The sequence below is a fragment of the Nelumbo lutea genome, chromosome 1 (assembly GCF_056320005.1).
Source record: "Nelumbo lutea isolate HS-2025 chromosome 1, American lotus-T2T, whole genome shotgun sequence".
In the NCBI taxonomy this organism is placed as follows: Eukaryota; Viridiplantae; Streptophyta; class Magnoliopsida; order Proteales; family Nelumbonaceae; genus Nelumbo; species Nelumbo lutea.
Window position 1 is genome coordinate 121,095,332 of NC_142684.1, and position 72,089 is coordinate 121,167,420.

The 72,089-nt window shown below is 39.4% G+C and overlaps 1 protein-coding gene, 3 long non-coding RNA genes and 2 pseudogenes across 7 annotated transcripts; 3 read left to right on the plus strand and 3 right to left on the minus strand.

Moving 5' to 3' along the window:
• Positions 1–17,615: 17,615 nt before the first annotated feature.
• LOC148877177 (fasciclin-like arabinogalactan protein 2 pseudogene) lies at positions 17,616–18,781 on the minus strand (annotated as a pseudogene).
• A 1,005-nt stretch (positions 18,782–19,786) lies between these two features.
• LOC148877178 (uncharacterized) lies at positions 19,787–21,358 on the plus strand. Of its 2 annotated transcripts, none has more exons than XM_088982345.1 (2): positions 19,787–20,154; positions 20,760–21,358. In XM_088982345.1, the coding sequence occupies exons 1-2, from the start codon at positions 19,914–19,916 to the stop codon at positions 21,074–21,076; spliced, it is 558 nt and encodes a 185-aa protein (XP_088838471.1). In that variant the 5' UTR covers positions 19,787–19,913; the 3' UTR covers positions 21,077–21,358. The 2 variants fall into 2 exon arrangements, with proteins under 2 accessions (XP_088838471.1, XP_088838480.1); XM_088982354.1 differs by having other exon boundaries at positions 19,807–20,154; positions 20,763–21,358.
• A 13,732-nt stretch (positions 21,359–35,090) lies between these two features.
• LOC148877179 (uncharacterized) lies at positions 35,091–36,225 on the plus strand. Of its 2 annotated transcripts, none has more exons than XR_016105897.1 (3): positions 35,091–35,196; positions 35,295–35,334; positions 35,647–36,225. It is a non-coding gene; the product is annotated as an uncharacterized LOC148877179 (long non-coding RNA). The 2 variants fall into 2 exon arrangements; XR_016105898.1 differs by having other exon boundaries at positions 35,125–35,196; positions 35,585–35,677.
• LOC148877180 (uncharacterized) lies at positions 35,433–36,229 on the minus strand. The gene is made up of 2 exons (XR_016105899.1): positions 35,934–36,229; positions 35,433–35,851 (listed from the first exon to the last, which is right to left on the minus strand). It is a non-coding gene; the product is annotated as an uncharacterized LOC148877180 (long non-coding RNA).
• Positions 36,230–37,103: 874 nt separating this feature from the next.
• Positions 37,104–41,053, minus strand: LOC148877181 (uncharacterized). The gene is made up of 5 exons (XR_016105024.1): positions 40,601–41,053; positions 38,543–38,618; positions 37,859–38,420; positions 37,539–37,652; positions 37,104–37,392 (listed from the first exon to the last, which is right to left on the minus strand). It is a non-coding gene; the product is annotated as an uncharacterized LOC148877181 (long non-coding RNA).
• Positions 41,054–56,533: 15,480 nt separating this feature from the next.
• Positions 56,534–58,699, plus strand: LOC148877182 (mitogen-activated protein kinase kinase kinase 20 pseudogene; annotated as a pseudogene). The gene has a single exon (XR_016112307.1). The product of XR_016112307.1 is annotated as a mitogen-activated protein kinase kinase kinase 20 pseudogene (transcript).
• The last annotated feature ends 13,390 nt before the right edge of the window (positions 58,700–72,089 follow it).

Sequence of the window (72,089 nt, forward strand, 5' to 3'; positions counted from 1 at the left end):
TCCTTTTTCAGAAACGCTTGTTTCTTTCATGTCCTTATTAATTAAAAGAATTAATTTGCATGTCTATGTAATGCTTTCTCAAACTAGTATTCTGTTTGTATCGTTTTCTATTATCTTGCTGTGAAAAAGCATTGATTTCATTCCATTGGTTTCTTTATCTTTCAATTGACTTCATTTAGTGTTGCTATGATTACAACTTGAAGGCCTACAAAACCATGCAGAGCAGAAGTTATCAAACCTAAGACCTTGTTAGAAAATAGAAAGATTCAAATACTCTAGTGAGCTTAGAATCCCAAGCTGTGGTGGTATACTTCCTGTGAGAACATTCTGACAGAGATCAAGTCTAGTCTTTAAAAACACTTGATTCCCAATCCTGTATGGGATCTCCCCAGTTAATTTCTTTCCTTTGAGTTTCAAGAATATTAGTTCTTGACAATCCCCAAGATCTCCTGGCACTTGAATTTTTGTGATAAACCCTGAATTTTCAGATACGCCAACCTTCCAATCTCTACTGGTATCTAGCCTGAAAGCAAATTGTTGCTCATGTTTACCATGTATACAAGTGAAGTTGAATGGACAAGATACACAGAAATTTCTCTTGTTAGTTGATTTCCGGATCAAGTTTTTGCATGTATTTTAACTTCACACAATCTCAAGTTTCCAATATACTGAGGTACGGAACCTGATAACTACTGGTTACTGAATAGGTAGAAGTACCCAAGCTTTAAGCTTATGTAGATACCCAATTTCAGGATGGATTATTCTAGTCAAGTTGTTGGTATCAACTAGAAAGGAATGAGTTTTTTCCAATTAGAAGAATTTGGCTTAGGGATGCCACTGAAGGGGTAAGGGCCCTGCAAGGTTATTTTCTGATAGCTCAAGGGAAGTAAAGTTGGTAGAAAAGCCAGCTGGGATATCGGAATTCAAGCTTGCTTTCTGTAGATTTAGTTCCTGAATCATGGTAAACTTTCCTGTAGAAAATGGTATAAGCCAATGAAAATGATTTTCTTGCAGTTCAAGATTTTTTATGTTGGACAAAAGGCTAATATCTGTTGGAATTGTACCATTCAGTTTTTTTTTTCCCTAGCCTTAGCTGTTGAAGTTTATCTAGCTTCTTGATTTCCATGGGAATTGATCCTTCAAAATGACTTTTGGTGAGGTTCAAGAACTTAAGATTCTTAGGACTGGTCATAAGTTGAACAGGGATCACACCTGTAATTTGATTGTTTGACAAGTCCAGAAAAATGAGCTATGAACATTCAAAAATGAATGGGGGAACATCTAGTTTTAGATTGAGTGCAAATTGCCGTTTATTTGCCACTTCAAATACCCACCTTTATCTTGCTTTGTTTGAGAAACCCTAAGGTGAAATGTTAGAGTTAGAGTTAAGAAAGAAGAGTTATATGTACATAGTGGTTGCTCAGACCATCAAAATATAGAAGATATCAAATTAATACCACATGAGCACCTACGATGAGTTCATAACTCATCGGTTACCTGTGATGAGCTTATAACTCATCGAATGTCTACGATGAGTATACGACTCATGGCACGTTCACGAAAAACTCATACTCAACACAAGTCAGGATAAACTTTGGATAATGTGAACCTGCGATGAACTTTAGAAGCACACGGTTCTGCAATAAACCTCGGGCGCACGCAATTCTGCGATGAACTTCAGATACACACGGTTTTGTGATGAACTCAAGAACATTACAAAACCATGGAATCACTGTGAACCGGAAATAAAAGTGTGCCTGCTAACGATGATGTCACTAGTGCCATGTCGGTTAAATGGGTTACGAAAGAAAGTAGTACATGCGGGTTATGAGAATCCTCGGATGAAAGGAAAGTTCATCCTTAAGAGATCTCATAGAACGCGTGGTGAAACCTTAGCAGTGCTCTTTAATGACCAACAACAAACTCAATATTCCCTTTCCTGGTAGGAATCAAACACTTTTGGCTCCTTCCTTTCGGGACTTCAGGATCCCTCCTTATAAATGAGGGTCAATCCTATAACGAAAGGATAATTCGATCATTCCATTACTCATTCGGCCTTATCACCTTACCATTTACCCTAGCCTTCAACCCTACTTCCTACCTCGGATCTTCCTTCGTCTTTCAAGGTGACCACTCTCCTATAACCTAACCATAACACTTACAAGAGTTACATGTTTTTGTAATTCCAGAACCAAGGACCCAAGGCAAGTTTCAAAGTATCAATATGATAGGCCCTGTATTAAGTGTATCATATTGTATCGTTGGGTTTTCAATACATCTATTTAATGGTATTTTCAGGAAACCAATTCTTTTTTATTAAAGAATTAAAAAAATGTATAAAATGAAATAAAAAAAAACTAAAAAAATATAGGTTTAAAAGTATCAATACACCTCAACCAATACTTTAAACCTTGCCCAAACACCATGGGACTGTTTGGCATTGTTGTCGTTTCCTCGAGCAATGGCACCACATCAGTGCCACATCCGGAAAAATGGTGCTCCAGAAAACAGGCATTTGTTTGGAACAATTTTTCCATAAAAAATGGTGCACCAAGCCACACCTTGGAAATCAGGAAGCCATGGCTTGGAGCAACGCCAAATTCGGCGTTTCTAGGAGCTACAGCTCGTTGCTGTCAACAAGGCAGTGATGTGGCACTGGATAATGGGTACCAGTGCTGAAAACGCTTCCTAGAGCAATGGTACCAAACAGAAAAAGTTGTTTGCTCCATGAAACGACCTACCTGGAAGCAACCATTCCAAACAAAATTGACAAATAATAACTACACACTCACTAATAAACCCTGACGGGAAAAGAGACACCTATTGAATAGGCCAAAAGCCCACCCAGCCAAGAGAATGATTGGGAAAAGCCTGACAAGAAAGCAAAGTACTGCCCAAGAAAGTAACTAAAGAAACTAGAAGAACAAGAAGAAACTAAACTAAGAATACCAAAACAAAATAGTTAGCTCACAATCTATAGTAGAAGAAAGATGCTTATAAGAGAATTTTGAAGGTGTCTACGAGAGCTTCATGAGGCTTTTTTTCTATTTCAGGTGGAGGGCTTGTAGGCTGTTCAAATTAACTAATTAAGCCTTAGAAAATAATAAAAAAAAAGGTTGGCAGAAAAGACAAGAATGGATTGGAGAAACCATTTGGTCATTAGATTACTTATTGATTGACCATATAAAATCGTTAGCCTAAAAGAGTTCATTGTAAAAGTGTGGAGGGTTCAAAATACATCGATGATTACAAACTTTGGTAGAGGTGGAATATTTAAACAAGAACCATAGAACTTCAATGATGGTGCAATTCTAATGAATAAGTGTGTCGCCAATAAAGTGTCAAATTTATATTTCCTATTAAGGGTGGACATTTGGGTGTATGTTTATGGGTTGTTGGTGAAGCATCTTATAGTTAGTTTTAGAAAGGCAATCAATGAGATGAATAAACCACATGAACTTGATATAATGGTTCAGTTTGGAAGGAGTACAAATGCAAATATGTAGAGTGCAAAACCATATATTTTGTAATATTTTGTATGTTTTTGCACTGTACGTATTTGCATTTGTGCTCCTTCCAAACTAACCCAATAGAGGTAGAGAAATGGAGAAGTTTGTGAGGGTGAAGGTGTTGATAGTTGGAATGGCACAACGGATAATATATTCTATATGTGTACAAAAAGAAATAAATGCAAATAGCAAGAAAGCAAAATAAAGTCCACGGATAGCAACTCAGATTTTTGCTTATTCATTATAAACAAGAGAAAATACAATAGAAATGATCTCACCAAAACCTCACCCGTACCCAACACCACACTCCTCTCAACACACTTTATACAATGTATACAATGAAATAAAAATGGAATGAATAGAACGGAGAAGGGGACCCCTAATTATACTTGTATAGAGGGGTATAATGGAAATTAAAAAAAAATGTCTTCACCAATAACTAATCCAAAAAGGTGGACTCACTCAGTGGACCACCTAAATTAATTTGGTGGGCCACCATTTTGTTAATTCATTGAGCCACTGACTAGCCCACCGATTGTACTTCTCCCACTTGAAGGCTATTTTCATAGTGAAAAACCCTCTCGAGAATTGTTGCCGATCATTTTTTATTAAGTGGCTTCAAGTCCTAAAGAAGTTCTACACCAGATAAACTTCTCTCTTATCACAAGCTTTGATAGCATATCAACAATGTTATCGTTGGTGTGGATCTTTTGTAATGAGACTGCCCATCCTCAACTACCTCATGAATAAAGTGGTATTATACATCAATGCGTTTGGTTCGAGCATGAAAGACGGGGTTTCGTGCTAAGTGTAATGCGCTTTGAATGTCACAATGAATAGTCACCACTTCTTAATTGATGTGGAATTCTTCAAGCAACCTTTTTATCCAAATACTTTCTTTGCATACTTGTTTAGCTGACATATATTCTGGTTCTGTTGTAGATAAGGCCACTACAGGTTGCAATTTTGATGCCCAACTCACTGTGCCATTAACTAAAGAAAACACGTAGCCAGTAGTTGATTTTCTATTATCGTGATCTCTTGCATAGTCTACATCTACATAACTAAGTAGCTTCAAGCTTTGGCCACTATAACAAATGGAGATTTCAGAAGTACCATTCAAATAACGAAGTATTCTTTTCACTACAGTCCAATGATCTCTTCTTGGATTTTCCATGAACTTATTGACTACTCTCACTGCTTGTGCAATGTCTGGTCTAGTGCATACCATGAAAAACATAAGGCTCCCTACTGCTGATGAGTATGGTACATCTCTGTTTTCGTAGCTTCAGTGCTAGGGGATTGTTCTAAAGACAACTTGTAACCAACAGGAAATGGGATACTGACTGGTTTGGATTATTTCATGTTGAAGCGGCACAAGATCCTTTGAACATACCTCTTCTGAGTTATCCAAACTTATTGTTCTTTATGTTCCTATATATCATCATCTCAAGAATCTGATTAATCGCTCCCAGATCCTTCATGTCAAACTCTCTAGCTAGATGAGCTTTCAGTGTTGAGATACTTTTTTTATCAGTACCTGCAACTAACATGTCATCAACATATAATAGTAAAATGATGAAGTAATCATTACCAAAGTATGTATAGGCGCAATGATCTGCTTCACATTTTCTAAAGCCCAAGCTCACAATGAAGGAATCAAACCACTTATACTAACACCATGGCACCTATTTTAGACCGTAAAGTGATTTGGCCAGTGGATAAACCGGATCATTTTTATCGTTCTCGACAAAACCTTCAAGTTGAGTCATAACTCTTCTTCAAGACTACCATGCAAAAATGCAGTCTTAACATCTAACTGCTCCAACTCCAAATCAAGTACTATAGTCATACTCAATACAATACGGATAGTCGATACCTGATTTCTAAGTATATCCTTTTATAAATAGTCGAGCTTTGTATCTTTCGATATTTCTACTAGTGTCCTTTTTGAGTTTGTACACTCATCTACAACTAATGGCCTTTCGATCCTTAGGTAGTTTGACTAACTCTCAAGTTTTGTTTTTCTTTAGAGCTTCCATTTCCTTTTCCATAGCCACTTGCCAATGGCGAGCATTTGGACATTTGCATGCTTCTTACTATGAACAAGGTTCATGCTTTTTTATAATGCAAGCATAAGTTGTTACATAATCCTGAAGCTAGATAAGAGGTCTTGTATCTCTCCTTGATCGACCTTGATCATTATGAGTATTTCCTTCAAAATTTTCAACGTGCTCTTCATTAGTTTCATCAACAATTGCATTAATTTGTTTCTCTTGAATCTTTTGAAAAGATTCTACTTCAACTTTCTTTGTTGTCTTAGAGTTTGATTGTGTATTTTCTTTCTGCATCGAATATTCATTGAAGACAATATCTCAGTTAATAACTATCTTGTGGGCAATAGAATCCCATAATCTATACCCCTTTGTGCCTTCTACATAGCTAAGAAAAAATACACTTTTTGGACCTTGCATCTAGCTTGGTCCTCTATTCCTTAGGATTCCAAACAAAAGCATCGCAACCAAAGGTATGTAGGAAGGAATAATCAATAAGGTTTCCTGACCATACATCTTCTGGAATTTTGCAATCAAGTGCCATAGTGGGAGAGCGATTTATTAGATAACATGTTGTATTGATTGCTTCTACGTAAAAGCATTGTTCCAGTTCGACTGCACTTAACATGCTTCTATCTCGATTCATAAGTGTACGGTTCATTCATTTAACAATATCGTGCTCACTATAACGATCTTTAAATTTACTCGAGGTATATTCCTTCTCACTGTCGGTTCTCAAATACTTAATTCTTTTTCCCTTTTGATTTTCAACTAGAGCTTTGAACTTCTTTGAATAGAAAAATGTATCAATATTCCTTCGGAGCATATACACCCATACTTTTCTAGAGAAATCATCAATAAAGGAGACAAAGAATAAAGAACCTCAAAGAGATTCTATATACACCCATTCTTTTTCCCTTTTATTACATCTAATACCTCTCTATTTCTAGCTTTTGACTTGGGAAAACTAGCTCTATGGTGTTTCCCAAATAAATAATTTTCATAGAAATTAAAATCAGTAGATTTTAAACCAAGAAGTAGATTTTGATCAAGAAGTACCTTTAGTATCAAATCATAACAAAATCGGTTACAACATTTGCAATGATGGCATCACCCACCATGGTATCTCCGACCAAGTGGTATAAATTTCCTTGTAATATGCCCTTTGCAATCACCATAGCTCCTTTATTGATCTTCAATTGGCCTTTTTCTCTAGAAAACTTGTAACCGTCCTCATCAAACTTTCCTAGTGACAAGAGACCTTTTCACAGTTCAGGAACATGTTGTACACCAAAGATCGTACAAATGATGTCATCAAACATAGTAATTCTGACGTCTCCAACTCCCACTAATTTACATGTGTTGTTGTCGCCCATGTAAACAGTCCTACCATCGTACGATTGGTATGTGTAGAACCAATCTCTACATGGAATCATATGGAAAGAATCACCAAAATCTAATATCTAGTTGTGCTTTAAGTTTTCACATGAATCAATAGATGGTACCTCACCATCTTCTAATGAATCGCTTTATTCTGCGATGTTTCCTTGGGAATTATTTGAAGCTAGATCTTTTTCAGAGTTGGGCCAATTTTAATCTGCTTTGGATTGCCTACAATCTTTTTGAAGGTGACCCTTCTTGCTGCAATTCCAACACTTGAGTCCTTTTCTTTTGCCTCTTGACTTGGATCTCGATTGATTTTTGTTTAAGTTGTTTATCTCATTCGATCTACCTCGTACCATCATTGCATCACCTAAAGAACTCTCACCAACTTTTCTACGAGATTCGTCCATAAGCAATATAGAAATAGTAGATTCTAATGATAGATTTTTAGTATTGCTCAAAAACATTATCAAACTATCTAGGGCTGTTCATGGGTCGATTGGGTCGATTTATTGTGGTTTTTCCAACCTACCCAACCTGATCGGGTTACCTAACATAGAAACCGAAACCGACCCAGTGTTAAGCAAAACCGAGCTGGTTGGTTTGAGTCGGGTTGGGTCGGTTTCGGTTCTAAGTTCATCCCTATGATAAAATCTTGCTAATTTTAAAAACAGTCATAAATTGAACATTATTTCAGCCATCTCCTATGATAAAATTTAAATGAAAAATTAATCACAAAAGTTGTTCATTAATCACTATTCACTAATCCAAAGTTTCTTGCAACCATTCAAAAACTAGGTGGCCTAATGGGCTTTGGAACTTCATGTTTGAACTAGGAACTAAGTCGGTTCGTTTCAGGTCGGTTTCAGTTTTCTTGTGTAAAAACCAAAACTGACCCAAATAATCGGTTTAGGAATTTGCACAACCCGAAATCGACCCGTGTTGATGAAAACCCGACCGACTCGAGTTGGGTTAGTCTGGGTTGGTCGGTTTGGGCTTTCTTATGAACAACCCTAAAACTATCCCAAGAATCTGGCATATAACAAACTCATTCAAGTGTTCTTGTAGAGAGGCTCCATCTTTCATCCTTAGGTTGTAGAGTTATCGTCGGAGAAAGATTTTGTTGTACATTGACTTCCCCTTGTAGAGATTCCGCAACTTGTCCCATAAACCTTTAGTAGTGGTTTCCTCAAACACGTTGAATAGAATTGAATCTTCTAAACCAATTGCACAATCTTCTTTCACCAACACAACATGCATCTTCAGCTTCTAGATTGCATAGTTGGATCTGTTGAATTTTGGTATATCAAACCGAGTAGAGCTCAAGCATGCCATGTACATTGACACGATATGCCCGATATAGGGTGTATCGTATCGGTATCGATAGGGGAAGATATGGGATACGCCACGACTGACACTGTATCGTGTTAGTCATGCGTATCGGTTCGATACACCACTGTATCAAAGCATATCGTAGTGTACCGGCCGATATGCACCGATATAGAGGCGTATCGAACACGCGTATCATACAAAGAAGTGCTTCATAGCCTTCACTAAAAAATGGTTTTAACATGATTCGATCCTTGAAACCCGAGTCGCGTCGCGCCTAAGACCGCAAGGATCATTACCATCAAGCCACTTTCCATTTCATGATAATAAATGAAATAAATTATTTTATTAAATTTAATTATTACATTTAATCTAAACAAATAGTATATTGAAAAGTAGAAATTAACAATAATAATATTCAAAATTATTATTTTATAAACCAATAAAATAAATAATTTATCAAATCCACATATATATATAAATGGTTTTTAATTTCAATATATTTATACAAATAAAAATATTATTAATATAATAATTATTTTAATACTTAGAATTCTTTATGCATTAAATAACAATGTATTTACTATTACAAAGACAAAATATTGTTTACAAAATATTTGAGAATATAATATAAATTGAATCTATCAAATCCACTAATCTACATTTAAATAAAAATTATTTTTTATTTTAAAAAATTCATAAAAATAAAAAATATTAATAATGAATAATTATTTTAGTAATTAAAACTTATGAATTTGCATATGATATGCATATTCAAAATTTCATTTACACTTTATATAAACATATTTATTGTTTACAAAAGTGAAAGTATTGTTTACTGAACATTTTCAAATTAATTTTTAGTTGATTTTTTTGTTGATGTTAAAAATTGAAATAGTAAAATAAAAATAATTGATATAATAATTCAAATATAATGGTTGCATATTTTTTGTGCCTTGATCTCAATAAAAATAAAAATTGATGCATTATCAATAAAATTGTATAACATCTATACATCCCGTTATATCAATAATAATATATTTCTTTAGATATACCATTAAAATATACAATTCCTATGTATTTATATGTTATTTATAGTTATTTTGACATTAAACTTGAAGTTATTAATATAATTATTAAATTTATATGCATTTTCTTAGTGTATCCAAGCATTTTTATATTTTTTGTTTGTATCCATATATTTCCCAAGCGTATCTGTATCCGTATCCAAGTTGTTCGATATGATACCCGATACCAATACTCTAATCCTTGTCTGTATGTGCACAAAAAAAAAAAAAAAAAAAAAAAAAACAAATGAAGGTAACAAGAAAACAAAAGAAAGAAGAGAAAACACTAAATTTAACGTGATTTAGCCAATTGCCAGCATCCATAGGCAACAGTTGAGAGTTTTCATTCTTCACTATAAACAAATATATATATATAATAAAAATAACCTCACCATAACCTCACCCATATCCAACACCACACTCCTCTCAACACTATAGAATCTATACAAAGAAATGACAATGGAATGAATAAAACAGACGAAGGACCCTATTTATACTTATATAGAGGGGTATAATGAGAATTTTCGAAAAAAAGTATTCACCGCTAAGTAATCCAAAAGGTGGACTCACTCGGTGGGCCACCGATTTTAATTTGGTGGGCCACCGTTTTGTTAATTCGGTGAGCCACCGACTGATCCACCAATTGTACTAACATCGATGGACGTCTACGAACCACTTTTGAAGATTACTTCTTACAAACTCTCAAGTGGTGAAACAATAACACTCACATTCAAATATGAAAAACTCCCCCCGTTCTACCATTTCTATTAGAGAACCGAACATGTGACAGATACTTGTTCGATAAAGGCCGACCTTGAAGAGAAGATTGAGGAGGAAAGAGTTCTAGAGGTAAGAGAGGAACTATAGAGTAAGAACTTACGCTTAACATATGAGATTAGAATTAACTTCATCTATAGAGCAAGATAGGGATCTTTGTGTTTGAGTAGCCCAACCTATCTTGGTGGTGCTATATACAGGTAGTAAAGGAGATGTTATGATAAGGAACTTTAGGGGTGATAAGGACCGGCAAGCAGTACGAAGATGGTAGGGGTGGTTGGTTCTAGCAAGACAACGGACATTTCTGGAAGGTTGGAGAGAGAGAGAGAGGCAAGAAGGGAAAGTTGTGGCATGATTTATGTCGAACCAAGCATGATTACCATAAGGGAACAGATGGAGAGGAGAGGATCTTGGGATGAGGAGGGAGGGGGATACCTATCTTTCTGGAGGAGTTACGTGCATGCAAGGTGTCAAAGGATGTCTCGTGGTGGCCTTAGATGGCAAGGGAAGAAAGACCAAGAGGCTTGAGGGAAAGGAAGTTAGACATGTGACCACTTAATCTAGAGAGAGGGGAGACCTTGACCGGGACTCATTGCACTAGTGAGCCGGTCCGGATTTCCTACGAACCCCATTCTATTGCCCTTCCTACTAACTCAATGGCTTGGTGGCAATTGTAAATTCCTTTTTCTCTTGTTTCTAGTTCATAATAGTGTTTCTAGTTCATAATAGGCAGCTTTCGTTAGATATTTTATCTTCTCTGTCTTATAAAAGCAAACTCCCATTCCATATGGTTCTTCTTTTTCTTTGTCTAAATCCCTTTCAAACAACTCACGTTTGACTTTTTTCTTTGCGTCAATATTGATTTAGTTTTGAACTGATTCTTGGCAATGGTTGAGATTGATTTTATTTGTATATTTACCAGAAATAAAGAGATTGATTTTGTATGTCCTTCAATAATCTTGTTGAATCTGAAGATGTTGGATATAGATATGGTGGGAGGACCTCTTCATCTTAATTAGGTCGTTGAATCATGTCTCGGTTCTGTTTAAGATCAGTCGAGAAATCGCTACATTTCTATTAACATGTACTTGGGTTCATTCCTGTTAGGCGGCTTGAATCTCTCAACTTCGAGGGAGCATGGTAATTACACCTAGGAAATTCGATCAAAATACAAAGAAAAAAAACAGATGTTTGATTAATTTTGTTGTTGTTTGGATCTTCTTTCAATCTTTCTTATGCCTAGGCTATTCACTGGCTATGTTTGGTTTGAAGGAAAAGTTAGGGAAAGGAAGAGAAATATAGGACAAACCTTTACAAACCTTGTATAAATTTCCCTGCCTTACCCTTCCTTTCCTTACATTTTCCTTCAAACCAAACACAGCCATAGGAATTGGCATCCATCTTCTGCGAGCAGAGAACCCAGAACGCTTGCCACGAAAAGCGAGATTAATGCCAACGATAATCATATTTCTTTCCAGTTAATTCCTTCTCTACTTCTCTCCAACTATCTTAATTAATTCAGAGACGAGAGAGCTGAATTTTTTATTCTCTATAATTAATTAGGAAACTTATTTTAATTTACAGGTTTGGCCAAGGATACAAGCAAGAAGAAATCTAGCTTAGCTGCATCTTATGTAAAAATAATAAATGAAATAAAAATGTGGATGACATAAATGAAGTAATTAATAATCCAAGGAAGCTGAAAAATGTAGAAATAAGATAGATTTTAAAATAACAAGCAAGCATTCCATGTCTGTCATATCTGTGTTGTGTGTGTTCTGCGATTCTGTTGGTCCCCTTAGCTAATTACTAAGCTTTGATTTAAGATTTTCTTTTTCCCCTGTTCTAAGAAAAGGCTGATTCTCATTGCCTCAGGAGTCATGACCTAAACCACTGAATGCTTCATTGGGTTTTAATTAACGTTTGGATGTGAACTGTGCAGTGCAAGAGCATGACGGTAGTGGAGAGGAAGTTGAAGGAGATGGGAATAAAGTACGTGCAAAGAAGAGTAGAGGAGGGTGGAATATACGTGGACAAGTTGTTCTTTCATGACCCAGATGGCTTCATGATCGAGATTTGCAACTGTGAGAACTTGCCGGTGGTCTACCTCGACGGCGAACCTATCGGAGCAGTTTACTCGATACGCAATTTCATGAAACACCAGCAACCGCCATCACCACCACTGCAAATGGTTCAATGTGTTACAGCAGTATCTGTCAAAGCCTACCTCTCTTGTGTAGGATTCTATAGGGAGGGATTGAGTTGTTAGACCAGAAGTATTCCTTTTGTGTATTTTTTTTTCTTTTATTGTAGAAGTATTAGCAATGGTAGAAGGGGTGGGGGAGAGGGTGGGAGGGGAAGATATCTCACGTGTAAATTGTTGCACTTAATGTTGAGGTCACATGAAAATGGGACAACTGTCACCATGCCATTAAGTTAGCAGGAAAAGCAGCATAATGGGGTTAGTAGAAAATCCGGATTGCTAGTGAGCGCCTTAACCCGAGGTAGGACAGGAACTTAGGCCCATCCCACATTACTACTGATTTGAGTTTGAATTCTACAAATGGAAAGGCTGAGGTGGTAGACCTTATAATTCCATCACAATGACAACGAATGCCATTGCATGGAATTGCCAAGGAGTGGAGGGCACCCAAGCAATTCAACACATATCCAAAGACTCCTCAATGATGTTAAACCCAATATCATATTTTATTTTTTTGAAACAAAGTGTAGTAAAGAAAAATAAAAATAAAAAAAAAGTTTTAGAAGGTTGCATCATTTTAATTTTCATGTTGTTGAGTCTATAGGTAGAAGTGGTGAATTGTGGTTATGGTGGAATGAGTCAATCCGGTTATGATTGAAGATCTCAACGCAATTGGTTTGGAGTGAAAAGGAAGGGGGATCATATTCTATCGATCTGGTCCGGTTCTATAGTCATCATAGAATTTCACCTATATTTAACATCAAATATAAAATGTTTCTATTTTAAACCATAATTTTGATATAAATATTTAAATTCTTATTTTTTTTTTGAGAACTTTTAATATATATATATATATATATAATTTTTAATTTTAAAAATATGAGTAGAAATAATATTTAAATCATCTTGAGTACATAAATTTAAGATGTGACATACACATTGATGAAGGATAATTTGGTCCGACCTTGTAACAGGGAGACACGTGGACATGACTCGACATAAGTGACAACTTAGCATGATCAATTCGACACGTGGACGTGACTCGACATAATTGACAACTCAACATGATCAGTTCGCTACAAAGCGACATTGGGTACCCTGTTACCCCGAACTAAAGTTACTTTGAGTTAAGATCATCCCAAACTAAGATCATCTCAGTACTAGATCACGACCAGGATAGCGGTATCAAGTCAGCTACAGATCGAGCCCGGACAATTGGACCACCTCAAAAAGAGTCCACCTCAGGACAAGCCTACCTTGGTGCAAGATCACCTCGGTACTAAGGCACTTCGGCATCCACAACAAGTCGAGTATGAAGAACGCGAGTTCAGGTGATGCTTGCCAACTGCCGCATGGTAATGCCAAGGACCTCACCATCGTACCCTACGTCTTACGGGATCGTACCTTGTAACGGTTATATTATCTCACCCACTCCTTGATTCAGGCGGGAATGGGCAACCTTATTAGTTGGTGGCGCTATCCCCAACTAACACGAAAATGGATCCCATCACAGCGGGGATCCAGGAACTACTCCACTAAGCCCGCGAGGACTCCAGCATATAAAGACCTCACCCCCCATGGGGAAGGGGCAATGCGTAATCTCTCATAAAATGATCGGTAACACAAATATAACTTATGTTAAATTTAGAAGTCAAAATACCAGAAGTTTAGTATCTTCAGCTAACAAAAATGGTTGTTCAGCAATTAGCATGTATAATGCATTTTGCTGATTCTTGCCTCATTTTTTTCTTAAGAATTTTTAAAAGTACCAAAACACCCCCGCCCAATTTGTGTTTGTGTTGTTTCTCTCCCTTCGTCTTCTTCTTCCTCATGGTGAGCAAATGTCTGCCCAAATGGCCAGTACCACCCTTGCTACAATAGCTTAAGTCTTTCCTACATTTTTGGCAAACAACTCTTTTTCTCTTCCCTTGAACCTCCTATACTTTAAATATTTTCCAAATTTGGCTAATCAACTTAGTGGCCTTTTTCTTTCTCCTAGTATCAGTACTAGGGTGAAAGTTCCATCAATATCAATAGCATCCATATTGGTGCTAACACTATCATGCTGCAACTGAATATTGTCAACATTGAACATGTTGGGGAATTGGTTTCAAAAGGAGCTGGTAATTTTTTTAAAATTCTGAAAAAAATAAAAATTAATTTAATTACACTTACTCAGATTGCCGATTCAAAATTTCAATGGTTGAAGCCTTTCAACTCCAAGAGTCCAAGCCTCTCAAATTTCTAACTTGAGATACTTCAGCTGTTGAGCAAGCATTCTTGTTAAAACTTCAATAAAGTTGAGAATTGGAGAATCAAAGAATGTATGAGAGATTGAGAAATTGAGACTTGAGAGAGTATGAGAACTAGTGCAATGAGAATGGTGGAGGATAGGGCTATTTATAGGAATTGAAATAATTCAATTACCCAAAATACCCTAAAAAAAGTCATTTTTTAATTGTTGGGAGGGGTATTTTGGTTATTGTAAAGTTATTTATCACTTTACCCAAAATGCCCCCAAACTAGCTATAATATAGTTATTTGGGGGCATTTATGTCATTCTTTTTCCCTCCAAAATCAAAATACATAAATACCCCCTTATATAGTTGCTTATATTTGTTGGGGGGTATTTCTATAAAAAACCCCCAAAAAATCTAATTAGGCGTGATGAGCGCGACCGACTACTTAGCACAGCCCGGACCATTGTGCCGGGCCTGGCACAACCCAATTTACACCTCTAGGTTGAAGAGGTTTGTTATGCTTTTTTTTTTTTTTTTTTTGAATTATTATTGCTAGCAAGACAAAGGTACTAACAATTAAAAGATTTGGACCCTTTTTTAGGTGTTACACTAATACCAAGTCAGCAAACCATGTTTAGCAATGCAAGGATGAGGCAAGAATTGTCATTTTGATGTTTCTAAGATTATCGTTTCTCCAAAATTTCAAGGCATTGCTAAAAAATTGCTTTAATGGCTACCAAAAAAAATGTGATGTGGTGTTGAATTGGGACCATTTTTTTAAGAAATGGAATGGATGCCGAAAAAAATGCTTTAATGGCTAAAAAACTTGGTGTGATTGTTCCTAACTCAATCTAGCCCATAAGTTTTTGTGATTGGCCCAAGGTTCAAAATATCGATACAACCTGATATGATGATAATGTCATATCGAGTTGTATCGGCCCTTGCTATTCTTTTATTTTCTTTGTGAATTTAGTTCAGAGGGGTCGATCTAAGGCCCTTCTACCCTTGAACTGGGTTAAACCCTGAAACACCCCCTGTAGGGGGCGTGTCGAGAGGCTCCTGATACGATACGTATTGGCTGATATAGTCCAATACGTATCAAAATTCCAAACCTTGGATTGGCCTAGATCCAATACATTTAAGTCTCTCTCAAGCCATTGGGCCTAAGAAATATAGGCATAGAATAATTGACCTTCCTCCCTTTTAAGGAATGCAATGCAAGCATCATTTGTAATAATGGTGGAATTAAGAATGGAATTTTGAATGATAATATAATTCTTGCATTACATGACACTTATATATAGGGAGGAAAGCCATTTTTTCCCAAGGTTCAAAGTATCGACACATATCGGTCCGTATCAGGGGTCTAGCCGATTGAGGGGGTGGAGGAGTCCTAAACCAGCCCCCTGAACCAGTTTCAGAGAAAAAAAAAAGCAAAAAAAAGGGTATCGATTCGTCCAATACACCCCAATCGGTTCGGTTGCAAAAAATGCCCCATGATTTGGTTAATTGAACCGTGAGTACCCCTACCATTTAGACCTCTAGTTACTACTTAGGGTGCCCATGGTTTGGTTAGTACATACTTAAGACTGAACCGATACTTTCAGTTTTTGAAAAGTACAAAATTAAATACTATATATTATAAATATTATATATACATATATCGATTGATTTGACTAACTAGATTTTTCTATTTTGATTACTCGATTTGGTTCAATGTTTCTGTTTTTCCTAAGCACCTCTACTAGTACTTCTCACATAGGATTTAACAAGGAAAAAACTCTAGCACTTAAAAGAAAAAAAAAAAAGAAAAAGGAAAAAAATCCAAGCAAGAGATTTCAATGAAATAGGTGCAAGTTGGTCCCTCCACCCACCCTTGTACCCTTGTAGCTTTAAGGGGCCTTCTAAAAAATCTAGGGCTACAAATGGGTTGGATTAGATTTGGTAAAGGGTATCTTTGATCCGATTCGATAAGAAATCGGACCAATATGAATTCGATAAGAATCCATTAGATTTCCAAGATTATGATTCAAATTTGAATTTGAATATCTTATCAGATATCTAATTTGAATTTGATTCAATTTGGATTGTAATAAAAAAAATGATGATATAATATAATATAATATAATATTATTTATATAATAGAATAATATATTATAATTATAATATTATATATATATATATATATATATATATATATATATATATATATATATATATATGTACATATAGAATATCCACATATAATATATAATATTTCATAAATAGAAGATCTGATTAGGTGGTGACAAGTTTGATTGGGAATTATACTAATTTGATCCATTTAGTTAATATTTTTCTGATTTGATTTGTTTTATTAGGATCAATGAGTGTATCCAAATCCGACTCTTACTGGATCAAATTAGAATTTGAATCAAATATGATCTGACTTATTTGTAACCTTAAAAAACCCCGTGTATACTATACTTATGCCATTATGCGAGTTCAAATCTTATGCAAATACAAATATGCATACTGAGTTACTAACTATGTGACCAATCATGAGTAAACACATCAATATGGAGCCCACATCTAGTGGAATTCGCGTCTACCTCTCACAAAACGTGCCTGCAAAATCATTCCACAACACATCCCAACCGTGTATCGACTTTAGTCAGGGCAAAGCCCGTTTGAGTATCCTTTGCTGCCTTGCATTGAGAATATCTCTATACTTATGTGCAGGGGTGGCCATGAGCTGAGCTTCTCACGAGCTTGAGCCTGATACATAGGCTCGTTTGCTAATCAAGTCGAGCTTGAGCCCAATGAAGCTTGGCTCGCGAGCCTAGTATAATAAATAAATATTTTTTTATTATGTACACACACATGCATACATACGTACGTACGTACATGCATACATGCATGTACGCATACATACATATACATACATACATACATATATATATAAAATAAGGGTAAAATACAAAAACCTCCCCTGAAGTTTTTGAAAATCATAGAAACCTCCCCTTTAGTTTCACTTTAACAAAATCCTCCCCTAATATTTTCAAATACCCATTTTACCCTAGCCAAGTTGGCAACAACACATCCAAAACTACTATTGTCCATCTCTCAATGTTAAATCTAACAACATTGTTGTCATCAGCCACAGTTTGATCAAACAGTTCACCATTTTGAGACATGGACTCTGGTATCGATGGTGACACATGCTTCGGTGCCTTGGGAGACTTAGCAACCATAGGCGTCGGTGTTGGAGCTAGCGTTGGCACTGGCATTGGCGAAGCCTTGAATAACTCCTTGAGTAACAACACTTTGTCAATCGTGTAAATCGCTAAAGGATGCTGGTCTAGCAATGTCCTCATTATCTTGGCTGCCATGATCTTCTCCAATTTTACCAGCTCATGCGTCATTTTGAATTGTGGAATCATACTTATTGGCACCACCTATTACTATCGTGTTCACAACTCCATTCTTCGACCTCAACATTTCCATGGAATGGTAAACAGGAATTCTATGATACAACAACAATAAATTCTTCCCATCTCCTGTTAGGTTCTTGTATTTGAGCATGAAGTCCTTAAACACCTGGTTAGTGGGTAGAACACCGTTAACCCTCCTTCAATGTTGTTGTCAAATGTCTACTCAGCTTTGGAAGCCACTAGCGTATCCGCGAAAACCTTACAACCTTGCTTTGACATTAGAGATGTGAGGTTTAGCTGGTTGGGGACTGGAGTGGGGGCTTCGTCTTCAGTGGATGCCATGACCTTGCCGTGGTTGGATTCGGCTCCAAAGCAACCTTATTGTCTTTGAGATTGGTGATGTTGACAAAGCTAGAAGAGTTGGGGGCGGAGCCAGTGGCCAATGGCCAGTGGCTTGGAACATGGTGGTAGTCAAGACCGTACCATTTGTCATTTGATGCTACTTCTATTTACTAAAATTATCAAGAAGAACATGAAGGGATAGGACACTTTTGATAATTTGATGGTGTAAATGGAATGGTGTTTGGACAGGTCTGACATGTCGCCATTGTAGACTACGCAGACAGTAATGGTCTTGCGTTGGTTGATCTCTACGACGAGTTGAGTGACAACTAAGTATTGATTGAAGATGGAGAATTCGGGGTACTTTGCTAGGATGCAGGTGACATTTGTGTGCATCGGTGACCCCGACTAAGAGCAGGAGGAGAGAGGGTTGTTGTTCTGGTGGCCATCGGGAAGAACTGCATTATTTGAGTAGAACGAAAATACGGTAGAGGTTTCGGGTGTGTTGTCGATTTTTTTAGGGTAAAATGGGTATTTGGAAAAAATCGATGCATTGGTCTAACATTTTTCATTGGATTAGTGACAGAAGGGAAATTTTTATTGAATTTTTATTTTAAAATTTAGGAGAGGATTTTATTAAAGTGAAACTAAAGGGGAGATTTTTATGATTGTCAGAAACTTTAGGGTAGGTTTTTATATTTTACCCATAAAATAAATAAATTTTATTATATATAATATTTTTTATATAATATTTTTATTTTTTATGTATAATAGTAAATAGTTTTTATAATTCTTTTTTTTGTATATAAAATAAAAGCACTTTATATATATATATATTTTTATTTTTATATATAAAATAATGAATAATTTTTATAGTTCATATTTTATTGTACATAAAATAAAAAATACTTTTATATATATAATTTTTATTTAAAAAAAAAAAACTTGTAGTCAAGCTCAAACTGACTAGAGTTCGAACTTGTAAGCTTTGAATCGAGCCGAACTCGAATAACCATCTCGAGTCTATGTACTTTATTTTATGGGGAGAGTTAGTATAGGTTTGCCATGATGGAAGCCGATCTCTTCGGTGGGGGCAGATGTGAACTCCATCCGGTGAGACAGTTATACAATCACTTATATGTGCCGTAGAAGAGACAGGATGGGCTCCCCACTAAGCGCGCCCAACAGACGCCCGATTGCCCATCTCTCCCGTGTGAATTGAGATCATCTCCCACGATTGCACGGGAGATGCTCCCAATGCATGAGAGTGATGGGCTGTGGGGCGCGCTCTATGGAGACCCCATCCGAACTCGCCGTAGACTCGTAGAGCATTTAAAATGAGTCCATTTAGTTTCAATTAAATGCCCAACTTGTCCTTTATAACTAGCTTAGCTACTAAGGCGACAGGTGTTCAATATTTAGAGGGCGTTTTCGTAATTAAAATGCACCTTCTCTCTCCTTTCCTTTTTAACGACCCCCCAAAAACGCCTCTGCCTCATTTTTTTTTTCTTTGCTCTGCTCCAAGCCTCCAAGAAAACTGCTTATTTGTCGTCAGTAAACTGAAATCCACACGTTTCTCCTTCCTTGTTCTCGTTAATGGCGATCGGCAATAGTGCGCCACTCTCTCTATCTTGTTCACCCCTCATAAGGAATCAAGTCCGCTCTTCGTCGTTTTGTCAACAATTGCACGGAACCCCACTCCGAAACTATGGTACCTTTCCCTCGCAATCTAGAAAAGTGACGGGGGATCGAGTCTCTTTGGGTCGATACAGGTTTTCATCTTTGAAGAAGAATCCAACTCGGTCCTTTAAGGCGTTCTGCCTTTGCAATTACGGAAGTAACTTTCCATGAACAGATATCTTTTTATTTCATTTACCTTTTTTCCCTTTTCTGTTCAACTTTATTTTCTCTTGTGCAATTGAATGCTAGATGGGAATGAACTCACAAGGGATTTGAGCTTCCTTTTCTTACAGCATTTTGAGCTGTTAGCTGTTAAATTTGGGTTTCGTTATTTTCTTTAATGTTTTGAGATTAGTGTTGTTTACATGCTTATTCATAGATATGATCTCTTAGATTCCATGGGCTGGAATGTGCATCTTCTGAGATTCTTTGTTTTCTTTCTTCCCTTTTTCTCCTCTTATAGTTATAGTTGCACCATGTATTAAAGTAAGGGTATAAATAAATTGTTAGGTGAAAGGGGCGAAGTTGAAACCAGAGTTAATATTGTTGCTTTCTGCTACTTTAAAATTTGATAGACGAAAGAAATGGAGGTATATGATTGATGCTTATTCAAAGTTGATTTTTTTTTTTTTTTTACCAATGGAAAAAAAAGAAGTTAGTTATTTTCCCTGCTTTTCTAACTAACATGACTAAGTAGAGGTTTTAGATTTACTTGTTATGTCATTGGATGGCCCATTGAGACTCTGTGATGTATATTTGCAGCAGCGGTGGTTACTCAAAATTCATGGGATGAATTAGTTCTGAAAAGTGATATTCCTGTCCTTGTGGAATTCTTTGCCAGTTGGTGTGGTCCCTGCAGGATGGTGCAACGGGTAGTTGATGAGATTGCAGAAGAGTATGCTGGAAGAATCAAATGCTATATACTTGATACAGATCGTGACATGCCAGTTGCTGACGAGCATGGCATCAACGCGGTTCCTGTGGTTTTGCTGTTCAAGAATGGAGAAAAACAATACTCTTTTGTTGGTACCCTGTACAAGGAGACTTACGTGGAAGCCATCGAGAAGCTTCTGTCCTAAGGTTGCCATGGTGCATGCTGGCCTGTAAGGTTTTCTTGATTTTTCAGTTGGGTGATTGTTTAACAGTTAGTACATTTTATACGCTTATACTTACTAGAGGTGTCATCCTGTAAGGATGTCGCTCTAATATACTTATTTTTTGGGCGGGATTGACTGGCCTTTCATTTTATACCCATATTCATCCCTTGGAGACTACTTACTACACTGTACACTGTCAACTTTGTCTCCTTGTAATCTGAATTGAATTCTATTTCTATGTAGACCATCCTCTGTTAACAAGTACATAGTTGATCACTCTGACCAATGTTGGCTCTTTTTTTCTCATTGAAAATTTGAAACTGAGGCTGAGAATTGATTTGATACTTCATTGTTGTCTATTTTCTTATTTGGTTGACAGACATGTAATTAAAGTTAAATGACATCCTCTTTGAGCTAATTCATGTTCTCATAGCAATAATAGTTGCTCAGTCTTTGCCAACATGAAATTATTGGCAGAAAGGAAAGAGAGGTGCCTATTACCTTGTTGTCTCAACTAAATTGAACTCATTCACCTTCCATCACCAAATTGGTAAATCTTGCTGAAAGAAGATTGGTGTTCGATCTGTAATTCATCTACTGCTTTGCTTCCTCTGGGTACTAGTGGTTTAGTTTTGTGAATGAAATTTTGACAAAGTTACTCACTTTTATTCTTGAAAGCTCATGCAATATTGCAATAGTAACAGTTTAACTGGGCCGGTTATTATTTGTATTTTTCTTTTGGGGATCAAAATGAGCTGGATTGTTCAGAATAACAAGGATCTATATATTGGCCTTATAATGCAGGCATGGAAGCAGGGAAAAGTTCCATAGAAGGAGAAATCAAGATTCTTGGTATTGTTGAACCAATTGCAATTTTGTAATTTTTTGAGTCTTTTCTGATTTATTTTATGGTTTGCTAGTTTCTTAGGAATAATGTCAGTAATTAGTAAATTTAAAGTATCAATTTGTTCTGTTTTCATGTTTTTGGTGTCACTGGATAGGTAGTTGAGTTACCTATCCGATAAAACTAATCTCTTGTAAACCTGACGTATTTTGAGGGAGTTATGGTCATTTTACTGATAGGGTGTCAATTTTAGAAGCTAGAATCCTTATTGTCCTTATGGGTTACCTTAGTTTTAAATTGGTTGGAATTTATTTTGGATAAGTTTCCTAGTGTTATCTTCTTCTCTCTCTCTAGTGTAATTTCTCTTCTCGTTCTTTATTTCAGACCTGAATCTCTTCCTCTCATAATTTAGATCCTTAATTTCCCTTTTTCCCACCATATTCTGCAAAGTAGGACTTTTCTCCTTTCTTGCTTAAATCACAACTTCAGATTCCAAGTCCACAATAGCTCTTTAGGCCACCATTTATTGGAATTGCCCCAAGTGATTTTAATTGCTGAACATCGACCATTTTTTCTGTCCCAGAAATAAGATTCAATGGCTTTTGCAGCTGAATATTAGAGGTTGCACCATGGGGTGGGACATCACACAAACAGGCTTTTGTAGCTCCCAAATATTGCAGACTGCTCTTCCAACAAGCATTGGCAATCTTGTCTAAAGTTCACATTACCCAATTCCATTTCGGTTTTGTTGCTCACCCACCCAGTCCTGGTGGAAACCTACCATCGAGACCTTGTCATGATCATAATGGACTACAGATTTTAATAATATATACTCAAGGGTGTTACGTGTATACAACTATTCAGTTATGTTCTTCCAAATGGCACCTTGAATCTTAATAGAATTCTGCCATAAGCAAAAATGGTTTAAGACCATATCTGTTGCCATGTACCTTCACAATTGCATCTCCAGGTTTATGACTGGGTAGCAGGACTTGTTAAGATCTTTAATGGTCCTTGTCAACATCGTTCAGCAGTCAATAAGAAAGTTTCTCATGAGACCAAGGTAGAAGAACCTACTTTTCCATTTAGAGCTATCATGTAGACACAACCTACAAGTAAACATTAGCTTAACCTCCAGGAACGGTTATAGAGCCTATTAACATAAAATAGGATCTTGAGTTCTTCAGCTTGCTAAAATGATGACCTTGTACTCACATCTGAGTTCGACCTGATTGACGCCACTGGTTGCAGGTTCAACTGTGCCCAACTAAATGGCAAGCGATTCACCTAGGTCAACCGAGATACTTCCTCTCTGGTGTTTCAATAAGTATTCCAGTCCCTTCTTCCTGGAAGTTTTAAGACTCGCCATTAATTTCATAACTTCTTGGTGGTGGCTCTATTGGATCAGGCTTTAGTTTCGTGATCTCTCCCATTCCATGGTGGTCAAGGATTCTGCGTTGGACTGTCAGAACAATTCACAAACATAACCTTATTATTAACCTTCCAAATAACACTTAAGCTTAGTTTGGAAAGAGTACAAATACAAATATGTACAGTACAAATTTATACAAAAAAATACAAAATATAAGGTTTTGCCCTCTACATATTTGTACTTGTGAATCTTTGGAGTTGGGACGAATTACAGATGTTTAAGAACTAGTATGGCCATTCTATTCTCTAGAATCTCCTATCACATAGGTCTTGCTTTTCGAGCCTACGCCAAGTATTGTTCTGTTGTGCCTTCTGAGACCAGCCCCTCTCTCTCTCTAATCTATACGATGCGGCTGGGCATAGCATTTATAATATCAGATTTTCAAGGGATGCAATTCCAACTATGCCACTGGGCATCAGATTTTTTATTGTATTGTGTTGATGAGAATCGGTTTTTATTGGCTTATTGGCGTATAATCATCAAATTAAAAAAAATAAAGAGAGAACGTATCAATTAAATCTCTAAAAATTATAATTTTTGAAGTATTAACGAGATTTATATTGGTTTTCTATGTGAGATAATATTTTCCAACGTTTCTCCAATTTCCAACGTCTCTTCAATTTCTTCTAAGGCTGTGTTTGGAAATGATGTAAATAGAATGTAAATTCCGGTTCAGGGTAAATTTATATTCTGGTTCATTTTTGTCTGTATTTGGTAATATTATATTTATGCATTGATAAATAAAAGATCAATGCATATTTACATTGATAATAAGATGTAAAAGTACAATTAAAAATAAATAAATTTGCATTAAAGTGGACTTTTGATAAAAAAAGCATATGCTTTATTAGAACTTATTGCATCCATTACAGTTAAAAGTCTGTTTGGTAAGAAGATAAATTTGTCAATGCAAAATTAACCCAGTTTTGCAATTTATATGAACTGTTTTACATTACATTTTACAGTCACACTTATTTGCATCGTTTCCAAACGTACCCTAAGACTCAGTTTGGAAGGAATGCAAATATAGAGTACAAAATCTTGTATATTTTGTATGTATTTACAGTGTACATTTTTGAATCTGTACTGAGCCTAATTGTTCATACATACTTCATTTAACCATTAAAATATGTAGCTTTTATACACTAAGGAATTTCATATAAATACGCCTTAGGTTTATTGTCATCGATATATCTGTGGGATTTACATTCCTATCCTAACCATCCACAATATTCATGTATTTCTCGAGCATAACCCAAAATATATTTTTAAATAATCTTTACTATACTCCTGGGATATTCATACTTTATTCACAGAATTAATTTGCTCGATATTTTCTTGTCCATCCTATGTCAAAGAGTGGGAGGAGGGTGTCTGGGAACTTTTTTGTCTAAAAGGAGCTCTATCGTTACTTGGCCTAAGTGGAGTTTTGAGCCCGTTTGGGAGGGCTTTAACTTTTATAAGCTGCGTCTGACTGGGCCACTTTTAAGAAGCTTCATCATAAAATTTGATTTCTTAGCTATTTAAATGAGGTGAGGTGGGCTTGGCCTTGCTTCACTGATCTCTTCTTGGGCTCATGGGCTAATACTTTATATCAAACTTGGCCCAGGTTTATTTATTTAGTTAAGAGCACTTAAGCCCAATTTAGAGTCCCCATTCAGCTCTTCTGAGAGAGAGGTCTGAGTCAGTCCGGATCTGCTTCTGCTACCAACAAGACGCTACCCGGTGATAGTCAGCAGTTACTTCTCGTTACGGTGGTCGACCAAAAGGAATTGCCTCCTCGGATTACTTTCAAGTGTGAAAACAAATAAACCCATGGGCCACACTGACACTGCTGAAGCATCATAGCTTCAATGGCAATGGCAAGCTTCCTTCATTTGAGTGGGTCTGTGAAGTGTGAAGAGTGAAGTCCACTCCGGAGCCAGCCAGATACACTGGCCCACTGCCAATCTGGACCGAGTTCTACCCCAAGACAAAAAAAGGTGTTGTCCCACTTCACTTGTCCTCGTCTCCACGAGTGCGAAGGATAATTTACATGTAACCCTAGGCGCTGAATAGAGATAAATGGGTTTCTGAAGGGTAAAAATCTCTGATAAAGTACACAAGATGATTCTTCAGTCTCTTACAAACCGTTTGATCTGAATATGAAAAACTACCTCGTACAATCTAAAGATTGAACCAAGGGCCATGATTAAGACTTCATTTTGTCTCTATGTGAAGTGAAATGTTACGCGCGATACTCGAAACCTCTCGTTGCTGTTGCCCTGACCCTGACACAGCTGTAGCCTAACATGTGCGCATGTGAGTCTCTGTCCCCTCCTTAGTCCTTTCTTCTGTATTACGCGTGTCTCTTAATCTCTGCAAAACGGGGAAAGAAAGTAGAGGGAAGCCAGTGAACACCCCAAAAAACCCACAATCCCATCTTCTGCTTTCGATCTGAAAGCTGGGGAGGGGAGGACATCCATGGCTTCCTCAACTTTACCAAAGTTTGTGATACTGCTAAGTTTATATGTGGTGTACACCACTTGTGGCCAACGTGTTAGAGCTCAGACTGAGGAGACGAGCTTACAGCTAACGACAGAGGCCCTCGAGTGGCCGTCGGCAATGCCGTTCTACGATGAGTTTGGCGAGGAGGCAGACGTAGACGGTGGGATCGGTCGGAGGTCTCTGTTCTGGAGGACGACTCACTACTACATTTCGTACGGTGCTCTCTCTGCCAACCGGATCCCATGCCCACCTCGCTCCGGAAGGTCGTACTACACACACAACTGCTACAAGGCCAGAGGCCCTGTTCATCCTTACACCAGAGGGTGTTCAAGGATCACCCGTTGCAGGAGATAGATTGGCGGTCTCTTTGGTTTCCTCCTCCTCCTCCTCCTCATATATAGGCCTGCAGCAGCTGGGTTTGTCTTCTTTTACTTGTGTATTTTTGATTTAGTGTTAGCTTGTGTTTATCCTCTCGGTCTGGTCTTAAAGATCTTGGAGATCTTATGAAGTTTTTGAGTGAGTATGATGGAGAGTGGAGACTGTTTTTCCTTTTTCTTTGTGTTCAATGTTCAATGCCTTCCAAGTTCCATCTCTCTACGTATGCCAGCAGTGTATTTATAGAAATATATATTGAGGATCCTCTTCTTTCATTCATACTGCATAATGGGTGAATTTTAAAAAGAGGCATTTGGTCGAGCTCTCTGCCGAAACTGATCTAACCTTGGAAAAAAAATCTAATTTTCTTTTGTTTCTTAAATGAAACACGAGGTTTTCTTTTGCTCTTGAGATCGAGCTAGTGCTGTTGTTTATTTGGGGTTTTTGAAGGAAAATGTGAGTTGGCATTTGGGTCTGATAATAGGGGGAAATAATTCTAAAGTTTAAACTCTGGGATTTCAAAGGAAAGTTTAAAGGAAAATCAGATTGGGAATTGGAGATTTGGGTTCTGAGGAAAATGGAGGGATTGGTGAAAAGTAAGGCATTGTGGTTTAATGAGATATAGATGGAAAGTTTATGAAAGAACCTTTGTCAATTTGCATTCAGATTTTCCACGATTCCATCTGGGCATGTGTCGGTCAGGTTCCCATGTGTTGGGTTAGGCCGTCTGGGTTTGGTTCTTTGGTTTGAATCTTTTGATTCGCGTTCTTTATTTCATGTCTTTGTCCAGGCTTAGCACCAGGAGTTATATTTTACTTTATGTGCTCGGACTAGCATTAATGGAGAAGCTGAATCCTAGGTCCTGGCTGTGTTTACTGTTTAGTCATTGGGGTGCCGGAATGGGATGGTCCTCTTATGTGGGAATTGGGATGTGAATGAGAAGCACAGGCAGTTTGGAAGTGGTACAAATGCAAATATATACAGCGTAAATACATACAAAATATAAGGTTTTGCACTCTACATATTTAGAAGTCAATCACCATGGCTTGAAACTCCTACATTTAGAGTCGGTCAATAGTGTGAATGAGTTGTTCAAGGTGATTTAATGCTATCTTTGTAGGAAAAGTTAGGGAAAGGAAGGGAAATACAGGAAACCTATACAAGGTTTGTAATATAGTTTTAAAAACCGACTCGGACATTGAACTAGTCAGGGGTCCGGTTATCGGGTCGAATGGTCGGCCTTTTTTGACAAAAAATAAAAAAAATTAAAAAAATAAAATAACGATCAAAATTGTTCGAATGGTTCGGATAGTTCAAATGGTTAACTACCTGGTTCAACGGTTTTTTGAGAAAATTTGGTTTTGGGGGAAAACGAAACTAATCACCTGACTAGTTCCTAGTTTTTCTAGTTTGACCGTCCGGTTCAGTCCGGTTTTGAAAACCATGCTTTGTAAAGGTTTCCTTACTTTTCCCTTCCTTTCCCTATCTTTTCCTTCAAACCAAACATAGCCTAAGGTTAAATGCTACTTTAACTTCTAGGTTCGAAATTTACCTCTACATAAGCAGTAGTGTTTGTGTTTGTATGGCGATCTCCAACCCACAAGAACTCTATCCATGTCTACCCACAAAACACTATTTCCATGCATTGGTAACATCTTTCCGTGCATAATTTATCTATATGTATAGTAAAACGGTCTACGTCACCATACTTCTCTTTTGCTCCATTACTATTTACCCCCATTCTGCATTCTCCTTGACTTTCCTCTCCCCTTCCCACCACTCCTATTAAGCCAATTCAGCACCCTCCGTCTCCATTTCCTAATTATTTCAATATATTTTACCTAAAACCTCTCTCTCTCTCTACAACTCACGTTTCTCACTCTCTTTACCCAAATAACTATTCTCCTTAATTAACTCAACTCATCTCTCTCTCTCTCTACATTCTTATCCTATTGAGATGCCTCTTTAATAAAAACATGCCTCTCCACAGTCATAATTTATTGTTCTTAAAACTTTCGTAAATTCCTAATTTATAAAACCTCTCCTCATCATTCATAAAAAAAAAACCTCTCCTCATTCCTAATATATTGTTCATAACCAACATTTTTATACTCTTAACTAATCCCCACTTCCCCACTTCTAACTAAGACCTCTCTCTCTCTCTCTCGCCACGGTTCGATTAACCGGATTATGGACATATTTTGCAAACCAAATCGGTGGTACCGTTTTTTTTTCATTTCTCCAAATTGTAATCGAATCGGTACCATTGGATAACCGGTCTATTAGTTTCAGTTTTTGATCGGTTTGGTTCTTCGGTTATATATATATATATAATATTATATTATTGATGTAGTGCGATCCGGACACTCCTAGCTGATCGCTGATTGGCTCCTTGCTGGCAATGAACGACACCTGAGAAGATGAAAGGAAAGGTTCCCAGGGATTTACCCAGCGGGAATATTCCAATGCTTAAGTTAGTATTGTGTATGGGAAGTAAAGGGGAAAACGAAGGTTAAGAGTGGAGGTCGCGCAATTTTCCTGTACTCGAGAGATTGGAGGTTTTTCAGAAGAAGTTTCTCCTCTGCCCTGAGGGCTTTTATAGTGGCGCTCCTTGGGAGATCGGGCATAACCGCCACTGGGCCCCCTGCCAGGGCTGCGCAGGTGGCCGTTGTGATGTACTCCTTACCCGGGCGAGTGACACGACTCCAAAGTGACAGGCACGCCTCCGCCTATTGAGAGACGTGGGCGCAAACTGTCGAAAGGATAGGGACTACTTAATTGAAAAATACCAAAATTCACTTAAAATCTATTATTTGCTTCCATGATTTATTAAAAATTGCCAAAATTTGTTACCAAAATATATTACTGTTTTGAGTAATTAATTATTACCGATATATTAATAAGGAAAAATTTCTTAAACTACTTAATTGACTAATTCTGTCCGTACTGGTTACATATTGTCTAAAGTTTCCTTGCTGTTTTTGGCAAACATCCCTTACCGTTAGCTTATCGGCTTTAATAGAGTAGAGTTCTGTTGGATTTGTGATAAACAGGGCTTGAGACTTGAGACGTTGAATCCACCTCCACCAAACCGGATTGAAGAAATTTAAGAGATTGATGTCTTCTATTGTCGTTATGAAATTGGGTTGGACTGCCGAGTTATGAGAGAGAGAGATGTGGGTTTCTCTTGCTTTCGGCATTTCTTTGATGACTTTCAGATGGGCTTATTGGATTAGAGCGGTGGGTTGGATTAGAGCGGTGGGTTTCTCTTGCTTTCGGTTTTCTTCAGATGGGCTTATTGGATTAGAGTGGTGGGTTTCTCTTGCTTTTTGTTTTTGTTTGATGAACTAATCGGAGATAGCTTCCATCCTCAAAAACAGTTCACATGACAAGTTTTACATCTTAATTATTCTAAAAAATGTATATTCAATGACCCGCATTTGCTGCTTGTTACTTGACTGGATTGTAGACAAATATGTGAAAAACGCTTGGGCCGTCGTCGCGATTCAGGAGCAATCGGAGATAGCTTCCGCCCTCAATCTCCTAAATGTCGCCTTTGACTGGGATAGTTAAGATTTTGTCTTTCGGAGCGTAAGGTAGGTCGGGTTAAAGGGTTTAGAAGCTTAGGCACGAGATATGGAGGTTAGATCTGAGAGTCCTCATTTTAGGACTGATAAGATTCCGCCTCTGCCCCCTAGGAAACTCTAGTTGCCCTTAGGGAACTCTGGAATCCACGGGATACAGGTTCTAGGGCGATGATGACCGTTGTTGCTTGATTACTCCAGTCCAACAAGGGCAATTTACCGTTCCACCGTTCCATAGAGGAAGATGATCGGGGAGAAGAAGAACGGGTTTTCAATAGGGCGAAATAGAGCAGTACAACAGACACAACGTTAGAGAAAAGCTCCACAACAATGCTTCATCTGAAGTAGATGTGATCAACATTGGAACTGACAGAATCCTATCTTTTATCAGTTGGGTTTTATTTTGACAAAACCTTACCTTTTCTTCATCCCGAAGAAGAGGTGATCAGCATCGGAATCTTTGCAACAATGTTTCATTTGAAATAGAGGTGATCAAGATCGGAATCGACAAAATCCTACCTATCAGTTGGGTTTTATTTTAAAAATTTGAGAAACAATGAAAGAAAAAATTCACATTTTGCTTTTATCATCAATATTTAACAAGGATGTCCATTGTTAAAAAGCTTAAGAGTACTTTAAGTAATTTTTCAAATAGTAGCATAAATTTTTGTTCATTTGCTAAACCATATAGGTACTTTAAGTATTTAACCCAATGACATCATGAGACCATGGTGTGGATTTTGGAAATGGATGAACTACAAGCCTATGAGCTGATTTGGAGTCATACTGATACTTCTAAATTTCTAATAGTTAATCTAATCCACACAGTGAATGTGAATAGAGAATTGTGATGCTTCCTTATAACTTATGTGTTTTTACAATTTACGTAAATAATGTTTTAAAAGCCAATCCAGAACTAGAATTGCTTTGGCCACCAGTGTTAGGTCAAACCCTATTTCACTAGGATTTGGCAATTGGGTTAGCACCTGGGCCGAGTTAGTCCAAACCCAGCCCAAAAAACTAGAGTTGGGTTGGGTTCGGTTGAAGTTTGGGTTAGGGATGGGTTGAAAAGTATGAACTTGACTTAACTTTTGGTAGAGATATACAACCAAAAAGCATGTTAAGCATGTTGAGACAAAAACAGGTAACCATGAGCACCGGGAGAAAAACGACTTGAGAAATCTCTACAACTGACGCAAATTTAAGAAACGCCAAAAAGGTTGGCTAAATGCCTCCAATAGAGATGAAACTAGCAATTGTGTCTCCCTACCAAATGAATCCAGACCAACTACATAAAACCCTCAAGGAGTATAGAGAAAACATGTACCATGGCAACCAATCCATGGCATAATTGAAAATGAGGCCTAAGATTGCCTCTTGTTACAAAACTCTCCCTAATGCTCCACCGTCCAAACATTCAAGTAATGGGCCCCACAGAAAGCCAAAAGTGAACAAAAGAAGTTGTAACTTGTAATTGTAGGGATGTAAAATGTGCAAAAAAACCACCCATCCATGTCGTTATAGAAACTGAAACATTTGGAGCTTGAATGTCACCGGAGAGAACTCGAACATTGCTGGAAAAAGGCTTGCCAGGAATGATAACATTGTTACAAAACAAATTAATACCCATGGCAGACCCCAAAGGCACACCACCCACAAATTCGACCAAGGACCAACAAAAACGAGAAAAAGAGCAAAGGGAAAACAAAGATTAGAATGAATAGAACCAAAGATCCCAAGTCTACTCCATAGGCATGGATCAAAACTGTCTCTCAAATCTGTCCAAAGAACTTCTCCAACAAACACCAATATGATAAGAAATAAATGAAAACTCACATCTATAGATGTGAGATAGAAACCCTCATGTAGAGTGTGAGAGAGAAAAACTCACATCCATAGATGTGAGAAAGAAAACCTCTTGCAGAGAGAGAAACCCTCTCGCTGAGAAAGAGACCCTCACACAATTTTATGTATTTTCTCAATGCAAGTACTTGTGAATTTATGTATATGAATATTTATCTATACATGTGTGTATGTATATTAATTATATGTCAGAAGTTTTAAATTTAAAAGATTTTTTTTTTCCTAAAACATGATATCTATGTTATTTTACACATAACAATGCTGATATGAACCCAACTTTAACCCAATTTGCTTCTAACCTAATCCAAAGTTTTAGGGTTGGGGGTTCAACAACTTGGATTGGATTAAGGTTGGTCTCAATCTGGCCCGACTTGCACCCTAACTGGGGATGGGTGTAGGTGTATAGCACCTTGGGACCAAATAAATAAATAAATTAAAACTTCAATAACATCAAATAAAAAGAAGTGCAAGGCTACGTATGTTTTGCCACAAAAGAGCCAAAATTTTCTCAAAAAAACAATAGTATTGGTGTTGGCTTTGAAATTTCTTTGGTCCAGTCAAGAGATAATTATCTAGTGGTCCAATAATATAGGTGATGAGGGGTAATTTGGTCCTCCCAAATAGATGACGACATGTGGCCATTATCGACAGCACAATGCCAAGTCAGCAGGCCAACTCGACAGGTTAGCTTGGAGCTCCTCGCACAGACCGCTCTCGACCTCGACAAGGGTGAGTTGGCAAGGCCCCTAAGGTTGCTGGCAACCTGGCCAAGAAGTCAGCCGAGCTGAGGCGAGCTAAGGTGATCCACGAAGGTGAGCTTGTCTAACCGCTCCCCTGCCCCGCTATCGAGGGCGCCAATATCGTGACTGTTGGAGCAGCTTGTTGTACCGTGCGCCACAAACTAAGCAAACGAACTATAACCGCTGCGCAAATCTTGCAACTGATGCATTAATATGCCTTGTATTGCGGAAACAACTCTGCCAGAAACTCAAGAACTTTTCCGAAGCACCCTAAACCTTTGTTGGCTATAAAAGGATACTGAATTCACCTAGGGAGGTATGCGCATTAATACTCTCAAGCTCTCTCACTCTCCCAAAGAAATCCCCATTCACTTACTGATTTAATCATTGGAGTGCCCTCCCCGAATAAAAAATTGCCCAGACACTCTCACATTTCTTCCCTTGCAACTCACTTTAGTTCAGATATCTAGACATCAACTCAACCACATAGATCAACATCCAGTCAGAGTCTAAATTACACTACACGAGGGAGCGTCTTTTATTTAGAAGAATAGGCTCTTTAAACAATTGATTGGTAAAATAGGATATATATCTATATATATAGAGAGAGATTATGTATCTGCTGAATTTGCTCTGCCAAATCCATGGTTTGCAGTATGTGATCATCACAGAGAGCATCTTTTGTTTAGCTTTTTCTATTAAAATTTTCCTCTGAATGATCCAGCGGAAAGAAAAAAAATCAAGTGGGAAATCAAGTGGGAGAAGAGATTGATGCTTGGATGGGATTAGGGCTATAGATTGAAAGGAAAAGAAAAAGAAAATTGGGGTGTGGAGAAAGAGAGAATTGATGGTTTGAAGCAGGGAAGTTTTTCACACCATTTACATCAAAACAAAATAAAGGGTAAGGGAAACAAAGTTATCTATCTATCAATATATCTATCTTTATCATGGTTTTTAAAAACGAACTGGTGATTGAATCGGTCAGGGGTTTGGTTATCGGTTCGAATGGTCTGACCGTTTGACTCGAATGACTGGCCCGTTCTGACAAAAAAATAAAAAATTTAAAAAATTTAAAAAAGTCAAAACCATTTGAACGGTTAACCACCCAGTTCAATGATTTGCTAACCAAAATCAACGATTTTGAGGAAAATGGAACTGCTCAAGTGACCGGTTCTCAGTTTTTTCGATCCGACCGTCCGGTCCGGTTTTAGAAACCATGATATTTATATCTATCTATATATACTTGAAGCCAAAGCGGGAACGCGGGCCTGACACGAGGTTGCTTCTTCCTTCTCCCACGCCTCCCTCTTCCCGCCTAGCTCTTCTCTCTCTCTTTTATGCGGGCGGACATCTTTCGGATAGCTTCGCTCTTCTCTCTTCTCTACGCGGGGCCATTTTTTGTGTCTACTTCTCTCTCTTTGGGGCCCACTCTTTTTTTTTTTCTCTCTCTCTTTCCTCTCACCTGCCTTTCTCATCCCACTCGCTTCTCTATCTTTCCAACCTCTTCCCCGCCTCTCTCCTCTCTCTTCTATCTTTTGAACACGTGCCTGCCTCTCTCTTTCTTTGCCTCTCTTATCTCTTTCGAACACGTGTCTGCCTCTCTTTCCCCGCTCACTCTCTCTTTCTCTCGCTTCTCCCGGTCTCCCCCGCCCCATGTGTGAGTGTGAGGAGCTGATTCCGTTCCCTCCTCTCTCTCTACTGCCACTCTATCCAAACGCTTGTCCCGGTTAATCATGTCGCAGAGCCCTGAAAATCTGCAATTGTGTATGGCATATGCTGATTTGAATGATTCGACCGGTTAATCAAGTTGCAGTGCTGAAAATCCACAATTATCTTCGAACGGTTATGGATTAAACGTAGATTTGAATGCTTTCGACCGATTAATCAAGTATTCAAGTTGCAGTGCTGACATGCTAAAAATCCGCAATTGTCTCTGCCACCCAAAAACCTGCGATTTTAGATCGAACGGTTCTAAATTAATGCGAATGCGATCGAACTGTTATGGATTAAACCTAGATTTGAATGATTCGACTGGTTAATCATGTTTCAGTGCTGACGTGCTTCGCACGCGCTGATTTGTCTCCACCGCCCAAAAACCCACGATTTTAGATGTGAATGCGACCGAACGGTTATTAATTAATACGAATTCGATCGAACGGTTATAGATTACTTGTACATTACTGACATGATGCTACGGAGTTCAAATCTGCGCCCCCCGGGCGCCCCCACAAACGCCCCACACAATCGGAAGGCGCCAAGTGTCTTCTCGCACGATTTCCTCCCTCAGCGTGCGTAGAGCTAACGAGACGGCCGTTAGCTCTAAATACCCGCTACTCTTGAGTCTCGACTCTCGACTTGGGCCACGTCGTCTTGACAAAAGCCCTTCCCGCCTTATATATAATAGATCGTTGGTTAGTTTAACTACCACTAGTATTTGTTAAATTGGGCGCACGTGATGAAATTTGGCTTACATTGCCGTTTCAAATCAAACATTTAGCGGGAATTAATCTACAACTGTATCGCATCTACTTTTCCATCAGCACGTAGCATCGTGTTCAAATATGCGCCCCACAGCCGGACGCCACACAAATGCCCCACACAATCAGAAGGTGCCAAGTGTCCTTCAACATGATTTCCCTCTTAATGCGTGTGGAGCTAACATCTTCCCACTACTCTCAACTCTTGACCTGCCCTCGTCTCTTGACCCTTGTATTCCTCCATCCGAACTAATGGTGAGAACTCCGGCAAAGACGACCACTCCGACAAATACACCGGAGGTACTCCCCGTCCCTCTCATCTCATCCCTCTTTAACATCCTTTACATGTTTTTCTGAGTTATTTTTTATCCTTTTTTTTTTTTCAATACAAAACACAGAAGGGAAGGGAGATCACCAGCGACCACCCGACCTATACAGGTTCAGTTTTTCCCTATTCATTCTCATTTATTTTTTTATTGCATCAAAACTTGGATTTTCTAATAAAAATAGAAAAAGTGAATTCTATGTAAAAACACCCAGATTCAAAATTAAGAATATCCATATTCAACGAATGCCTCAAATTTTGTTCTTTTTCTACTGTTAAAATAAGATGAATCCTATTTTGTGCAAAAAGAAGAAGAAGAAGAACACCCATATTCAAGTAACGCGCCAAAATATTGATTTTTAGTGATCCAATACTCCGGCTCGCGTAGATCAATTGACGCTCACTTACATTGGTGATGGAACCAGAGCCAGGCGAGAGAACTCTCACTAGGGAACACCAAATCATTCTCCTCCGAAGCAAGTGCTTCCCCGGGGATTACACATGCGAATGCGAGATCTTCCTGATGTTGGATAGTAGAACCGCCAAAGATTCAACATACCGGAGATAGTTCGACATCTTTTAGCTTCTTGGCCCCGTCCGGTATGGCCATCGAAAACAAAAACTTCCTCCCTGGAGCAGAAGAAGAAAAAGAGCGATTGATGAATAGAAAGTTGGAGGAGAGAAGTAGAGACTACTGGAAAACGGGGAATACCTCCAGTGTGTCTGCCGGAGCGGTCTTCGTCGCCGGAGTTCTTGTCATTAGCTCAGATGTAGAAGTGTAGGGGTGGGTCAAAGTTAGATAGAGGAGGCCAAGTCGAGAGTCGAGACTCGAGAGTAGCGGGAATTTGGAGTTAACGGCCGTCCCGTTAGTTCTATGCACGCTGAGGGAGGAAATCGTGCGAGAGGACACTTGGCGCCTTCCGATTGTGGGGGGCGCAGGTTTGGACCGTAAACAATAAACACCGATACATCAAAAATCAAGCAAACACCGCCATTGATTTTCACCACTCATTTTTCATCGCTATCTAATGGTCTTTCGATCTGTGTGCTACTCTCTCCTTAATTGTTCACCGCCAGACACCAAACTGGAGCTATTATATAAATCGAAGACTACTAAGCTCCGGAAAATATTCAAAAAGGTTGTAGCCTTTTTCTGTAGCATTTACCTCCTCTGATTCCGTAGACCTATTACTAAACTGCCACTAATTAAGATTCTGGGATCTGAGATACGGAAGAAGGCTGCACTGAGGGAGTAGTAAAGCTGGTCTTCAGTGGCTGGATGAGAATGATGAGAAGCTCAAAAAAGGTAGACTGTTTGTAACCCAATCGTCGTTGTTGTCTATCAAAGGACTAGTGGATCAAATGGAACGATGATTCACATGATGGGTTTTAGAAATCATGCTTTCAATTTTCTATACATTCAACAACACCTCCTTTTATATTCATAGGGGATTGTAGGAACTTATACATCGGAGAAAGCAGCTCTCAAAACAAGCGTCAAATATCAATTCCGTAGAAGACCCTGCTTCTCTTCGTCCTTTCTCTAACTTTTGTACCAACTAACAGCTCTGTTTGCAAATGTTACTCTATTAACGAAGCTCTGTTTGCAAATGTTACTCTATTAACGATACTATTTTTGCAAATGTTACTCTATTAACGATACTATTAACGATACTATTTTTGAAACTCCGTTTTGCTATATTACTAAAATACACTTTCTTTTTTAATATTCTTTGTTATCTAATCAATGATTTTGTGCTGCCCCATTAGGGGTAATCGGAATCGGAATCCCCAGGAATTGAAATCGGAATCATCTATTCCTGGTATTTTTTTGGTTCAAATAGAAACTGAAATCGGAATCAGCCAAAGTTTCCAATTCTACTCCTGTTAAAAGAAGCCCCATTATTCTTCTTGCTCCAATTAAATCAAAAAATAAATATGATCCAGTATATTACGCACTTTCACTGCCACCCAGTTGGTTGACAGCTTCTACAAAAGCACTCATGGAGCTCTGGGGTCCAACGCATACGTGGAATGTTTGGAACACCAGTGACTGATGAAGAAGGGCTAGCCACAGACGAAAGTTCTCCAGAAAGAACAGGAATCTGCTGATGAACTTGAGGCTGCTGCACCAAGAAATTTTGCGGGGGTTTCGGTACCTGATATGCTGTCTAAATAAAATCAGAAGAAAATAAAGGACAGACATGAGTTCCACAAGTACCCCTGTTTCTTTCTAAAAATGGATATAAAAAGAAGATTTATAACCTTTACCCTACATGCTACAATACCTTTGGATAAATAATAAAAAAAAACAAACCTCTAGTTCAGTATCTTCAACATTGGTGTCAGCACTTTTAATTATTTATCCAAAGGTGCAACAGAAACCACCCTTGTTGGAATCATTAACATGCGGTGATGCACATTTTAGTCCCTGCAATGCGAGTAATAAAGGAATTGAAACTACAACTTCATTTGATATTATGACTCAAATATACATGGTGGACAGACAGTATTGTGAGTGGTTCTGTGTCAATGTTGGTACAAGTGCCAATATCTGGTTCCTTACGATTCTCATGCACTTACGTCTCTCTCCACAAATTGAAAGGTTCTGAGAACAACATGACTGCAAGCTCTTACCTGCAGAATCTATTATCTGGGCAACTTCAGCAGGGGGATACTGCCGCTCAGTGCATGTCTGCATTTTTTTATAAGGTAGTAGTACTTAGCACCAGGGGAACGAAATAACACAAATTTTCAGAATATAGATTGTGTAAACCAATTGAAGAGGACAACTTCTACTATAAAATTGTAAAGCTTCAAAAACTAGCCGAAACAGAGAATTTGTGTTGGACTATTTGCTTCCACGGCACCATATGGTGAGGCCTCTGGCTCCTCCCTGTGGTCTGTATGTCATTATTTTGGTGCTGCAGGCCTTATCAACAAATGAGTCATTAACAGTTTTATTGACCATAAATATTATCGATGAATGAGAAGACATGTGCCCAACCACCCCACTATTGGAGGCCAATTGAGTTGCATGTGGAGGTACAGAAATTGCCATTATTTCCCTTTCCAATGAAACCTGTTGGGAATCTGGCAATTTGGGATACTTCTCTTCCAGAGAGGTGGAAAGAACTGGTGAAGATGAAGACATGGCTCCAGATGCTAACAAGTTACTGAGCTGCCTTGCACCAGATCTCTGAAAGGATAAAGTAGTGCACCAGATCTCTGAGATTCATCCACCTAATATCGGTTTGCTATATTGATAAAAAAAAATATTGGTTTGCTATGGCTCAACAACTCAGTTTTAATAATACTCACCAAATTAAGCCCCTATTAGCGGCTTTATTGCAGAATCCAAAATGTAATACTACAGAGCTCTCATCAGTTTTGGCATCTGTTAAAAGAATGCGTGAATGTAGAATATCAATAAGCAGGAATCACCCTAGAATGTAAGATATTTGCCTTGGAGAAGATATTGAATAAACCGAAATATACTCTCAAGTTTGAATGGCATAACAAACAACCCTATACACATGATAACATTGACAGCACCCATTTATTAATGATATTCTCAAATCTCAACGCAAGAAAAAGTCAACTTTATAATTTAGAGCAACATAACGGAGAAGCTTCATACGTGAATCATGAACTCTAGTATAGATATTTTATATACAAAATGATAATTCCACCAGAAATGGCCTTGTTTTGCACTACCAGTGCCAAGCCCAAACAAGTGTTGGCAGAGCTGGATTTGTTTTTTTTTTTTTTATTATTTTTTTGGGGGTGGGAGTTTACCAGGCGCAGGGTGTCAGGGTGTCAGCAAGAAGACAATACATTGATGCTTGATTCCATAGACATCCACAATGCTTTAAAAATGTATATCTATCTGATAATTCTGGCATGTCTCAGTCTCCTCGGTGACTGGTGTGCACATAAAAAATGCTAGGATCTTAAATCTAATTGCAACTCATGAAGAATCTTTGATATATTTAGCTGCAATGGCATATGTTCCCCTGCTAAAAGGCTTAAGTAAAACTTTGATTTATGAAATAGAACCATTCTACAACGCAAAGGCTTTTGGAAGGCTATTAATTAGTATAAAATGCAATTCTGCCACTACCAATCCAACAACATTCAATGATTGGGGAAGCTAGGGAAACTGGGAATGGAACAAGAGCTACAAAAGGTATCTATACTTGGAGGCCTTATCCTTAGGTGTTGCCTGTAAAAGGCCATTACCCAGCTATCTAGGGTCTTGGGAAGGGTGGACTGCATCCAGATTTAACCTTTGGCATGTTTTTACCACCACACCAAGCAAATGGCCCCTAACCTAGGTGATGCATCTTATTTTCAAAATTCACAAGTTACAATGATAATAGTTAACCAAATGCATGTACTTTTTACTTTCTGTGCTTATGGTCTGTTTGCTTAGTAATCAAAATATTATGTGGGCCGTTATGCAGAAGTGATTTACTTTACATATTTGTGGTTTGTTGATTCTACAAGTGCAATCCTTGTATCATCCAAACCGTATGAAATCTCTGAAACTTACCATCTAGTTTGTAGCTGATTAAAAACAGAAAAAATAAAGACAGGAACGAAAGAACATGATCTTCATTCAAATGGGTTCTCTTGCATGTATTTTGAAAACTGTTGCTTTCTGACTCTGACCAGGAAACAGAGAGAGAGAGACCAACCTATTTTCTTTGGTTGTTGCTTCCATTTTGCTTTGACCAAGGACTATTTCTTTCTTACATTTTGGTTTCTTATCCCTTCTAACTTTGCACTCTTTTCTTTCTTGTGTACATCGAACAAATCTGAGTACGTTATGTACAAGCTTAAGGAGATGGGAAAGATAGCAGAGAATGATATCCTGCAGATTTGCAACCAGTTTGACAGGCTAGACACAGGCGATTGTGGGAAGATCACACTCCCTGATATTATGGAAAATCATCATTGAGTTGATATGGAAAATCAATCGCCCATGTTGGTTTCAATGCATGACCAGCTATAGTAGATGAACAATCTTCCTGTTCCATCTGAGATTTTATGAAGAATGGGGAAACTCCAAAATAGAGAGAATGCAATACACACAACACAAGATGGCTGACAAAAAGATTTACTACAAAAGTAACTCCGTAAGGATACTGGATTAAAATCTCTATTTACCCTCCAAATGCAAACACAAGATGACGAAACTAAATAACAGTTAAATGCATATTGAAAAAAACGAAATGGATCAAATTCCAGCAAAAGAGAAAATCCAATCAGAATTATATTTGAAAGACCAAGCACGTGAAGCGAAGTTTCGCATAGGTGTTCCGACAATAAGATGTACGATCATCAGCAAGTGAAGTAGAATGGTGATTTACATACCGATTAAAACGAAATGGTTCATCTCTCTGTTTGGCGATGGAAGAAGGCTTGGAGTTCTCGCAATCTCTCTTTTTGTCTCTTCGACTGGATTGAAAATGGGAAAACTCCAATCTCCAATCTCCTGTTTCGTCTCTTCGACTAGATAGATTCGAAAATAAGGAGAGCATTTTTGTCAAAAAAAAAAAAAATCATACACCGGGATGAGAATCACATTCCCTGGAGAGGGGTCGGGAATGGCCATTCCCCCATACGATGGGAATCCCATCAACCAAGCACTAGGAATGAGAATGGGCCATTCCAATTCTAATTCCAGGCCACTATTCCCTCGAACCAAACAGACCCGAATTTTATTTTTTGTCGTTTCATATTGATAACCAAATGACAATGTTTCATCGCTTGGTGGTTAGTAGGATAACAAGTAGATATTACGTTACATACAAGACGGTGAAGAAGAAGAAATTAAGAATAGGGATGTTTGCAATTATTTGATTTTGATGTTACTGAAGGAAGATTTGGCCCTACCTCTATTACGTGACACGTGGTAGAAACAACAGCTCATCAAAAGGGGCCAAGCCTAGGCGGGAACAAGGAGACACGAGCGGATTGAACTCCCTACCGGGGACCCGAATTGACTTTGTAATAGCTCGGGATACACTTCGCCGAACTGATCCACCTTGTAACAGCTCGAGATACACTTCGTCAAACTGACCCACCTTGTAACAGCTCGGGTTATACTTCGCCAAACTGACCCACCTTGTAACAGCTCGGGATACACTTCGCCGAACTGACCTGCCCTATAGATACCTCCGAGCTCAAGACCGCCTCGCTCAGCACTTCGCCTCACTTGGCACCAAAACCAAACAAATTGTACCACGCTTGACACTAAGGAAGTTCGTGCCCAAGGGCGCCGCGCCTGACTGACTTGGGATCTGACGTTTGGCGGCAGCACCCTAAATGGCCACCCGCCACTGGCACCGCCATCTCCAGTTAGATGACGGTTAGGCAGTGACGGTTCTGTCTCAGCATAAAGGACGATGGCCGAATTGACAAGCATAAGGGTAATCATACTTGACCTGACGAGGGCCCCGGGACGAGTGCACGAAGTGACTATAAGAGCCCCTGCCCCCCGACAACAGAGGTATGCAAACTTTGCGCTATCTGGTATTACCTTGCTTTTGAAGGATTCTAACTTGAGCTTCGGAGCCTCTACACCGGGTTCCCCCCGGAGCTTCCCCATCTCCGTTTCAGGTTCCTTGCTACCCCATTCGGAAGCAAGGCAGCGGATAGCTAAGACCGGCCGGATCACGCTCCATCAATTGGCGCCGTTTGTGGATGCGACGTCCTCCGTGAAAAAGATTGCTTCCCCCTCCCCAGAATTGACCGCCTAGTGGACGCGACCTCGGGAAACGAGTTGCTAAGCTTCCTGGACGCCTACTCGGGCTACAACCAAGTTAGGATGGACCCATCCGATGAGAAGAAAACCAGTTTCATAACCGAGTTCGGCCTGTATTGCTACAAAGTCATGCCCTTCGGACTACAAAATGCCGGAGCGACTTTCCAAAGACTTGTAAATAGGCTATTTCGGCCCCTGATTGGTACGAAGATAGAGTGCTATGTAGACGACATGGTTGTCAAGACTCAGTTTTCACAAGAATTAATACAAGACTTAGATTCTGTTTTCCAAATCCTGCGTCAGTTTAGCATGAAGTTGAACCCCAACAAGTGTGTCTTCGGTGTCACCTCGAGCAATTCCTAGGCTACATTGTCAATCGGCGTGGTATTGAGGCCAATCCAGACAAAATAAAAGCCATTCTAGATATGAAATCACCTCGGAAAGTAAAAGAGGTTCAGAGGCTAAACGGCCGCATAGCCGCTCTAAGCCGCTTCTTGTTTAAGTTAGCAGACCGCTGCCTACCATTCTTCAAGGCAATCAAAGGCAAAGGGTTCGAGTGGACCCAGGACTGCCAGTTCGCGTTCGACGAACTAAAAGGTTACCTCGCTAGTGTGCCAACCTTAGCCCGCCCCGAGGTGGGTGAGGTCTTAGAACTATACCTCTCGGCGAGCGACGAGGCGGTCAGTTCGGTACTGATAAAAGAAACAGACCGGGTCCAACGACCCATCTATTATGTTAATAAAATTTTGCAGGGAGCAGATGCAAGGTACCCAGAGATAGAAAAACTAGCATATGCCCTAGTAATAGCAGAACGGAAACTCAGCCCATACTTCCAGGCTCACACCGTCATCGTCCTAACTAACAAACCTCTTAGACAAGTTTTACTCAAACCCGAGGTTTCCGGTCGACTGACGAAATGGGCCATCGAACTCAGCGAGTACGACCTCCAGTACGAACCGAGAACCGCTATCAAGGCCCAAGCTTTGACAGATTTTATCGCCGAATGCACTTTCAGCCACGAAGCCCCACAGGTCGAGCCCGAGGTCCCTAGTTCGGGTGAACCCGGAGCTCCTGAGCCCATAGCGTCCGAACCCCGTGAAGTAGCAGCCAGTGTGGCATCTCTCCTGGTCAAGCAAAGCGTGAACTGGGATGAGGAGCCCTGGATCCTTCACGTGGACGGTTCCTCGAACCAGCAAGGCAACGAAGCTGGAATAGTCTTGTGCGGCCCGGGCGGCACAAAATTAGAATACGCACTACGCTTTGAGTTCGCGGCATCCAACAATGAGGCAGAGTACGAAGCACTGATCGCCGGGCTGGACCTAGCGCGAAAGGTAAAGGCAAAACACTTGGTCATCTGCAGCGATTCTCAGCTCGTGGTGAACCAAGTTACCAGCGAGTACGAAGCACGCGATCTCTCCATGATCGCATATTTGGCCAAAGTAAAAGAAGCCCTGCTCAACTTTCGGTCACACATCATCAGGCAAATCCCGAGGTCAGAAAACACTGAGGCCGACGCCTTGTCCCGGTTAGCCAGTACAAGTCACAACAATATGAGAACTGTGTACATAGAGGACTTACCTCGGCCTAGTATTCTCGGGGGGACAGAGGAGGTCGCTCCCATCTTAGAGGCAGAGCCGAGCTGGATCGATCCACTCACGAGCTTCTTGATAGACGGAACCCTCCCTGCAGAACGCAATGCGGCCAAGAGGGTGCAGCGCCAGGCGGCCAAATACATGATAATAGACGAACGGTTATACCGACGGTCGTACACGCTCCCCTATTTGCGTTGCCTGCGACCTGCCGAAGCCGAGTTCGTACTCCGCGACACTCATGAAGGCCTATGCAGCGGACACTTGGGGGGCAGAGCACTCGCCCAAAAGGCACTTCGACAAGGATACTACTGGCCAACGATGAAGGCAGAAGCTGTCGAGCTCGTCAGAAAATGTGACAAGTGTCAGAAGCACGCTAACATCCACCATCAACCTGCCTCCGACCTCAAATACCTCGTCAGCCCGTGGCCCTTTGCACAATGGGGCATCGACCTCCTAGGGCCATTCCCACTAGTAACAGGCGGAAGAAAATTCTTAGTTGTTGCAGTAGATTACTTTACGAAGTGGATAGAAGCCGAACCTCTGGCAATTGTTACGGCTCGAAACATACAGAACTTCTTTTGGAAGAACATAGTATGTCGGTTCGGGTTACCTCGGGTACTAATCTCCGACAACGGCAAACAGTTTGAGGATATCAAGTTCCAAAAGTGGTGCCAGAACATGGGGATTCAGCAAAATTTCACGTCAGTCGCGCACCCGCAGGCAAACGGTCAGACGGAAGTAATGAACAGAGCCATCTTGCGCGGACTGAAAGCACGTCTGGATCGAGCTAAGGGATTGTGGGCCGAAGAGCTACCAAGTGTCTTATGGGCTCACCGAACTACCGAAAAAGCAGCCACTGGAGAAACCCCCTTCAACCTCACCTATGGCACTGAAGCAGTGATCCCGGCGGAAATCGAAATACCAACGTTGCGATTAGAAACATACGACGATCGGACGAACGGAGACGAGTTATGTACCAACCTCGACCTACTGGACGAGGTAAGGGACCTCACGCACATCCGAACAGCGGCATACCAGTAGCAGGTAGCTCGATACTACAATAGCAGAGTAAAGCAACGAAGCTTCCGAGTCGGCGACCTGGTCCTTCGTAAGATTATGGTGCCCGAACCCGGCATGGCAAGCTTGGACCTAATTGGGAAGGGCCCTATAAAGTAAAAAGAGCGCTCGGGGGCGCATACGAACTCGAAACCTTGGAAGGAAAACGAGTACCTCGAGCGTGGAACATTGTGAACTTAAGGCGATACTACCTATAAACCACCAAGCGAAGTGGACGAAATCAGGCCCTATGTGCCTTGAGGCAAGCCAAGAGGAACTTCGGCATAGACAAACAAAGAAGAGCATATTATCAGCTCGGCAAAAAATCAGTTCGCGGCATAAAAGACCGCGGAAATTTAATAACTCGGACAGTGGCAGACAAAGAAACAGTTCGGGGAAGATGAGCATGGGGAAAAAGACACTCAATTGCAAGAAACAGTACATTGGCAAAAAAAAAAAGTTTTTACATGCCCGGAGCCACTTCTTCGCCATCAGAAGGAACTTCAACAACACCCGAAGGCCCTGCCTCTCCTTTAGAGTCCGGCTCGCCATCGGTAGCATTGGCCATCTCCTGAGTTATACGCGAAGTGGTTATGACACTTACATCGAGGTCGGGGTACGTATTCCGGATCATCCACTGGCTCAACTTGAACCCCCTCTTGTAAGAGTCCACCATCAGATCGTCAAAACGCGGAGAGGCAATGTAGTCTTCAACTGCTTCTTCTTGGCGTCTTCAATGCCTTGGGAAAAAATCTGTGTTCTCTCCCTGATGTCTTCTTGAAGATATTTGACTTGATGTTGCAAATCCAACTTCAAGTTCGCCATATGCTTGACAACTACCCCCATGGCCTCGGCGTCACGCTAAGACCTCGCCTGCCTGGCCATCGTGACACGAGTAGCCTCTTCAGCAGCATAAGCAGCCGCCTCAGCAGCCCGGGTATTTGCCTCTGCAGCACGGAAGGCTTCTTTAGCAGCATGAGCAGTAGCCTCAGCAGCTCGCGCCTGTCGTGAGCTCCTCTCCACTTGGGCTGCCAAGGCATGAATCGAAGAATCCACCTACCAAAAGAAACAAGTGAGCAAATAACAGTAGAAGCAACAGAATAAAAAAGGAAGACAGAATCTAACTTACCACCATGGCATGTGTTACGGTGCGGCAAGCGACCTGATTCAAGGGAAGATCGGTCCTCGCCGCGACCTCCTCAGGAAAAGTAGCGTCCCTACTCTTCTGAAGAACATAGTTCGGCGTCAACACGCTCCTAAACTCCCCTTGAGCTCCCGAGCCTGAGGGCCCAGCCCGCGTATGAGCAGACCCGAAGTGAGCAGGAGCACTTGAGTACGCAGGAGCACCCGTATGAGTGGTCTCAGCGTAAGGCGCCCCAGCAATTTCGTGCACCAGTGGAGTCACTTCGGTACGAGTTCGCTTGGGGCTCCTCATCCAGGGGCAGCTCGGTACGAGTTCGCTTGGCGACCCGCTTCCTCCTCTTCATACCTTGAAACAAACGTCCCCCACGAGTTCTCTCCGCATCCATCACACCTGCAAAAACGAGTTCGACATCAGAAAAAAAATGAAAGAACAAAGCAAGCAAGAAACCGCATAGCTAGAAACCTACCCGAACTCAGGCCGGCTGCAATAAGCTTGGCCTCCGTTAAGTAGTGGTGGCACTTTAAGCCTTGCCGTGCCAATTGCCGGAGGCCCTTCACCGTCTCTTTATCGAGAGTTACGCCCAAATCGGGAGCGGCCTCACCCCACCAGGTCTGAAAGGGCCATCCTTGTGCACTTTGCACGCCGAAGTAGTCTCGCTTCCAAGTCGGGACCTTATTAGGAAGATCGTGCAGAAGCTTAAAACCCTGGCGAGGTGAAAGGTAATACGCCCGTCTCCCCCCAGGAAGAGAACCCGCCTGTCTCTTGAGCATCAAGATAGAGGAGAATATCTCTAAGTCTAAGGGGATGTTCTGCTCGCAAAAAAGGGAAATTGTCCCCACCAGGTTCCGAATAGAGTTCGGATGAAGCTAGCCAATGGTGACACCGAAGTGGTTTATGACTTCGACGAGAAGGGGATGGAAAGGAAGTCGCAACCCTGCAGCGAGCTGCTCTCGAAAAATCACGATCTCGTCAGGACCGTGTTCCCAAGGAAAGCTACCCGAAGGAATAAAATATGTGTACCCCCCAGGAAGATTGTAAGACAGAAGTATGGATTGAAGCCCCTCAGGCGTCATGGTCGAAGGGCCAAACCGGTCTAGCATCCGACCTCGGCGGGAGGTAGACGCCAAACTGCCCGAAGCGACTCGGCCTACGGGTTCATAGTCCTCAAGCTCCACCTCAGGATCACTAAGGCAGTCTGGGGACATAGCTCGGTTGGTGGAACCTACGTCGGCCCTACTCGAAGAATCGTCTGAGCTATCAAAGCTAGACATTGGGGAAAAGATGGATTCAAGAAAGTACTCACCGGAAAGTTTGAAGAACAAGCCAAAGAACTGTGAAGACTGTATAACCAGCCTTGACGCGAGCTGGAAAAGACTTGGACGCGAGTTGAAAGGTTGGACGCGAACTCAGTAGACAAACCGCAGAAGTGACAAACCAACCGGGGTCCCCCACTATTTATAGCTACAGTAACCAAGAATTGACCGTGCAGACCGAAGGCGATCCGACGGCCCACGTTCTTACCGACCGCACAACCCTTAAGGTCGAGACGTGATTGGCGCACGTCTTTTCAAAAAAAGTGAAACGTCAGCGCACGTCTTTTTGAAACCGACGTCGCTTCGACACGCGTCTTTTTCGAAACTAACGCGCCACACGTCTCCCTGACAGTCGCCCACGCACGTACAACAGTGGCGCGCCTTTTTAAAATGACCCGCTGTCACGTCCCAGCGGCGCGAATTGGTTTGAAATTCAAAACGCGCGTTGTCACAACCACCAGCGTTCTTGAGTAAGCACGTTTCCAGCCTTCTCGGAAACCGAAAGAACCCTAGCAAAAGCATCTCGTGTAGTGAAGGTTCGAAGGACGGGACAAATCCACCTGCTATCTCGCGAAAACTCCCCGCACCATGGCAAGACCCCCGGCGCAAGGAGTGGGGGGCAATTGATGAAGGAAGATTTGGCCCGACCTCTCTATTATGTGACACGTGGCAGAAACAACAACTCGGCAAAAGGGGCCAAGCCTAGGCGGGAACAAGGGGACACGAGCGGACTGAACTCCCTACCGGGGGCCCGAACTGACTTTGTAACAGCTCGGGATACACTTCGCCGAACTGACCCACCTTGTAACAGCTCGGGATACACTTCGCCGAACTGACCCACCTTGTAACAGCTCGGGTTATACTTCGCCAAACTGACCCACCTTGTAACAGCTCGGGATACACTTCGCCGAACTAACCTGCCCTATAGATACCTCCGAGCTCAAGACCGCCTCGTTCAGCACTTCGCATCACTTGGCACCAAAACCAAACAAGTCATACCACGCCTGACACTAAGGAAGTTCCTGCCCAAGGGCGCCGCGCCTGACTGATTTGGGATCTGACGTTTGGTGGCAGCACCCTAAACGGCCACCTGCCACCGCCAATGGCACCGCCATCTCCAGTTAGATGACGGTTAGGCAGTGACGGTTCTGTCTCAACAGAAAGGACGACGACTGAATTGACAAGCACAAGGATAATCATACTTGACCTGATGAGGGCCCCGGGACGAGTGCATGAAGTGACTATAAGAGCCCCTGCCCCCCGACAACAGAGGTATACAAACTTTGCTCTATCTGGTATTACCTTGCTTTTGAAGGATTCTAACTTGAGCTTCGGAGCCTCTACACTGGGTTCCCCCCGGAGCTTCCCCATCTCCGTTTCAGGTTCCCTGATACCCCATTCGAAAGCAAGACAACGGACAGCTAAGACAGACCGGATCGCACTCCATCATTTCCTATTAACATATTTGATTTAATGTTCAACTAACCTCAATGAAAGCGAGATTGTTAGGTCCTACAGTCCAACCCATTTAATTAAGCAGGTGCAGGTGCAGGTGTAACAACTCACAAACGTCAATGAAATTATAAACTTGGGTACCGAATTTGTTAGATGGGGTTGAGGACCTTTTGGTACAAGCTTTCTTTCTTGATAAGCATGCTATCGCCTATGAGTCTTCATATCCACGTGAGAAAGACTCTGATTTTATTTATTTTTATTTATTTTCGGTTGAGGTGGCAGTGGGTTCTTGTTGTGTTCTCCTTTTTGTCATTTTACGGCGTCTGAATTTGAAGCAACCACGGAATAGATGTGTTCTCCTTTTGATATTTACTTAAAATTTTTTTTGACACTTGTTCATTAAAATATTTCTAACTTATCTTTGAAAAAAATTATTTTGATGATTGTCAAAATATTTATTAATTACTCATTTAACATAATTACTTTATTGTACTTACTTGATGTGGTCCCGGCTCCGATTATCACGCATTGTGCCTTGTGAGCATCAAACTTCATCATTCTGCAACCATCGGGTCGCATTATCGGTTGGACTTGGCCGCCACGTGGGCCTTTTTCTACATTCCTCCAAATTATTAAGTCCAAACGCCACACGGCCCACGCCCTTTACTTTTCCATCATTCTTTGCTATATATTGTCACATATGTGGACTGTCGTTGAAGACTTGAAGGTGTGGGTATATATACGATAACCTGTCCGGATCAAATTCAAGAGGGATTCCAATTGATCCAACTCTCAAATACAATACGAGAATGGATGTATATGATATCGGAGAATTATGTATAAATACAAATTTACTCTTATACTAAAATTTAATTAATTAAAATAAAATAACGAGTATAGAAAATTAGATCACTTTATTAAATAAATACTAAAGTAGAATGATGCCACTTCATGGCCTGAGCTTTCTCCTTACTCCAATGGAGAACTTTCAGCCTCTCTCATTTAATCCTTTCTTACTCTCTCATGGAGTAAAATCATCACTTCCTTCTCCCTCTCTCATAATGACACCTCATCTTGTTTGGCCCACCCCTCTTTCCTCTATGTTTATCCCTTTGGATATCCCTTTCTAAAACTATTCCTAAAATCTCTCTCTACCCAAATCTAATCTAATCTACCCAAATGGCACCATTATCCCCCAGTTTTCAAAAATTATCTATAATTCCTATTTATCTCTTCAATTATCTCTAATTTAGTAGAGTTTATCTCCTAAATTATCTCTAATTCCTATTTATCCTCTCCCCCACTTTTCATCTATCTATCAAAAAAAGTTTGAATTATAAAAAAAATTTAAGAATTACTTAAGTATTATCAAAAAATTATGTAATAACTTTAAAATATTTATTAAAAACACAAAAATCATAGATTTAATAATTTTTATATTATTAATTATTTTATACTTTTATGAAATTCAAAAAAAAAATTTATACTATATAAATTACAATTTTATGAATTATTCAATTTAAATATTATTCAAATAATAAAAATTTAAAAATAAAAAAAAATATTATTTAAGAATTTCAATAACTAAATATTATAAATAAAAAATATTATATACCAAAATATTCATATTATGCAATAGCTTTAAAATAAACAAAATTTAAATGATGAAATTATGTAATAAATTTTAAATAGTTAAAATAACTAAATAACGAAATTTTAAATAGTTAAAATAAAGAAATTATGTAATAAACATAAAAGTTTTATTAAAAGTAGAAAATAATTATAATAGATTTCATAATATTTGTATTAATAATGACTCTATATTTTACAAAATTAATAACAAAATTATGTAATAATAGTATAACTTATAATTTTATGGATTATGAAATTCAATGAATAAATAATATTGAAATAACTAAATCGCAATATTATTTAAATAGATGAATAATATTGTAAATAAATAATTTTAAATATTTTTTCTATTAAAAAAATAATAAATAAAGCATATTTTAAATATTATTTTAAAAAATAGATTAAATAAATAAATTATGTAATATCCTTAAAATTTTTATCAAAAACACAAGAGTAATTATAATAGATTTAATAATATTTGATAATAAGAATATAAATATAAATAATTTAAAAATTTTAAATATTATTGAAATAATGAAAAATAGATTAAATAATGTAGAGGTATTAAAGCTTTCAAATAACAAAAGTAGGTAATAACTTTCAAAAAAAAGTTTGAAATAGACAACAAAAAAAGAATAATAATTGCAGTTATTAATGTACTAATAGTAAAAACATTATTTAACTTATATCAATTAATAATTCTAGAAAATAGCTTTCAAAAAATTGATATAAATTAATAACAATTTTAAAATCTTAGTCTATATTTATTATATATTTATATACTAAAATTTATATTTTATTTTTAGTAATTATTTAATGTATTTTTGTGATAAATATATTTTCAATATTTATGTATAAATCTATTTTTGTTTTGTTAATGAATATAAATTTTCCAATCTCTCTCTCTCTTTCTCTCTCTCTCTCTCTCTCTCTCTCTATCTATCTATCTATCTATTTATCTATCTATCTATCTATCTATCTATCTATCTATATATATATATACATCATGGCCTAAGCTTTCTCCCTTAACCTCAACCGAGAACTCTCACATACTCTTCATTTTAGCCTTTCTTTCTCCCTCATGAAGCCACCTCATCACTCCCTTCTCTCTTCTCCCTCTCTTATAATGAATTATTTAATTTGTTTAATTATTATCAGTATTAATTAGCATTACTTTATAATATTTCTTTAATTACTTAATTAATTATCAATATTAATTAGCATTATTTTATGATATTTATTTAATTAATTAATAGTATTATAAATACATTATTTTATTGTATTTTTAATTAGTATTATAAATACATCTAATAGTATTATAAATACATCTAATATTGTTAAATAATTAAATAAATACCATAATAATAAAAATATTAATTAATGAATTTCTAATTAATTATATCAAAATACTGTTAATTAATTAATAATATTTCCATAAAAACGATTTATTAATTAAATATTAAATAATTAAATAAATACCACAATTAATAACAAAAGTATCATTAAAAATAGTGTAATTAATTATGGTATATATTTATTTATTTTAGGTATTTTTGTAATTTTTGTAAGCTCAAGGGGGTATTTTAGTCAATTTGGATCTAAGGAGGCCAAAACAAAATTTTAATCTAATGGTGGGTACTTTGGGTTAAAAAATGAAGGATGGAGATGGTTGAGTATACATGGTAGTTTTGTGTGTACGGGCCAATGAGATTAGCCAAAATGGAACATGTGTATTTTTAGATGAAATTTTACAAGGTGGGGTTTCTAGGCATTTTGAATCGATTGGTGGGGTCAGATTGGCCTAAATAGGTTCCGATTAGGTAAATCTTTAGGGGTAGTGATTAGGTTAATTTATTAACTTTGAAAAAGAATTTTGGTGTAATGGAGGGGAAAATGAGGCAATTTTTTGTTGAAATTTGGTAGGGTGGTGTTTTTGAGCATTATGGATTGATTGGTAGGGTTAGATTGGCCTAATTATGCTAAGATCGGGCAGATTCGTAAAGGATTAGGCAAATCTTCAGGGGTGGTGATTAGGTTAATTTATTAATTTTGAAAAAGAATTTTGGTGTAATGGAGGGAAAAATGAGGGAATTTTTTGTTGAAATTCGGTAGGGTGGTGTTTTTGAGCTTTATGAGTTGATTGGTAGGGTCAGATTAGCCTAATTATGCTAAGATTGGGCAGATTCGTAAAGGACTTGATCTAGTAAATGCAAAACTTTGAAACGAAATCTTGGTTTAATTGCGGGGCAAATGAAGGTATTTTGGGTTGAATTTTTGTGGGTAGGGTTTTTAGGGTATTTAGAATCTTATGGAAATATCTATTTGATTTTTTGGGCCAAAATCACGGAAGTTTTGGTCAATAAGAGCATATGAAATAGAATATTTATTCAATGATGGGGCAAATGGGAAAATTTTAGGTTGAAAATTTATCGATAGATGTTTTGGGTATGTCTAGGATTCAATTCCGTCGCCTAATTGATTCAGAAGTGTTAGGATGAAGGAGATTTGGGTTGTGGGTGCTTTAAGCTAACGGAAGGGTTCGAAAGAGAATCTTGGTTTGATAAAAGTATAAATGAAGGGGAATCTTGGGTTGAAATTTCAGGGGTAGATATTTAAGTAGGTCCTATGTTTGATGACAGTGTTCGGAGATTTTTAGTACTTGGGAAGGATCAGAACGATATGATCGGGTATTCAGGGTAAATTGGGGTTTCGATGGGAATTGAGCAAAAATCAAATATTGACAATGGGGTTTCTAGAGGTATTGGTCTCTTGGATCATTTGGTGGGGTTTGATTGGTCTATAAATGGTATGACCAAAGACATTTAAGAAATAATTATCTTGGCCAATGAGATAGCCCAAATTAAAATCTTAGTACAATGAAGGGTTAAATGGGGGATATCTGTAATAAAATTTTGTGGTAAGGTGTTTATAAATATCTAGGGCTCTTTAAAAGCCCATTAACTCTAATTTTCAATTTGGTTTAAAAATTCCATGCATCACACGTGTTTCGACTAGTATATAATAAAGTTGAATGATGCCATGTCATGGCCTAAGCTTTCTCCATTGCTCCAATCGGGAACTTTTAGGTGCTTTCATTTTAGCCTTCTTTGCTCCCTCATGAAGCTACCTCATCACTCCCTCTCCCTCTTTCATAATGACAACTCATCATGCTTGGCCCACCCCTCTTTCCTCTATGTTTATCCTTGTGGATATCCCTTCCTAAAATTATTCCTAAAATCTCTCTCAAGCAAAATCTAATCTAATCTAGCCAAGTGGCACGACTATCTCCCACTTTCTCCTAAATTTTCTTTAATTCCTAGTTATCATCTCCCCCACTTTTCATCTATATCTATCATAAGAAAGTTTGAATTAAAAAATTTAAGAATTATTTAAATATTATAATAAAATTATGTAATAAATTAAAAAATATTTATTAAAAACACAAAAAAATATCAAAGATTTAATAGTATTCATATTATTAATAATGTTCTACTTTTATGAAATGCATAACAAAATTGTGTACTAACAATATAAATTATAATTTTATGAATTATTCATTTTAAATATTATTCAAATAATAAAAATTTAAAATAAAAAAAAATATTATTTAAAAATTTTAATAACTAAATAATAAAACTTTCTCCCTTTTCCTAACCAGAACTCTCAGACACTCTTCATTTTAGCCTTTCTTGCTCCCTCATGAAGTCACCTCGATCATCACTCCCTTCTCCCTCTCTCATAATGAGTTATTTAATTAATTTATCAATATTAATTAACATTACTTTATTAAAGACCATAATTAATAAAAATACCATTACAAAAAATTCTTATAATATTATTAAATAATTAATTAAATACCACAATGAATAAAAATATTGTTAATTAATGAATTACTAATTAATTATATCAAAATACTGTTAATTAGTTAATAGTATTTTCATAAATACTGTTTATCAATTAAATAAATACCGTAATTAATAACAAAAGTATCATTAAAAAATACCATAGTTAACTATGATATTTATTTATTTATTTATTTTAAGTATTTTGGTATGCTCTGGGGGGGGGATATTTTAGTCAATTTGGGTCTAAGGAGGCCAAAACAAAATTCAAATCTAATTGTTGGTATTTTGGGTTAAAAAAATGAATGGTGGAGGTGGATTTGAGTGTATACAGTTTTGCATGTACAAGCCACTGAGATTGGCCAAAATGAAACCTTTTTATATGGAGGGCAAATAAGGGCATTTTTTACTAAAATTTTACATGGTGGGATTTTTAGGCATTTTAATCAATTGGTATGGTTACATTTTCCTAAATAGCCTCGAATATGGCAGATCTAGAGGAGTAGTGATTCGGTTAATTTATTTACTTTGGAACAAAATCTTGGTGTGATGAAGGGGAGAATGAGACGATTTTTTTGTTGAAATTTGGCAGGGTGGTGTTTTCGAGCATTATGGGTTGACTGTTAAGGTCAAATTGGCCCAATTGTGCCAACATCGAATAGATTCGAAAAGGACTTGATCCGAAAAATGCGAAGCTTTAAAATGGAATCTTAGTGTAATGGAGGGGAAAACAAGTGTATTTTGGGATGGATTTTTGTGGGTAGAGTTTTTAGGGTGTCTAGGATCTTATGGAAACATTTGATTGATTTTGGAGGTCCAAAATCATGAAAGTTTGGATTAACGGGAGCACCCAAAATGGAAAATTTGTTTAATGATAGGGTAAATGGGAGAATTTTAGGTTAAAAATTTATGGGTAGATGTTTTTGGTGTGTCTAGGATTCAATTTTATGGTCTAATTGATGCTGAGGTGTTAGGATCTAAGAGATTTAGGTTGTGGATGCTTTAGGCTAACAAGAAGGTTCAAAAGGGAATCTTGGGTTAAAATTTCAGGGGTAGATATTTTAGGAGGTCCTTAGGTCTGATGATGGTGTTTGGGGATTTTTTTGGTACTTCAGAAGGATTGGAACAGTCTAATATGGTGTTCACGATAAATTAGGGGTTTCGATAACGAATTGAACAAAAATTAGGTGTGACAAAGGGGTTTCTAGAGAGAGGTATTGGTTTTTTGGATCATTTGGTGGGGTTTGATTGGTTTATAAATAGTATGATCATAGACATTTAAGAAATGAGTATCTTGGCCATTAAGATAGCCCAAATTAAATTGTTAGTGTGATGAAGTGTTACAGAAATTTTGTGGTAGGATGTTTATAAGTAGCTAGGACTGTTTAAAATCTCATTAACTCTAATTTATAATTTAGTAAAAAAATCTTGTACACGGATTCCTACTAGTATATAAGTAAATATAAGATATTCAAATTGTACGATATAAAAAATCTATTAACAAGATTAGGGTTGTGAGCACCAGACCCCAACCATGTTTGACGGATATTGCGGAATGAATTTTGTTTATAAGGTAGATGGAAAACGTGAAGTTACTTGCACCAACAAACATGTGTTTATATATGTTGTAGTACTCTCTCTGTCTACGATTGGAAAGGAATCATCTCCTTGGCCAATGACGTGGACGTTGCATAATTACCTTCCTCGTGGATCATCAAGTCAATTGCCAATGCAAATGCCAAAACACCGTAATTTTGGTGGTTGCCCTTTCTTCCTTACTTTGGCTTCAAGTAACAACATGAACCTGAACCACCCTTCTTCCGGCTTCCTAATTCCATTTTCATGCGCAATTTTTTTACGAGTGTTGAGATGCATGTGGGGAAAAAAATATATCTACAATTTGATCCTTTTCTGATTCGCTCGTTGTCTTCTCTTCGTTCCAACCAACACTACTGCTAGTGATATATATACTCCTTTTTCGGGTTTGGGTTTGGGTTTGGGTTTGGGCTTCGATGTCCGTATGCCCTGGATCCACATAGTTTAGCTCGAAATTACCCTTTATCTAAAGGGAAGATTATAGATTAATACTTTGACTCTACTCTCATTTTAGTCTTCAAACTTTAAAAATGTATTAATTTAATACCTACCAATTTAATATCTACCTTTGTCAATATATATATTCTGGAACCCCCTTCGACCACCTAACACATTTATGATTTACCGTAGTTTCATTGACAAAAGAATTATATTGTAACGTGTCGATGGATTGATTATCTGGCCTAGTTGTTCACTTTGGTTGTCGGATCGATCGAATATTAAATGTGTTTCCACTTTAGTCCCGCTTGTTCCGCAAAATATACATCACCGACACCTGTCATCCGTCGGCAGTCGGCACAAGTAGTCGGTTTGATGAGTTCATTAGATAAATAAAACAGTAATAGCAACAGTAATAACGAAGGAATTGGGGGAACACCACAAAAGATATAGATATCATCGTTTACAATAAATAAAAATGGTCAGAATGGATGCTTCAGTCGATATTAATACTTAAGTCACCTAATTATCGGATCTGTCCCATGGTCAAAACTCACAAGTCAGGAGAGACTCCAGGAGGCATGTTTCATGTTGTAATTTCTTGGTTACAGATTTATAGTACTGTACACTTACGCTAAGCTCGTAAGCTTGGCATTTTTGTAGATTTAGGGTCAAACCCAATGGCAATCCGGACTTTATATATAACCTTCCAAAATTTTCGTTTGCATCAATCACGTGTTGAAATTGTGTGGTAATTCAAACTTCAAAGAGGAGGCTCGCTCGACTACGAGGCTGAGACCTGAGAGAGCCTGAGGCTGCGGTCCTGCTCACCCGAGGGGAATTATCCTTTATTCCCACGTGCGTCAAATCTCAAAACAGCACCAGAATTAATCCAGAAAAAGAAGGAAACGAATGATGAATCAATCCCCCTATTTATTGGACATATATATAAATCACACGAAGACGTCAGAGAAATCGTTGCGAGGTTGGTACTTGATACCACTAGAGACCAGGAGCAAGTGCGAAAGCCGAGAGATTACAACACCGAACTCGCTCGCTCTCGAGGCAGGCAAACCTCAGACGCCACCGCCAACAACGATAGGGCCGAATCCATCAAGATAGATATCTAGATCTATGAAGTGGACGAGAGGGAAGCCCGTCGGCAGGGGAAGCTTTGCCACCGTTAATTTGGCGATACCCACAAGTGACAACAGTCTGCAGCTGGTTCAGGTCCCTCAATTGATGGTAGTGAAATCCGCTGTGCTTTCCGAGTCTTCTTCGCTTCAGGTCGAGAAAGAGATCCTGACCCATCTCCGAGGCTGTCCACAAATTCTTCCTTGTTTTGGCCACGATCTCACCGTTGAGAATGGGAAGCAAATTTACAATATTTTCCTCGAGTACGCTTCTGGAGGTACTTTAGCTGACCTGCTCAAGAAATCTGGCGGTTCGCTATTGGAATCTGATGTTCGACGTTATACGAGATCAATTCTCCGAGGTCTTCGTTTCATCCATGCGAATGGGTATGTCCATTGTGATATTAAGCTCCAAAACATCCTCCTCTGTTCTTCTCCAGATGGAAGCAGCGAGATTAAGGTCGCCGATTTTGGGCTGGCGAAGAAGGCAGCACCAGGACAAGAGAGCAGGAGAACGGAAGGTGGGGCGTTTGGATTAAGAGGTACTCCGCTTTACATGTCGCCGGAATCCATCGCCCGCAATGAACACGAGGCGCCGGCCGACATATGGGCTCTGGGTTGTGCCGTGTCGGAGATGGTAATGGGTAAGCCGGCGTGGAAGTGTGGGGCTGACACCGACGTTAGCGCCCTACTGTTTCGCATTGGTTTCGGCGAAGAACTGCCTGAGATTCCAGGGGGATTGTCGGCAGAAGGGAAGGATTTCTTAAGTAAATGTCTTGTGAGAGATCCGGAACAGAGATGGACAGCGAAGATGCTACTGAATCATCCATTTGTAGCTGATGAGGCTGTTGTATTGTGCGAGCCCGACGTTCCATCCCCCTCTCCGAGGAGCCCCTTCGATTTTCCCGAATGGAGCAGCTCCCCACGATCGTCAATTTCCAATTCGGAGAGCTGCTCCTCTTCCGGGGCGTCAACGTCATCATCATCATCGGTCTTATTTTCTACTCGTTCAGAGGAACAGTTGGACCGACGCGATTCGATTACTTCTTCCCTAGTCAATCGAATTCGGCATCTGGTGACAGGGCAAGGGGCGAACTGGTCGTCCTCAGGTAGTTGGATCACTGTAAGGGAAGCAGAGAGCTCCTCTGTTTCCTGGTGAGAATGGAATGGCGGAAGCCGAACAGGGGAGGAGGGATCAATCAAGCAGAGTGTTGTTTGATCGAACGGTGCTGATCTATTCCCCGACAGTAAAATTTGTTTAGATTGCATTAGTTTGTGAATATGTGGACCGACGATTTTGATTGATAGATCCGGATCCTGTACATAAATATAGAGATTCGATTTTTTAAAACATGAGGAGAGGAAATACGTGGATGGAAGGAGCACCCGATAGAATACCTTTTGAACCGTTGTTGTTATTCACGTGAAATACGTGGTCTTGAGCCTTGTAAGGCAGATGGCCCGAGCAATCTGATTCTGAAATATCATCTAACCCAATTCGATTATCTTTTCGTTTTTAATTTTAATTTATTTTTTTTTCTGATGTTTTTGGGTGCACGAAAGGGGAAAGAAATTTCAGTAAGCAAGCGACAAAACCAAAAGTATATAAATTCTATAGAGAGAAATAACATAAAATACTATTAAAAGAAGCGGAAGTATCCTCGAAGACAAGCAACGCGCGCGCGCTGTGTTCCGAACAAGATGGAATCGCCCTCGACTCTCCAGATAGAATAAGTCCACAGGAAGAAGCTTGCGAGATGGCGAGATGTCTGGTTGGCGACAAAATCAGCTGCTGCATGATTTAATTCCTCAATGGAGAAATCACCTTGAAACCTTCAGCTTTGTCTCTTTGAAGTTAAGTTGAATTTTGGATTAATCAAGAAGCAAATAGGAGAATTATTATATAGAGATGATCATGATCAGGTGATAAGCAAACATTAAAGTCTGTCATTTGATCCATGCATCATGTGTGATGTTAGCCCACATATAGGCTAGAGCAAAATTAGTTGATTGATGGGACTAAGCACTAACTGCAAGATAGGTAGTTGTTAGATAATATGTTTTTTCCTTTGCTAAAAGATATACAACACCAATAGCTAAGAGACATTCTAGAAGAAAATTCCCTGACTGCGTTTGTGAAATCATCTATGATTTAACACCTCACCAGTCTTGGATTGGATCGGGGTGCTATCGGGTTTCGAATTCGGATTCGCATTCACTCCGATTCAGTTTCATTATTTTTCAAATAAAAATAAAAAAGTTTTAAGCAACTTCAACTCTTATCAAACACTAATTAAAAGAAGGGGAAAATCCAACAACACCACAAAAAAAAAAAAAAAAAAGGAATGCCAAGAATGCAGCTAGCGGATTCCGATTCCACTCGTGATATTTACTGCAGCACACAAAACAGACATGCCAGGTCCATAAGAACAGCACGGGAATGCAATGGTTATCAGAGCAGCGCTGATGAGAATTTTTCTATGCTTGAAATTCCCAACATCCAAAGAAGAAATAAAAAGTAGGGGATTTTATAAGTCAATTCACTCTTAAAAATCTAGGGATGGACTGAATCTTGACTGTGGATTGATGCCAAAAGCGAAACTGATGAAATTTTGCTATGTGGTGGAATGGTTAAGCTAAGATAGACATGCAAGAATCACTTGCACATGCTTTGGTATTGGGTCGAGAAGGGCATAGAGAATAAGGTTATATTTGGTTCAATTCTCCTTTTTGCTTATTAGCGCTTAGAATGGGATTTTAGAATGGGCAAGAATGAAAAAAATTGATATTATGAATCAAATGTTTTTTTTTGCCAAAACATGAATTATTTTCAAGCTTCTTATCTACAGCAGCACCAGAACTCCATTTCCTTCTTCCTATTTGCGAGAAGAATTATGTTAAATCTAATTAGTCAAATTCAAATTGGAGTTGAATAAATATGTAATTGGATTCAATCACCAGCATGCGAGCCTTATCCCAACCATATATGGGGTGGGTTACATATGTCATGACCAGGGTTAATTTTTGTTTTTCCACATTGAAAAATAGATTTATTGAACTCATGGAATCTGTTATAATCAAAATAGGGTTAACAGGTGATTCTATGTTGTAAGTCAACTTAGCAATTAGAGACAAGAAGTGCCTTCACTGAGACAGGTTAACACACTAAAATCTCATTATAACTGGTTTACACTACTTATTAGTTATTTCACCAGTAGGCCATTGACAAACTCTTGCTAAGTGTTTAAGATCAATAATTGTTGAGATGTGCCATCATCTTGCTGGGTTTTTAGTTTGACATGCCCAAGAAGATTGAGTATAATAGTCTAAACTAAACCATGATGGCAGCCCAATTTATCATGTTCTATCTTAGAAAACATGGTTTGCTAATTTAGGCATGAAATTCCAAGTTATATATCGTGTATCTCATACATCAATAAAACTCCACTCACAAATATATATATATATATATATATATATATATATATATATGTATGTATGTATGTATGTATATAAGGAGGGTGTATATCCCTAATGTTGTCTAGTTCGAGATGTTTCGAATCGAAGATTCAATCAGATAATTCTGCCTATTGGATGAGGTTGAGGTGGAAGGATGAAGCTATGCATTGAGATCTGCAACCAGGAGAAAAGGTCAGAGGCTCGAGGAGTTGTTCCCTAGGTAGGTACTCTGACACTCAAATTAGTTGGGTAGAGAAAGATATGGCTAGGCTCATCAAGTTGAAAAAATGTTGGCCCACGCTCAAGAGATAGTGCAAAGAGTATTCTCCAAAAGTCCCTTACCTCAAGTGGGGAATACCTATTTATATTTGGGTGTCCGTGTCCCAAATGGATAGGGCTCCCAGGGTTGTCAGGATGAGGTCGCCCGTCGAGGTCTTCCGGAGGTTTCCTCGGTGGAGTCTGCTTCCTTGTCCATGCAGGACACTCCTTCTTATTTGTGCTCTTCTGCTACGCATGGCGTTGACATGGCCTGAGAACGGGGGCAACTACGAAGATTGCTATGTGGCTTCCTTGGCCAGCTCAACCATCACCCGAACACTACTAGGCGGGCTGATTGGTTCAATGCTCGTGCCATTTTCGTTACAGTCCGATGGATGCATCATTTTGTCTTCTCGAGGTCACGCATGTGCGAAGCGCGACATCAAGCTGACGTCGTTGATCTGGTTTGATATGGATCGTTGGTTGCTTTTATAAAAAGAGGGTATGTGCGCCATTTCACTTTGCCATTTGGGAAGAGTATGTGCCTTGGAGTTTGATTGACGTCCCTTGCTTGATATCTTAGGTGTCCCAAACTTTTTTTCTTCGATAAGATGTCTTCCACCACATCTTCCTTGCCTACTTTTTTCACTAGGTACACTTTGGGGGATGAGAGTGCGGGTAGTCCTTAACCCGAGACGGCTGAGGTTAGGGTACTAGAGATTGATGTCAATGTGTCCGAGGTCGGTGACAAGGGCAACGTTGAGGTCCAAGAGATTGGTGTCGATGAGGTTGCTGAAGCTAATGTGGAGTCGAAAAAGCTAACCCTCAAAGGGGAGATTTGGTGAGCGGTTTGCCTCGATTCCCTATAGTCTTCCTTTGATCAACCTGGCTCAGACCCGAGTGGTGTATCGTATTCCCAACGAATACAAATTGAGGTGTCCTAGGATCGAGGAGAGGGCCACTTGGGCCTGCCCCAAGAAGATTTGTGTATACATATAGTTTGATAACTGGCCTTAGGTTCCCTTTAGATCTCAGGGTAGTGGCCGGGCTGCTCTACTACTGCACTCTCAAGGATATTGAGATTTCCCTAACAATTTTTAAATACTTTATCCTCTTAAAGAAGCACAAGTAGGGGTACTACTACCTGTCAGCTAGGCCAAACACCAAGGTGCTCGTTGGGGCTCCCTCTTCCATTAAGCACCGGAAAAAGGGTTTTTTCTTTGTGAAATGAGGAGGTTGGTTGTTCTCCCTTGCCCTGTTTGTTTCAAAGACCAAGAATAAGGGTTCTTCCTAGGCCAAGTTGTCGAAGGAGGAGATAGTTGTTATGAGGAGGATAGTACGGGTGCATATCGGGGAGTACACGTCATCTCGATTGCTGACATTGGTTGGGTTAAGGTTCCCTTCGACCAATCAATCCTAGTCTGGTCCGTAGGCTACGCGGTTCACTTGTTTTCACTTGGTTTTGACTTTGTGGTGAATTGTGCAGATTTGGACATGGTTGGTGCTAAGGAGAGAACTCGACGTATGAAGGCCACGGTTACAAGGAAGGCACATGTGTCTAGGACCTTGGGCACATAGATCGAGGCTACAGAGCTCCAATGCCGCTTGGCAGAATGCATTCCTTGGTAGGGGAAAAGTCGAGGCCAACAAAGGAAGTGATGGTGGTTGACTCTGAGGCCACGACCTAGCTCGGGTGATCCCCGTCATAGAGAGAGGATGCTCTGGAACACGTTTCGGTAGAGGGCTCGATCATTATATAAGTGTCTCAGTGGTCGGTTTGGCCAAAGGATACCCTTGAGACGGAGGGGGTGAATGAACAGCTTACCTGGGGTGTGATGCTCCCCGACATCAGGAAGGAGGCCAATAGCCACATCAGTAGCTTCCTGGAGAGCATGACTCTTCATCAAATCATGGCAGGTAAGTTTTGCTTTACTTGTTCTTCCTTGTTTCTCTTCTTTTGTACTAACTATTCAGTGTCTTGTAGTCGATTTGTTCGGTCATCGGCCTTGTCAATTGCCTCTGCGAGTTGCGATGATTTTATGAGTAGTGAGAGATAGAGAATGCCCACCTGAAGGCGGAGTTGGCCAAGTTGAAGAGCGATGTTGAGGAGAGGGAAGACACTGTCCATAAACTGAAGGGCCACATCCATGATCTCAAGGAAGCACAGGATGTGCTGAGGAGGAGGCCGAGGCGAAGATAGATCGGGCGAAGGAGGAGGGTGTCTCTGAGTATAGAGCTTCGAAGGCTCATCAAAATGAGCTGGACTACTATGCTACCGACTCTTGACAGGAGGGATTCACACTCAATCAGCGAAAGGCGATGCATCAATTCCTGAAGGTGATTGCTGTCATTCAGGGGTTCGGTCCATTCGATATCGAAGAGCCTAATGGTGAAGATGCTATTGTTGTCGACGCCTAGGAGTGAGCCGAGGATCTTGCAGTAGATATTTGATGCTCTATCTTTTTTTGTTGTACACAACTCGGTATGTCGAGCTTACAATCATTGAATCAACTATTTTTTTATTAATGGAAGTTTGGTTTTTCTATCGAGCACTTTCTATGTTGTTTTTCCCTTCTTTTTCTAAGTTGTTGCACTTTAGAATTAGGTTGGTTGGTAGAGACCATAGGTCGTGCTTTTGTAGTTGGATCTTAGGCTAGTCAAAGTTTCAGACTTGACGTTGTGGTTGGGGTCCTTGACCCTATGGCCTTGGTCTCATGTTGGCCGAGATCTTTTATTTGACGCTAGATAGCCGGGGTTTTCGACTTTGTGGACTCAGCCTCATATTGACCGGGGTCTTCAGCTTAGTGGCCTCAGTCTTTGATCATCGGTGGCCGAGGTCTTGGCTCTGATTCTCACTGGCTGAGGTCTTTGGCTATGTGGCCTCGGTCTTATGCTAGCCGAGGTGCTTCCAAGCTCTCAACGTTGCTGGGGAGCTCTGTGGCACCTAGTATTGGAAGCTTCTTACTCTTTCACTGGGCTAGCTGTGGTCCTCGATTAGCTCTACTTTGACTACAAGTTGGGAGGGTGTGCGGAGTTCGATAGACGTCCTCTTGCCATTGTGGTGGAGACGTCATTCTTGCAGTGCCCGTCGAGGGCTTGTTCTAGCCTTGATCATCTATGGTCGGTTGGGTTTTTCATGAGGTTGTTGCTGCATCGTGATAGTCAGTCAACGCGAAGTTCAGCTAGACTATGTGGAGGCATTTGATCATTTGTGCTTGAAGAAATTTCTTTACTTATTAAATTTGTACGACCCGATCGTCGTTATTGCTTAGCGTTAGTTGCTATTAATACATTTTAGTCATAACACTCAAACTCTTAAGAGTAGATCTTCTGAGCCTAGTTTCCCCTTTTAATGGCCATTCCGCCCGAGGTGATGGCAATGACCATGGCCTTGGGAGCTCTTTCTCAGAGCTCATTGGTATGGTGCAGTTCTTCCCTAGGTTTATGCTCTTTGATATCGATGAACCCACGGAGGTATCCATGTCGGATGAGCTCTTCCAGGTGGTAGCGAAGGTTGTGACAACTTTTGGTGTCGTGACCAAGGCTCTAGTGGAAGTCGCAAAACTCATCTCGATTTCTTTTGTTTTCCTATGTTTTCATCTTCTCGGGCCACTTGAATGAAGCTGTGATCGCGGATTTGCATCAATATGTTGGCCTGTAAATCATTGAGTTATGTGGAGTTGTGAAATGTCAGCAACAAGGTCCTCACTCTACGGTCAGGTCAGCAATCTAGTTTCTTGGTGTATTGGTGTGGTCTTCGGTTGTTGTTGTCTCTACACTTCCAGTTGTGCTGGTCTTTATCCTCCTTACGTAGTGCTGGGCCTCTTTGGCGTTTATATACTTCTGTGCGTGCTTCATGAGCACGGTTAGGTTAGGTAGAGAGTTCTTTTGCAAAGAGAAGCTAAACATTGAAGAGAACAGCCTGCTCATGATGGTGGTCACGACCATCGATTGGTCTAGATTTTGGAATTGAAGGGCCTCAAAGTTGAACCTTACCAAGTATTCCCTTAAGGTCTCTCATTTCCTTTGTTGTACTTACACAAGGCTGGCCGACGTCTTCTAGTGCCTTATTCTGGTGGTGAATTGCGCCCCCATGGAGGGTGGTGATGAAGGCATTGCACATGAGACCTTTAGACGAGCCATGCAACATCATTATTGTCATGAACCCTTCAATGTGATCATTGAGGTTTGAGGCTCCATCATATTTCCTAAACTGTGGAGGCCGCCAACCGGCTGGGGAAGGGCTGGGCCATCGGAGGAGCTGCACTTCTATCTGCTTTATGGAGTTCTAGTTCGGCCAGCCACTTTCTTAGTTCTCTAATCTCAGTATCTCTATCTTTTGGGACCACGTTCATGGGGCTTCCTTGCTTTTGGGGTCGTAGGTCAGTCTCGAACCGAGTTAGATTCTACTATCGAGGTCGGCAACTACTACAAACGTTGGCCGAGCCGTTCTTTTTCCAACACTCGAGCGGAGTGATGGGATCTAGTGCGGGAGTTATGCACGCAAGGCCGTCCTAGGGAGTCAGGTCTTATGGGTGGTTGCGGTCGATTGTGGTCAAATTGGGCCCATTTTGACTTGTGTGGCACTTTTGGGGTTCTCGGTGCAAGTATTGGCTATAGTAGGTGCTTAAGTGGCAGGGCGAGTACCTTGGGGGTGTGAGTTGGTTGACCCAGCATCTCCATCATGGCCAGGATACGGTCGACCTTCTGCTACACGGGGAGGAATTGTGTGGAGTCGACCACTGTCTAATGTTGGGGCTCCTGAGGTGGAGAGCTACGAATTGAGCGGGATCCCTGCGATGGGGAACGAGATCTAAAGTGATCGGATATGTTCTTAGGCATGGTTGCTTTTAGTGCACAAAAAGGGGTTTGGGAGATGATTTTTTGTATGTTTCCCATTGACGGTGCCAATCTGATGCTGTTTGATCTGAGGTGTTTTGAACCAAATGCACAATTAGATAATCCCACCAACTAGACGAGGCAAGGGTGGAAAGACAAAGCCGTGCACCGAGATCTGCAACCAGGAGAAAAGGTCAAAAGCCTGAAGAGTTGTTCCCCGGGTAGGTACTCCGACGCCCAAGTTAGTTGGGTAGAGAAAGATATGGCCGGGCCAAGCAGGTTGAAATAATGTCGGTCCGGGCTGAAGAGATAGTGTAGAGAGGTATTCAAAGAGTATTCTCCAAAAGTCCCTTACTTCGAGTGGGGAATACCTATTTATAGTTGGGTGTCCGTGTCCTAGATGGATAGGTATCCCGAGGTTGTTAGGATGAGGTCATTTGCCGAGGACTTCGGGAGGTTTCCTCTTCCCAAGTGGAAACAGCTTCCTTGTCTATGCAAGACACTCCTTAGTCGTGCTCTTCCTTTACGTGTGGCGTCAACATGTTTTGAGAAGGGGGGCAGCTGCGGAGATTGCTATGTAGCTTCCTTGGCCAGCTCAACCATCACCCGAACAATCACCTCAAGAAAACAAAGTAGCGACGTATTAAAAGCCAAAATAGCTTTTAACAAAGTATTGTTAGGTAATCAAGAGACAAGTTACATACCCTTAAATCTCTTAAGCACTACATAATAGAGTTCAACCTACCCAAAAGAAATCATCCCATCCTCTCATGCATTTCTTTCAGCTCAAATACACTAAAAAAGCACTAGGGTATTGATTGTGCACGATCTGGATGCTCCAAGCTGGAGAGTATTGTCGATGTCACTTGCTTAATGGGACGTTCAATCTGCAAGATGAACAGATTAGAGAACCCGGGGTGGCTAACCCGATGAGGTCGCTCCAATGCTTAAGTCAGTACTTGGGTGTGCGAGTTGGAAATTGTGTGCTAGAGAGCTAGAGAGCAAATAATCGTGCATACTTGAGTTTCGGGTGGTTGATGCCCATATATAGGTGGGTTGTCGTCGGTCTCGCAAAACGATCCTAGGATCTTCGCCTGGGGCTGTGGAAGGCGGGGATTCCTCTAATTGACAAGAGTTACCGTTTCCCCATGATTCAGACGGGATAAGATTAATTCCAACGGTTATGCGGTGTGCCCCCAAGAGGTTTAGAGACAGTTGTCAGTCTTCTAGAGATCTGCTACGTGTCAGTTTGATAAGCTTGGTCTTTTGAGATACCCAAGCCTAGGTACTTAGCCGAGGTGGCCGAGGTACCTGAAGTGGAGCAACCTGCCAAGGTGGTCAAGGTGGAGACCTGCCCTGTCAAGGTGATCGGGTGCGCAAAGTTAACCTGCCAGGCTGTTGAGGTTGTTGAATCACACGTTTAGTCACCTGATTAAGTCCACATGTCTTCTATTCACTAGGTCGGACCAAATCACCCATCATTAGGTATGATAACTCAAAGAGTTGAAATAAGATATAAATAAATAAATAAATGATCATATAAACAAAGTAATTGAAATATTATGAGATTTAGAGAATGTCATCACATTTTTACAAAACATTTAATAACTATTAAAACGAGGCCTTTGCTTGGTGTGAAGGTAAAATAGTGGGCTGGCAAGATAAGCATGAGAATCCCCCCCCCAAAAAAAAAAATTAAATTAAATAAATAAATAAATAAATAAGCTAGGACTGTCCAATATATAAGCTAAGGCCCTAAATAGCTAGACCAACATTAAGCAATGGCCATTATTGAATAATTATTAAAAAGTTTTAGTGCAAAATAATATCTTGAAGTGATCTACCAAAATATTCGGCTCTTCTAAAATCAACTGTAATAATGATTATTTTTGTATATATCAAAGAAGGTGGAGTATTAATTATATGACCCTAATCATCACTGCTCAATCAACTGAATAGAGAACCTTCTATCTAAGGTTGGCAATTGGTCAGGTTTGCGTTGAACTTCAACCCAACCCATTTTACCTGCCAATCTGTTAATGATCCATTTAAATAAAACTAAATGATTTGGATTCAATCCAAATTCTCTTTGACCCAATCCAATCCACCCAACCCATTAACCTTGTTGCAACTTAGGGTCCCTTTGGTTTACAGTCAGAATCAGAATTGAAATCAAAATCCTTCAGAATTAGAATCAGAATGGTCTATTCCCATAATCTGTTTGGTTCACACATGAATTGGAATGAGAATTGAAATAAGCTGGAATGGGATTTCATTCTTAAGGGAGGAGGGAAATGGCCATTCTCTCAAATGGGGGAATGCCATTCACCAGGAAAGGGAATGGGATTCTGATTCCACGCAACCAAACAGTTCGAATTGGAATGGATCATTTTGATTCCGATTTCAGACCACTATTCCTGTGAGCCAAATGAGACCTTAGTTGATGACACTTAAAACTAAAAACCAACTCCCTTTTGACAAAGGTAATGAAGGTTCAAATCACATTACATGTATAATATTTTTACAAGGGGAATAAAAAGCAATTAATCACATGGAGCCATTTGACTATATATGGGTTTGGCTGAACCACTTAGGTTCAAATTGGCTAGGCCAACATGAACCATCTAATTAAAATCATATTTGAGCTACTTGCATCAAAAGTGGTCAAATCGTTTGGACTTGGACCAGACCGATAGATCCAAATAGAATCAGGTTGGTTTGGTCAAAATTGGGTCGGGTCAGGAAATCGAGTGGATCTAGATTACTAGATTGTTTGGGTTGATTAAGGATGGATATAGTTGGCCATTTGTGCTAGAATCAAATCAGACCAAATTGGTCCCTTAAAAGAATTGATTGGGTCTAGGTTAATTCCAGCCAAATATGAGTGGACCAACTTATCCAAACCAGATTAAACCATTGAACCATTTGACTGAATTTGGATTCATGTCAATTTGGGTGAACTGTGTTGACTCGAATTTAAATTAATTTTAATTAAAAAAATTAATACACTAATTATAAATTATTTCACCTGAATGGGAAAATTAAAGAAAATTTGCTAAAGAATTTAGTGATTAACCCAATGGATATCCACAACCCAACCCAACCATTTAAATTGATTCAATGGGTTATTCAACCCATTTCCTACCTGTTAAGTAAATGGGTGGGTTTTAGAGGTTATGTAACTAATGGGTTGGGTGAGTTCAACAGATTGCATGACAAATTGCCACCCCTACTTCTATCTAGCCCACCTCTTCAATATCTTGTTAATCACATTGTCTCCTTCATTCTATCATACTCTACAACATTTGTTGATCCCAACTAATTCTTTCTAAATAAGCTATAGCCAGTTCTCATTTTGATGTTGTGTCTTGATTCAAGACTTGTGACACTACTACCTCTTTTAAAACCTTTGTTTCTACCTCCTTTCTTATCCTTCACTGTCCATCCTTAACTTCTCCAATAAGATCAACTATGTAATATAATAAAACTGATATTTGACAACTTCTGCTGAGATGTTCTCGTATTCTTGATAAATATACAAGAAATTGGATTCTTGATAATGAAGTTTGATTAATCTACTTTTCATTGGGTTGATACTTGATAGGTTGGAAAATTACTTGGCAGAATCTTTACCCAAGAAAAGAGAAACAATGAATTATTTATTTTGAGCTAAGTTGTAATGAAAGACATAAACAAAGTTTAAAATTTATATATATGAAAATCTAGAAAGGGGGTGCTAGGCACCATGTATATATTTCTATTAAATTTATAAAATTTTAATTGCTACCTATAAAAAAACACGTAAAATGGTATGACTGTATTATTTAACAAATTATGCTATACAAAATTTATACATGTTAGAAATTTAATTAAATTTACCAAGACAAGTTGAGAAATGACATTTATGCTCAATTTAGAAAGAGTGTAAATACAAAAATGTAATGTGTGAAACCTTGTCTACTGCAATTTTTAAATCTTGTATTTGTTTTTGTACTTTTTTGAAATTGAGCCTAGAGTACAAATACAAATATATACAACACAATACTATATATTTGGTATTTCTAAATCTTGTATTTATACTATACATATTTGTGTTTGCACTCTTTCCAAATTGAGACCCTTTTCAAATGAAGCCTTGATTCAAAAAGTAGATACAAAAATACGAAAAAAAGCATAATTAAATAGAATATCAATGCTTGTATCCATATATGTTATTTTAGAAAACGGAGTCATATCCCTTTTTTTTTTTCATATTTGTACCTGTAAGTCTCTAAATCTATAATAGGGTACAAATACAAATACAAATATGTATAGTGCAGAACATTGTATTTTTCTAAACTTGTATTTTCACTGCTTCCAAATTAAGATTTGGGTCCTTTGTTTTTGGTGGTTTCTGATTTCTTTTCCTACTTCCATGCTTTGCTTTTTGTATTTATCTTAAAATATTTACTGCCAAGTTTTTTCTGATTATGGAATTGAGTATGAACAATTAGGAATTTGATGCAAGTCCGTAAAGAACGAACGAGATTTTGAGATTATGAATATGTTAACCAAGTATTTATAAGTAGTATTTTTGCAAAGGGAATCTATGATACCGAAAGCAGTTCAGATCAGGTAAACACAGCATTGTAAGCATGTTTAATTGGCAATTGAATTTTATTTTATTTAAATCCACTTCTGACAGTTTGCTTACTTTTGTTGTGACTATTAGATCCGATGCCTACCAAAATAGCTTTGGCCAATCAAAGCACATATGTTGTTGAGATGAGGTAGATGAGCAAAAAATAAAATATATTGTTTCTTGTGGATGAACTGTGTAGGATAAATCGATGAGAATTCAATGACCTACAAGAAGCGAAGTCAGAGGCCTTGAGGTGATTCCCCTAAAGAAGCATTCCGACACTTAAATGAATAAGAATAGAGGAGGTAAGACAGGCCGAACTGGTCTTAACCGAGTAGAACTAAAGAGCAAAAGAGCGAGATCTATAATGCTGGGAGAGTGGAATAAGAGGAAGGGCTCCTGCGGAGTTCCCTTAAATACTTGGGGGATTACCGTAGTGCACCACACTTCACGGGACATGTGGCATATGCTGGGGCATCCTCCACCCGAGGTTTTAGGACGATTCTACGCTCACCATTGTGGCCTGTGGCCTGTGGGCGGTTGTAGAGGATCTATTGTTCTACCATGTGCCCCACTTTGTTTGGGGTCTTTGATCATTTTCATGGTCACCACCTTTGTCATATATTGACCCTTCGAACTATCGACGTGGTCGAACCAATGGTGCGATACTTCACCATGTCAGCTCTGATGTAGTAGGTCGATTATGCCAGATTCCAGAGTACAATTTCATCACCCACCCCCCAATGCCATAGCCGAGGAGGGTGGTGTTTAGCCACGGTCTAGAAGACAAGTCCTTGGTGTGCTTTGCTTTGGAATTCAGTTGCGATTTTGGGCCTTGGTTTGAACCAATCAACCTGCAGTTGGACTTGGTTCGATGCAATGAAAATGAAATGACTAGATTTGTAGTCCGTCCATTTGAATTTCAAAATTTGAATTTTAACACATCCGGTCTGTCATCATTATCTCAAACCAGGTTCGACCATGGGCCGATTGGATTAACTAAGGCCTGACATCACAATTGAGTTCTGCAGTCGAGAACATTAAGTATATGTTTGGCATCGATGCTGCAGTTGCAACATGTTTTCTGAGAAAATGGTGCTGCTACACCCCTTTTTGTTTGGAATAGTTGCTGCCAAGTAGGACATTTTCTGGAGTAACAATTTTTTCTGTTTGGTACCATTGCTCCAGGAAACGTTTTCAGACAAGTACCCATTATCTAGTGCCACATCACTGTCATGTTGGCAGCAACGAGGTGCAGCTCCAGGAAACGTCAAATTTGGCGTTACTCCAAGCCATTGCTTCCCGATTTCCGATGTATGATTTAGAGCATCGTTTTTATGGAAAAATGATTCCAAACAAATGCCCGTTTCCTGGAGCCCCACTTTTTCTGATGTGGCACCGTTGCTCCAGGAAATGACAGCGATGCCAAACAGCCCCTAAAGACTCGTCTTCTAGACCATGGCTGGGGGCTGGTGATGGGGCCATACTCTAGCATGATCAACCTTCCGCGTCGAAGCTAATGTGGTGAAGTGTCCCACCACAAATTCAACCACCTATATCATAGTGGTGGTGGCCATGAGAGGATGAGAGGATTTTGGTAGCATGAACCAAAAGGGGTGTGTTAGAACAATGGGTCCTCTACAATTGCCCATGATGGAGAGCGTGGAACCACTTTGGAACCTTGGTGGAGGTGGTCAAATTTTAGTAGCGTGAACCAC

Bases quoted from the DNA above. Each gene is read 5' to 3' on its own strand.
- LOC148877178 (XM_088982345.1), top strand. From the start codon at position 19,914: ATGGCGATCGGCAATAGTGCGCCACTCTCTCTATCTTGTTCACCCCTC. The intron at 20,155-20,759 runs GTAACTTTCCAT...GTATATTTGCAG, and splicing joins CTGCCTTTGCAATTACGGAA to CAGCGGTGGTTACTCAAAAT.